The following is a 72,089-nucleotide window of genomic DNA, read 5'->3' on the forward strand; positions in this document are numbered from 1 at the left end:
CCGCTGTTTGCTATAAAAGGAACGATTTGCCCATTGGCGTTAATCAACAGTTATTTGCAGGTTAGGAGTAGCGGGGCTCAATTTTTCGTTCATGAGAACGGCTCTTCCCTATTTTCGAGTCAGTTTCTGGCGGTCCTGAGGCACACGCTGTCATTCCTAGGTCTTCCCGCGTCAGATTTCGGTACTCATTCGTTTAGGATCGGTGCGGCTACAGAAGCCTCCAGGGTGGGTCTTTTTGAATCAGATATTCAAAGAGTTGGTAGAAGGAGGTCCCGTTGTTTCACCAGGTATATCAGGCCCGAATTAGTTCTGTAAGAACACTTCATTAGGGGTATACTCCTATACAAGTTTTCTGATGTTTTGTTCCCTGGCTTGCATTTCGTTTTGTTTAATAACAATTTTAATTTGTTTCATGTGGTATGCGGCCCAGCATATGGCTGGTGGGTAATTCGTACATATATTGGGCAGCTTGGCGTGCTGAATTGTGCCCAGGAGGACGATCGCTCGGCTTCACAGGAATGGACGTTATCTGGCGTGGTACGAGGGGTCTTACCTGGTCTCAAGGCCTTCCGGAAGTTGTCCGTATCGCAAGAGTTGCGTCTTCCCCGACAGTGGTGGTTATTCATGCCGGAGGGAACGACCTGGCTTCTTTTCCTCTCGCTGAACTGTTGACCCTTATTAGAGCCGATTTGGACAAATTTCCGGGTTTCTTTCCAGTAATGCGTTTGGTTTGGTCGGAGCTGATTCCTAGGTTGGTTTGGCAAGGCGCCAGGGAGCTGAACGCCATGGAAAGATCTAGACGCACTTTAAACCAGCGGATATCTCGTTTTATCAGATTTAAAAATGATGTTGTGGTGAGGCACCACCGATTAGAGGGGGATAATTCTGGTTTTCTCCTCCCAGATGGGGTCCATCTTAATGATGCTGGTTTGGATATTTTTCTGGATGGTCTTCGGAAAAGGGTGGTTCAGGCGCTCGATTCTTTGGGTGGGTCGTAGCTTAGGTCACGGGCTACTCCGTGGCGGAATGGGTAGAGATTCTGGTGGTGAAGATACCTGCACCGGGAGACCGGAAGGCAGACAATCTCCCTGCACCCGATTGGTTGGCAAATTTTGCCAGTTTTAAGCTGCGACCATAATTTTAACAGAGCAAAAAAGGGGAGAAGCCAGCGCAGCCTAAGGTTAAGACGCGATACATAAAGTGCAAATGCACATATTAATTTCTAACTGTATTTTCAAAATGAGACATTTAGCAAACAATTGATCAATTCTTTGAGCCACCCCGCCTCTTCACGGCAATCTCATATTGGGGCAGTCCTACACTACGTTTTTTATATTCGCTGTGCCATAAAGGCCTCCTAAATGAACTAAAAGCAAGACCACATTAAAAGCATGCTGTACCTGGAGCATTACTGAGTCACCCCCATGGCGCCAGAGTAGGCAAGCGAGGATAAAGGTTGACCAGGTCCAGACAGACATTTCGGATCCAACCTCCACACTGCCCATCCAGAGCCACAGATGAAGAGTGAGACAGGCTGAGGAACAGGTGCATAATTAAACAAAGCCTGAGGCAGGGCAGGGCTGCTATGTGTGTGTACAGCAGCCTATCAATCACTGAGACACAGAAAGAATGGCGCACATAACCAGGCGCGGCGCACGGCAACAGTGGTGGTCAGCCACTTACCAATAACAGAGCAAAAAAGGGGAGAAGCCAGCGCAGCCTAAGGTTAAGACGCAATACATAAAGTGCAAATGCACATATTAATTTCTAACTGTATTATCAAAATGAGACATTTAGCAAACAATTGATCAATTCATTGAGCCACTCCGCCTCTTCACGGCAATCTCATATTGGGGCAGTCCTACACTACGTTTTTTATATTCGCTGTGCCATAAAGGCCTCCTAAATGAACTAAAAGCAAGACCACATTAAAAGCATGCTGTACCTGGAGCATTACTGAGTCACCCCCATGGCGCCAGAGTAGGCAAGCGACCATAATTTTAAGCCAAAAGAAAAGATGGAAGTTATTTGAATAAATCTTTCCTAAATAAACGAGTTATATTGAAATAGGCATGTGTGGCGTCACTTTGTGGGAGAAGAGTTTTTCTGGGTCGTGGCAGTCTGAGGGACACTGCGGCAGCCCCACTGTCCCCTGACTGCCAGGCCCCTGCATGGCTACCCCCGGTCTCCCACGGGGTGACGGCGCTGGTGATTGGGTGGCCACGCCACCAGGGGGCGTGGCCTTATTTGGAAGGGGGACGGGAGCGCGTCACGCGGCTTCCGGTTCCCATTCTGAACCCGGACCTGGTTCCCGCCCTCCCTCCCCTATGTTTGGTTGGATTTTTCAGTCGCCGCTGCAGAATGGATGGAGATTCTGGTGGTGAAGATACCTGCACCGGGAGACCGGAAGGCAGACAATCTCCCTGCACCCGATTGGTTGGCAAATTTTGCCGGTTTTAAGCTGCGACCATAATTTTAAGCCAAAAGAAAAGATGGAAGTTATTTGAATAAATCTTTCCTAAATAAACGAGTTATATTGAAATAGGCATGTGTGGCGTCACTTTGTGGGAGAAGAGTTTTTCTGGGTCGCGGCAGTCTGTGCGGCCTCTCATTTTCTCCCCTCCATGTCTGTGTGGGGCTCTGTACGGCCTCTCATGTTTTCCTCCCTTCTCCATGTCTGTATGTGGCTTTGTGTGACGGCTCATATTCTCCCCTCCATGTCTGTGTGGGGCTCTGTGCGGCCTCTCATGTTCTCCCCCTGTATGTCTGTGTGGAGCTCTATGCAGTCACTCATTTTCCCCCCTCCATGTCTGTGTGGGGCTCTGTGCGTCCTCTCATGTTCTCACCTTCCATATCTGTGTGGGGCTCTGTGCGTCCTCTCATGTTCTCACCTTCCATATCTGTGTGGGGCTCTGTGCGGCCTCTCATGTTCTCACCTTCCATATCTGTGTGGGGCTCTGTGCAGCCGTTTATGTTCTCCCCTCCATGTCTGTGTGGGGCTCTGTGCAGCCGCTCATGTTCTCCCCTCCATGTCTGTGTGGGGCTCCATCTGGCCTCTCATGTTTTCCTCTCTTCTCCATATCTGTCTGGGCCTCTGTGCAGCTGTTCATGTTCTCCCCTCCATGTCTGTGTGGGCCTCTGTGCAGCCGTTCATGTTCTCCCCTCCATGTCTGTGTGGGCCTCTGTGCAGCCGTTCATGTTCTCCCCTCCATGTCTGTGTGGGGCTCTGTGCGGCCTCTCATGTTCTCCCCTCCATGTCTGTATGTGGCTCTGTGTGACCGCTCATGTTCTCCCCTCCATGTCTGTGTGGGCCTCTGTGCAGCTGTTCATGTTCTCCCCTCCATGTCTGTGTGGGCCTCTGTGCAGCCGTTCATGTTCTCCCCTCCATGTCTGTGTGGGCCTCTGTGCAGCTGTTCATGTTCTCCCCTCCATGTCTGTGTGGGGCTCTGTGCAGCCGATGATGTTCTCCCCTCCATGTCTGTGTGGGGCTCTCTGTGGCCGCTCATGTTCTTCCCTCTATGTCTGTGTGGGGCTCTGTGCAGCTGTTTATGGTCTCCCCTCCATGTCTATGTGCGGTCTCTTATGTTTTCCCCTCCATGTCTGTGTGGGGCTCTGTGCGGCCTCTCATGTTCTCACCTCCATGTCTGTGTGGGGCTCTGTGCAGCTGCTGATGTTCTCTCCCCTCCATGTGTGTATGGGGCTCTGTGTGGCCACTCTTTTTCTCTCCTCTATGTCTGTGTGGGGCTCCTGTTAATAAATTCCCCTCAACAGTTGGTCTGTCTGTTCCGTAGTGACATACTCAACCCTGCACTCTATTACATCTGTGTGGCCTGTCATGTTCTCCCCTCGATGTATGTGAGGGGCTCTCTGCGGCCGCTCATATTCTCCCCTCCATGTCTATGTGCGACCGCTCATGTTCCCCCCTTCATGTCTGTGTGGGGCTCTGTACGGCTGCTCATGTTCTCCCCTCCATGTTCGTGTGGGGCTCTGTGTGCAGCCGCTCATATTCTCCCCCTCCATGTCTGTATGGACATTGGGGGACAGATCAGAGTCTTCTACAAACTGTTTCCAGAAAGCTGAAGCTAAAATTGTCCACTATGTCTTGTGCTGAAGAATAAGATTTCCCATCACTGGAGCTAAGGGTCCGCGGCCCCCTGTTAACAGCCCAGAGCATTATCCTCCTCCACCATCTGTATTGGGGACACAATGCAGTCAGAGGGTAACGTACTCCTTGAATCATCAAACCCAGACTCCTCCATCAGACGCAGATAGAGAAGTTCAATCTGTCACTGCACAGTACACGTCTCCTCCAGAGTCCAGTAGTGGCGGCTTTACACCACTCCATCCGACGCTCAGCATTGTGCTTGGTGATGTACTGCTGCATGCAGCAGCTCAGCAATGATGCTACCAGCGGGGACGCAGTGTTTGTGCTAATGTTATACCTGAGGAGGTCTACGCACAAGTAGCTCTAATATTTCACATTGGCATTGAATTGATCATGCGACTGTGAAGTGTCTGGAGACCTCAGAACCTGAAATGTGACACATCACTAATTGGCTAATTTTTCTCCTTTTATCTTATGATGACAGAATATTGAACCACAATTCATGTCCCCCATTTTGAGGCACCACATGCAGAATTTTGGCTCATGCAGCGGCTGTAGGAGCAGGTTTTTTTTTTAATTATATCACTATTTATGTATTCTGCTTTTTCTCCAGCAGATGGTGGTGTTGTACTATCATATAGAATTTTCCAAAAATCCTATCCCAACATCGTGCACAGTATTTGCTTCTGCTTCAATGTTCCCAAATCTTCTGTGTTTTGTGTCACCGCTTCTGACAAACGTTTGCAGAGCCATTGATTTATATGTCCTTAAAACAGCGCATGAAACGGAGCATTAGGACATTGTGTGCAGCGGAAGAAATGGCAGTAGTCACGATGATGATGGCGCAGAGATCCTGTACACATTCAAATATTCATGTGGTCAGTGCGAGCGAAGAAGAATGGAGGCCGCAGGGGAGAGAGCACACAAATAAGGGAGCTGCACTGAGGGAACTATGACTCCCAGCATGCTGTCAGACTGTGAGGTATACTGGGAAATGTAGTCTGGAGATCTGAAAGATCAAACACATGGATATTAAGTTATTGGGGTTGCTTGGTTGCTAGGGAATCCCCACATGTACTTTTACTGGCTAACAGATGTAAATCATTCAGCTGCGGCGATGAAAACTAAATCTCCCAGCACTAAAAAATACTCAGAGGACACCCGAGCGTGCTCAGGAAATCTCGAGTAACGAGTATATTCGCCCATCACTAAGGCCGGGTCACACTCAGCGTTGAGAAATAAGGTCTGTATTTTACATGTATAATACGTAGAAATGTTTCCAAAATAGTGGTCCGTATCTCCTCCGTAGGCAGGGTGTGGCAGCGTATTTTGCGCATGTCATCCTCCGTATGTAATCCGTATGGCATCCGCACTGCGAGATTTTCTCGCCGGTTTGCAAAACAGACATACAATGGATCCATGGGTTCAAATATTCGTGAAAACATATATACAGTCTATATATATATGTCAGTGAGACACACACATATGTGTATATATATATATATATATATATATATATATATATATATATATATATATATATTTAATACAGCACTAGATAGCTTAAAAGCCGGTAATTCAATTGCCGGTTTTTCCTATCTCCTCAAACCCGACAGGATATGAGACATGGTTACATACAGTAAACCATTTCATATCCCTTATTTTTTTTACATATTCCTCACTAATAATGTTCCATTTGTCTGTGTGCAAAATTTGGGGGCTCTAGCTTTTAAAATAAAGGGTTAAATCATGGAAAAAATTGGCGTGGGCTCCCACGCAATTTTCTCCGCCAGAGTGGGAAAGCCAGTGACTGAGGGCAGATATTAATAGCCTAGAGAGGGACCATGGTTATTGGCCCCCCTGGCTAAAAGCCACCCCAGAAAAGGCGGATCTGGCAGATGTACCTATTCTGGCACTTGGCCACTCTCTTCCCACTCCCCTGTGGCGGTGGCATATGGGGTAATGAAGGGTTAATGTCACCTTGCTATTGTAAGGTGACATTAAGCCAGGTTAATAATGGAGAGGTGTCAATAAGACATCTATCCATTATTAATCCAATAGTAGTAAATGGTTAATAAAAAACACACACATTATGAAAAAAGTATTTTAATGAAATAAAGACACAAGGTGTCGTAATAGTTCTCGACTCACAGAAAATTGTCTGGACTGGATACATTGTAGCAAACCCTCAGGGGTTGAGCAGAACTAGGAGAGAAGGGAAATAATGTTTCTACTTACTGACAGCAAGTAGAGATCTTAATGGCAAATACTACAGCTATGATATAAGGAAAGTTGTATAACATAATGGGCCTCTGAAGTGGATCCAATGTCAGCAATGCCACGCGTTTTCTGGGTCTAACGCGTTTTGCAGGAAGAACGGCTCAGATGACCGGACATTTTCTGCATCGCTTACATTTGGCATTGAACTGATCAGGTGGCTGCAAAGTGTTTGACTCCATAAGGTGAGAAGAGCTCTGGACCTGAAAAGCGTCACTTCTCCGGTCTGCTAATTAAGCTCCATTCCTATAATAAACTCATCACTTAAAGGGCCCCGTCCTAATTCTGTCTAGAGAGGAGGCATTGATATTCCGCAGCTTCCATCTTTCCTGCCCTCTTATGATGGATGATTCCCCGGACGGCAGGACGCATTCTTATTCAGTCAACACTCTTCGCTTCTGCTTTTGAGATAAAGCCGATAGAGGAGCGCCGAGAAGAGCGCTTTACAGGTGGAGAAGATAATACGCTTCCATTCAAAATGGTCAATTATTTCCTCGACTGCCTGACAAAACAAGTTACGTTCTATGGGCAGAATTCTATCTGGGAGAAGCCGAGCTCCGGGTCGACCTACGGGCTCAGTGGTGGGGTGTAGAGGTATCGTGATGCGTGGATGGGGGAGAAGAGGTGCAGAGATTATCAAACCAACATGATATGGAAATCACAATATGAGATTTGCTCTTATCCACTGACAGTGACAAATGGGAAACAATGTATCCGAGGAAGCGACGAGCGAGGTAGTATGCCCCAACAGATCCCATCTGTTCCACTAATTTCATTACTTTTTTACAGGGTGTGGAGATTTTTTGAAATATAAATTTTAATTAAACAAGATAAAAGTATCACCAAAACACACAAAATTCTAAATCCCCGAAAACTCCTAATAACAGTTACTGACTGTATCTAGTCCGCAATGGTGGACAGGAGAGTTTAAGAATTATAAACAATAGCCGGTGGGTTCTGGTGACCATGGTCAACTCTCGGAAATACTGATGGCACAGATCGATCAGCATCTGTGCCTCTGCGACACTGCTAGATAGGCATATTACCGATAAGAAAGAAACTGGAATTATCTCACCCATTCTGTGTTGTGGATGATGTCATTGTCCGGGATGAGGTCCACAAGTCAATTGTCCACCCGGCAGCTAACTTTCTGGTGTAAGCAGGGAGGGAGGACCTAGTGGCCCTAATCAGCACTTGTCAGCCCTAGGTCCCCAAGACTCCTAAGAAGGGTAGTCCAGAGCTTTCCCTAGTGAACATATTACCTTATAAATCCCTATGTGCTCCCGACGCATTTCCCCTTCAATTGGTCATCAGTGGAGGATTGATGCATGTAAAAGAACTAACATATCTGGGCTCATTCTCCCCTGCCCTCACCAGCTTAAACACCATAGAGTAGGATCACGGATCACCTGGCCTAATCAGGAAATGTCTGTCTTGGTAGGCATCATCCTCCTGCCGTCAGTGCTGACCCGCATGCTCTCACTACATCTGTCATGGAACCCATAATCTGGATTTCTTCAACACGTGCCTATGCTCCATACGCCACCTCTGGTGGTGCCATCATTGGCGTATTAGCATACATGCTGCCTGTTTTATCTCACTTCCGGGAAATCCTGACAGATGTCATCTCTCACATGACTTATCTGATTCTGTCAAAAATAAAAAAGTTCCTGGTTAGGCAGAGCTCGAGTGTCCTAAGGAGATATGTATTATTGGCACGATATTGACATCGGCTTCTATACCTTTATCATGGGGGATGGAAGAGGACAGTGACTCTACGTCAATACTGGCTAACAGGCAGATATCATCTACGGGAGTATCGTCCACCTGATACTATTGGGCGCTCCATGCCCTTGTGTATTTTAGGTAGACTATAGAACGTGGCTATTCTGCAATTACTTGGCAACAAGAATTCATACTCAGTTTTGTCAATAATCTAATTTCTGAGGCATCTTCCAAGATCAGCCTAAGCTCATCGATGAATTTGTTAGTGGGGTTTTGTTGTAAAATGGTGTCCCCCTCCTTGTCGTGTAGGGTGTCGAGGCACATTTTCTGGTACTATTCTAGGTCAAGGACCACCACATTGCCACCTTTGTCGGATGGTTTTATGACGATGTGATTTTTTCCCTTTGATTGGTTAAAAAAAGTAACCATAACTGACTACCACATGTTTTGTTCTTGATTTCTTTTAGCCTTTCTTAAAGCCAGAAAGTTGCCATTTGAAATGACTTTAATTTTGTGCCATGTCTGTGATCTGCTTTTTTTCTACAAAATTAAACAACTGAATGAACATCCTCCAAGGCCGGTGATTCCATAATTTTTGCCAGGGGTTTTAGTACCGTCCTCCTGTGCTCCGCACAAAACACTGCCCCCTCTGCCTCTAGAAAGTAATAGTACCCTCCCTCCTGTGCCCCACATAATACATTTCCCCCTGTGCCCCTATAAAGTAATAGTACCCTCCTCCAGTGCCCACACAATACAATGCCCCTGGTGCCCCCTATAAAGTAATAGTATGCTTCTTCCATGCCCCACACATTACATTGCCTACTGTGCCTCTATAAAGTAATAGTAATCCCCTCCTGTGCACCACACAATACGTTGCCCCCCGGTGCCCTTATAAAGTAATAGTACCCTCCTCCCATGCCCCACACAATACATTGCCTCCTCTGCCTTTATAAAGTAATAGTACTACCCCTCCTGTGCCCCACACAATACATTGACCCCCGGTGCCTCTGTAAAGCAATAGTACCCTCCTCCAGTGCCCCACACAATACATTGCACCTCTGTGCCTCTATAAAGTAATAATACCCTCCCTCCTGTGCCCCACACAATACATTGCCCCCCAGGTGCGCCTATACAGTAATAGTACCCTCCTATTGTGCCCCACACAATACATTGCCCCCTCTACCTCTTTAAGGTAAAAGTAACCTCCTCCTGCGCCCCACACAATACAGTGCCTCCCTATTATAATAGAACCCTTCCATTCTTTCTACTAATAATCTACTATATAATTGTCTAAGGGTCACTTCCGTCTGTCTGTCCTTCTGTCACGGTTATTCATTCGCTGACTGGTCTCGCCAGCTGCCTGTCATGGCTGCCGCGACCAATCAGCGACGGGCACAGTCCGGAAGAAAATGGCCGCTCCATACTCCCTGCAGTCAGCGTCTCCGGCGCTCCGCTCCATACTCCCCGCAGTTAGTGTCCCCGGCGCTCCGCTCCATACTCCCCGCAGTCAGTGTCCCCAGCGCTCCGATCCATGCTCCCCGCAGTGTCCCCGGTGCTCCACTCCAAACTCCCCGCAGCCAGTGTCCCCGGCGCTCCGGTCCATACTCCCCGCAGTGTCCCCGGTGCTCCGCTCCATACTCCCCGCAGTCACTGTCCCCGGCGCCCGCTCCATACTCCCCTCCGGTCACCGCTAACACAGGGTTAATGCCGGCGGTAACGGACCTCGTTATGCCGCGGGTAACGCACTCCGTTACCGCCGCTATTAACCCTGTGTGTCCCCAACCTTTTGCTATTGATGCTGCCTATGCGGCATCAATAGTAAAACAAGTAATGTTAAAAATAGTAAAAAAACAAAAAACCTGCTATACTCACCCTCCGTTGTCCGCTCGCGCCTGCCGCCATATTCCTTTCCCAGCGATGCATTGCGAAATTACCCAGAAGACCTAGCTGTCTCGCGAGACCGCTAAGTCATCTAGGTAATTTCGCAATGCATCCTGCATCGATACAGCGCCGTTGGATCCCAGGAGGCGGAGAGACGGGATGCTGAGGAGCAGCGACAAGAATGGTGAGTATGTTAAACTACAAGGGGCCCTCGGATTGTTGGGGGAGTATGTTTATTTTTTATTTTTTAACCTGTGACATACGTGGCTGTGCTGTATACTACGTCGCTGTGCAATATATTACGTGTCTCTGTGCTGTATACTACGTAACTGGGCAATATGCTACGTCACTGGGCAATATACTACGTGGCTCTGTGCTGTATACTACGTGGCTGGGCAGTATACTACGTGACTATGCAATATATTATGTTACTGGGCAATATACTCTGTGGCTCTGTGCTGTATACTACGTCGCTGTGCAATATACTACGTGACTGGGCATTATACTACGTGGCTCTGTGCTGTATACTACGTGACTGGGCAATATACTACGTGACTGGGCAATATACTACGTGGCTGGGCAATATACTACGTGGCTGGACAATATACTACGTGGCTCTGTGCTGTATACTACGTAACTAGGCAATATACTACGTGGCTGAGCAATATACTACGTGGCTGGGCAATATACTACGTCGCTGGGCAATATACTACGTGACAGGGCAATATATTACGTCCCTGGGCAATATACTACGTGGCTCTGTGCTGTATACTACGTAACTAGGCAATATACTACGTGGCTGGGCAATATACTACGTGGCTGGGCAATATACTACGTCGCTGGGCAATATACTACGTGACTGGGCAATATACTACAGGAAAAGACAGCAACCAGCAGCACTGGAAAAGACAGCAACCAGCTGGTGTTGGAATAAAGTCTTGATATTTTTCACCTGGAACGGATGCTGCTCCTTTTTCTATATTGGGCAATATACTACGTCACTGGGCAATATACTACGTGGCTCTGTGCTGTATACTACGTCGCTGTGCAAGATACTATGTGGCTAGGCAATATACTATGTCGCTGGGCAATATACTACGTGACTGGGCAATATACTACGTCACTGGGCAATATACTACGTGGCTCTGTGCTGTATACTACGTCGCTGTGCAATATACTACGTGGCTCTGTGCTGTGTACTACGTGGGCTGTGCAATATACTACGTCACTGGGCAATATACGTGGCTGGGCAATATACTACATGACTGGGCTATATACTACGCGGCTGGGCAATATACAACGTCACTGGGCAATATACTACGTCGCTGGGCAATATACTACGTCGCTGGGCAATATACTACGTGGCTGGGCAATATATTACGTGGGCTGGGCAATATACTACGTGGCTGGGCAATATACTACGTGGACATGCATATTCTAGAATACCCGATGCGTTAGAATCGGGCCACCATCTAGTAATAATAATAATAGTAATAATGCCTCCTTCCTCTATAATGATGGAAATCCCCCATTGTGCCTCCTTATGATAATGACCCCAGTGCCCCTTTAGTGTAATAATTTTGAGATGAGATGGATATGTTTTGTAGCATTCACAAAGATATTTTTCCCTAATGAAGCCCCTTCATGTTCTCATTTCCTTCCATGGCCCCGATAGAGCATGGTTCACTGAAAATGCCCCCACACAGTATGATGTCCCTACATTCCTACACCTTATGATTGCACCCCATACTGTAAGATAGTCACCACAGCCCCCCCCCCACACAGTATGATATCCACCAAATCTCCCAACATAGTATGATGCCCACCACAGCCCCTATAGGGTATGTTTGACCCCACATAATGTATGATGTCCCCACACAGCCCCCCTTAGAGAATGATGGTCCCACACAGCCCCCCATAAAATATGATGGTTCCCACACAGCCCCCCATAGAGTATGATGGTTCCCACACAGCCCCCATAGAGTATGATGGTTCCCACACAGCCCCCCATAAAATAGGATGGTACCAACACAGCCACCCATAGAGAATGATGGTCCCCACACTGCCTCCACATAATGTAGGATGGTCCTCACACAGCCCCCTATAGAGAATGATGGTCCCTACACAGCCCCCCATAGAGTATGATGGTTCCAACATAAAGCAGGTGGCTCCGTTTTACAATAGCTCTACAATAGCTGTTAGCAGTGTCATAGTCAGTGCGGCTCATGGCCAGATCGGCCAAATGGCATTTGCCAGATTTTGCCGATGTCCAGTGCGGCCCTGTTTGCAATACACCCCAATACTTCAGTATTGCACAAGTGATGGTGAGTACTGGAATCTAGGAGCTAAAAACATGTTTAAATAAATAAAACAAACACCAAAATCTCTCTATTAGGGTTGAGCGACTTTTAGTTTTTCAGGGTCGAGTCGGGTTTCACGAAACCCGACTTTCATAAAAGTCGGGTCGAGTGAAATCGGCCGATCCTTTTGAAAAGTCGGGGTCGGGGATCGGCCGAAACTCGAAACCCAATGTAAGTCTATGGGGGTTTTGTTTTTTTTTTACATTTCCTTCAGGGCGATATAGCAGAAAAGCCGGTAATTCAATTACCGGCTTTTAATTTCTCCTGTCAAAACCCGACATGATTTGAGACATGGTTTACATACAGTAAACCATGTCATATCCCCCTTTTTTTTGCATATTCCACACTACTAATGTTAGTAGGGTGTATATGCAAAATTTCGGCGCTCTAGCTCTTAAATTTCAGGGTTAAATCGCGGAAAGAATTGGCGTGGGCTCCCGCGCAATTTTTTCCGCCAGAGTAGTAAAGCCAGTGACTGAGGGCAGATATTAATAGCCTGGAGAGGGTCCACGGTTTTTGGCCCCCCTGGCTAAAAACATCTGCCCCCAGCCACCCCAGAAAAGGCACATCTGTAAGATGCGCCTATTCTGACACTTGGCCACTCTCTTCCCATTCCCGTGTAGCGGTGGGATATGGGGTAATGAAGGGTTAATGCCACCTTGCTATTGTAAGGTGACATTAAGCCAGATTAATAATGGAGAGGCGTCAATTATGACACCTATCCATTATTAATCCAATTGTATGAAAGAGTTCAAAATAAACACACACACACAATATTAAAAAGTAATTTAATGAAATAAACACACCGTTTGTTGTAATAATTTATTGTACGCTCAATCCACTCGCTGAAGACCCTCGCTCTGTAACAAATAAAAAATAATAAACCAACAATATACATACCTTCCGTAGATCTGTAACGTCCCACGTTGTAAATCCATCTGAAGGGGTTAAAATATTTTACAGCCACGAGCTCTGCTAATGCAGCGCTGCTCGTGGGTGTAAACCCCAGCGAATGAAGGTAATGTAGGTCAATGATCTGTAGTTACCTTCATTCGCGGTGATGCGCCCCTTGCTGGATGTCCCTGGAGCGTGGGAAAAGTTCCCAGGCTCGAGGTCATATGAGGACATCCAGCAGGGGGCGCATCACCGCGAATGAAGGTAACTATAGGTCATTGACCTACTTTACCTTCATTCGCTGGGGTGTACAGCCACAAGCACAGCTGCATTGGCAGAGCTTGTGGCTGTAAAATATTTTAACCCCTTCAGATGGATTTACAACGTCGGACGTTACAGATCTACGGAAGGTATGGATATTGTTGGTTTATTATTTTTCATTTGTTACAAAGCGAGGGTCTTCAGCGAGTGGATTGAGCGTACAATAAAATATTAAAACAACCTGTGTTTTTATTTCATTAAAATACTTTTTAATAATGTGCGTGTGTTTTTTTTAACCATTGCAAATGGATTAATAATGGATAGGTGTCAGAATTGACGCCTCTCCATTATGAATCTGGCTTAACGTCACCTTACAATAACAAGGTGACATTAACCCTTCATTACCCCATATCCCACCGCTACACGGGAATGGGAAGAGAGTGGCCAAGTGCCAGAATAGGCGCATCTTCCAGATGTGCCTTTTCTGGGGTGGCTGGGGGCAGGTGTTTTTAGCCAGGGGGGGCCATTAACCGTGGACTCTCTCCAGGCTATTAATATCTGCCCTCAGTCACTGGCTTTACTACTCTGGCGGAGAAATTTGCGCGGGAGCCCACGCCAATTTTTCCGCGATTTAACCCTTAAATTTAAGAGCTAGAGCGCTGAAATTTTGCACATACACACTACTAACATTAGTAGTGTGGATTGGAATATGCAAAAAAAAAGGGGGATATGACATGGTTTACTGTATGTAAACCATGTCTCAAATCATGTCGGGTTTTGGCAGGAGAAATGAAAAGCCGGTAATTGAATTACCGGCTTTTCTGCTATATCGCGCTGAAGTTAATATAAATATATATATATGTGACGCCCAAGAGACCGGGATACCCAGCACCGGACCAATGGGGTCTGTCTCTTGAGGGGGATGTCACGGGTGGCTTGACCCGGTGCTGTGGCCTCAGGCAATGCACAGTGTAAGGGGTATCGTGAGGGGACAGGCACTTACTTGATCAGCAGCAGGTTCTCCCAGCGGTGACGATCCCGATCCTGGATAGATGGCTATTGTGCAAATGAAAGACTGAGGCACTGAAACGTTTAACCAGTTTACTTTAACATAAAAGGATTTACAACCAGTCCTGTCATCGGAGTCTGTATGGGAACTCTGAGTTACTTTGACCCTGCCGGGGTCTTCGCCTCTTATTGTGCGCAATTTCTGTGTGGCCCTGCTGCTGTATGTGAACTGGCTGCCGGCCCAATCTGTCCCCTCCGGGTCCTGGTTCGACGGGCAACCCGAGTCCTTTTATCGGCTTACCCCCTCCGGGAGTACCGCTGAACTCTGTGTCTGTTGCTGCGTCCGGCCCTAGTGAAGCTGATATCACCTCACGTTTTTCCGGTTGCTGTATTACATATAATGAATACAGCCACGGATCCGGTATCCGTCTTTGCGCCTGTTCTGGGTAGTGATTAATGCTACCCGGTTCTCACAATGTCCCTTTTCTCTGTCCCTCTTCTCCTCAGGCCGGTGATTTAGGCCTGGAAACAGTCACAGGGCTGTTAGAAATTCAGCTGTATGACCTCTCACTTTCAGCTCCTTAGCCTAACTGCCATTTCTTCTCTCAGACCAGAATGGATTAAGGGGAGTCTCTGGAGCTCCCCCTTCTGGCCGGAGGTGGTAGTGCAGTTTTGCTATTTTAGCATTTGTGTTTAGTGTCAGTAACTATTTTTGTGGCAAATACCCCTAGGGGTGCCACATTCCCCCTTAGTTAAGAACAGTACTCCGGGACTGTGGGACGATAACATTTTGAAATAACAATTAATATGTACAGAGTCTTAAAAATGAAAAGTTACAAAAACCACTCAAGGAAACAAAAATAGAGTTCTGTAAAAAGTCACTTCAAATAGCGTCCATTAATACAGTTCTACCCTTGAAGGTACTCAATATAAAGTCTAAAGAAAGTTCAAAAAGAGCAAAAAGCAAAGTTCAAAAAGCAGTCTTTCCGGAGCTTTGATTTAGTGCCTCCGGGCTGATAACAAGTTCAAGAATATGCAAGAAGTTCATACAGACAAGTCTCTTTAGGTACTGGGCTTAAACGTTGCAGACTGATAACAATGACTATACTACAATTTCTGTTTAACTATATACGGCATAACATATATACAATTCACATTATGAGCTTTATAGTTGGTAATCTGCATACCTGGCCGGTAATTGACCCTGGGTACTACGCTGTGATCTACGTAATAGCGGTATCTCTTCATGTGGTGTACTACTGTCTACTGCGGATGTAGTATCTGCACGCTCTGCTAAAGATAATTCCATAACTATGGAGTTGGCAAGTCCACCGTGAATGGGATTACTCTTTTCAGGAATCTGTTCTTCCTGGCCTGGAACCTCCTGTAGTACGGGGTCAGCCTCTTCCTGTCTTGGGACTTCTGGTATTGGGTTCGGTGTTGGATAAAAGGCCACCATGGGAACCACTACTGCACCATGGTATGTTAGTAGGGTTTTGGGAAAGTCTCCTATACAGGTGTGATACACTTCCTCTTCTTTTTCCTTTACTGGTTGAACCTGTATGGGTTGAATAACTTCTGGTTCTGGCTGGACAACGTCTGGCTCTTTCAATGCTTCCGGACATAATTTAAGATTGTCTCTTGACACTAGTACAGATGTTAAGCCTCCGTTTTTGCTAATGAGACACATTTTAGGATTATCCACTCTTGTTGGTAAAACTGTGTAGGGTACGGCTTCCCACTGATTGTCCAGTTTATTGGTTCGACGATTTCTCTTGAGCACTTGGTCACCCGGTCTTAATGGGGTCGCTAGAGCATTCTGGTTGAAAGTTCGCTCTTGTCTTTCTCTAGTTTGCTGAAGGCTTCTTTCCACACTCTCTTGCACTTGGCGATACTGCTTTTGCCGTATGATATCCCAATTGGAGTCTTGAACTTCTGCGTCTGGTTTCAGAATTCCCATTTCTAGATCGATTGGTAATTGGCCGGGTCTTGCACGCATAAGATAAGCTGGGGTGCAGTTGGTGGAGCTCACCGGGACATGATTATACAGATCCACCAAGTCAGGCAATTTCTCTGGCCATTGATTCCTTTCTGTCTCAGGTAAAGTCTTTAGTAGGTCTATTACAATATGGTTCATCTTCTCGCATAAGCCGTTTGTTTGTGGATGATAGGCCGTCGTCCTGATCTTTTTGCAACCATACATATTACAGAATTCTCTGAAGATCTCTGATTCAAAGGCTGTACCTTGGTCGGTGAGAACCTGTTCCGGATATCCATGGGGTCTACAAAAGTACTTTTGGAACGCTTTGGCTGCTGTTTTTGCTGTCAGATCTTTTACGGGTACTACTACCAAGAAGCGTGAATAATGGTCCACGATGGTCAAGGCATAGACATAGCCGGACCAGCTTGGTATTAACTTCACGTGGTCTATGGCTACAAGTTCAAGTGGTTGTTTGGTGATTATGGGCTGCAGTGGTGCTCTTTGGTTCTTTTGATCGTTTCTTCTGAGGTTGCACGGGCCACAATTTCTGCACCACTGTTCGATTGATTTTCTCATCCCGACCCAATAAAATCTTTCTCTTAGAAGTACTTCTAACTTTTTCCAACCAAAGTGACCAGCACCATTATGGTAAGCTTCGAGGACCATCTTGACATCTTGTTTAGGCACGATAATCTGCCAAACCAATTTATGTGTTTTCGGATTGGTGTACCTTCTACAGAGCTTCCCTTGATACAGGAACATTTTGCCTCTCTCTTTCCAGAGTTGATGCGTCTCTTCTGGGGCATCCTCATCGGGATATGCACTTTGCTCAGTTAACAGTTCCTTCACCAACTTCACAGCCGGATTGCTGTCTTGGGTGTCAGCCCATCTATGGTGTGCTAACGGATTAAAATTCACCTCTTGTTGTTTCTGATAGGTACTTGACTGATGATGTTTTGCCTTGGGATGATGGAAGGCTGGTAGTTCAATTTCTTCAAGCTCCCCCGTTTCTTCTTCTACATCTCTCAAGTGTGGCATCCGGGATAGGGCATCGGCATTTCCATTCTTGCGACCTGCTCGTTACTTGATCTTGAAGTTGTAATTAGATAACCGGGCTATCCATCGCTGTTCTAACGCACCTAATTTGGCTGTGTCTAGGTGGGTCAACGGATTGTTGTCAGTATAGACAATAAATTCTGCAGCGGCCAGATAGTGTTTGAAACGTTCCGTCACAGCCCAAACTACTGCCAGTAGTTCCAATTTGAAGGAGCTATAATTTTCTGGATTTCTTTCAGTAGGCCGGAGCTTTCTACTTGCAAAGGCGATGACTTTCTCCCGACCTTCTTGCTTTTGTGACAGCACCGCTCCTAGTCCCACATTACTGGCATCGGTGTAGAGGATGAAAGGTTGATGGTAATCTGGGTATGCCAGAACCTCTTCTCCGGTTAGTGCCTTCTTTAGTTGTTCAAAGGAGTCTTCCCTTTCGTCGTTCCACTGGAAAGGAGGGTTTCGGTTTGAAGGTTTCTTCGTCTGCCCTACCAAGGCGTCTTGCAAGGGTGCTGCCAACTTGGTAAATCCTTTTATAAATCTGCGATAGTAACCCACCAATCCCAGGAATTGCCTCACTTCTTTTGCGCTGGTAGGTCTCGGCCAATCCCTTATGGCGGTTATTTTCTCGGGATCCGGTGCTACTCCCTCCAAACTCACGATGTGTCCCAGGTACTGTACCTTTGGCTTGAGAAGGTGACATTTGGATGGCTTGATTTTCATGCCATACCTGGATAAGGCTTCGAACACTTCTGCCAAGTCTTTTAAGTGTTGTTCGTAAGTCTTTGAGTAGACGATCACATCATCTAGGTACAGGAGGACGGTCTCGAAGTTCTTGTGTCCGAGGCAGCATTCCATCAGCCGCTGGAAGGTACTGGATGCATTGCAGAGTCCGAATGGCATGCGATTAAATTCACTTAGACCCATTGGTGTGGTGAATGCCGTCTTTTCCTTATCTCTCTCAGCCACAGGGACTTGCCAATACCCGCTTGTTAAGTCTCAGGTGGAAAAATAATTAGCAGATTTCAAAGCAGTCAAGGACTCTTCTATTCTAGGCAAGGGGTAGGCATCTTTATGGGTGATGTTATTAATCTGCCGGTAGTCTACGCACATTCTCATAGTTCCATCTTTTTTTTTGACAATCACTAGAGGGGCTGCCCAGGGGCTACAGCTGTCTCTTATTACCCCGGCCTGTTTCATTTCCCTCAGCATATCTTTTGCACATTGATAGTGAGCGGGCGGTATGGGTCTATATCTTTCTTTTATTGGGGGATGGTCACCTGTGGGGATTGTGTGTTCTACCCCTTCTATCCGTCCGAAGTCCAATGGGTGTTTACTGAAGACTTGTTCATATTCCGTCACTAGCCTATACACCCCTTGTTTTTGATGGGTAGGTGTTGAATTTATGCCCACGTGTAGCTGTTGGCACCAATCCTCCATTTCTCCATCTGAGCCATTGCCTTCCACCTGACAGGTTGGTTCTAAGGGCTCAATGGTTGTGATGGCATTGTTGTCAACAGTATATAGCTTTGCCATTGTAGCATACCTTGGCAAAGTGACCTCTTCCTCTCCACAGTTCAAAAGTCGTACCGGCACTCGTCCCCGGTGTACCTCGACTATCCCTCGTGCTGTGAGTATAGTGGGCCTGCTGTCGGTGTACACTGGTTCTATTAAGGCTTGATAATCTCGTCCCTTAGTACCAATGGCTGCTCTACACCATACCAGCATTTCTGTTTTTGGTGGGATTACAATAGACGTTGGATCACTTACCCTCACACTGCCGATTTCTCCACCTGCAACTTCTACCTGTTGCCTTAACATCAATACTTTTATTTCCCTCCGGAGAACTCTCTGCTGGCAGGATTGGGCAGTTTCAGCAATTTGCTGTAAGACAGAAATGACTTCGGAAAAGCAGTTCTCTAACACATTCATTCCTATCAATACAGTTGGTTCACAGTTCCGCCGGTCAACATCAACAACAATTATACCCTGTTTCTTCAATTCTACTTTACCAATCTTTATGGTCATCTCCCTGAATCCTAGTTTCGGTACCAACTTACCATTACTGGCCCATATATCTAGTTCAACATCAGAGGGCTGTTATGTCTGCTAATGAAAGGTGTAATGAAGGCAATCCAGAGACACAGTGTGCCTAGCGATCAGAGCGCACACAGTGATCTGACAAATACCCAAAAACAAAAGAACGAGCTCTGAGACGTGGAAACTCTGTAGACTGCACACCTGATCCTATCCTAAACACAACTAAAAGTGGCTGTGGATTGCGCCTAACCACTACCTATGCAACTCGGCACAGCCTAAGAAACTAGCTAGCCTAAAGATAGAAAAATAGGCCTGACTTGCCCCCAGAGAAATACCCCAAAGGAAAAGGCAGCCCCCCACATATAATGACTGTGAGTAAGATGAAAAGACAAAACGTAGGGATGAAATAGATTCAGCAAAGTGGGGCCCGATATTCTTAGACAGAGCGAGGACAGTAAAGCGAACTTTGCAGTCTACAAAAAACCCTAAAGCAAAACCCACGCAAAGGGGCAAAAAGACCCACCGTGCCGGACTAACGGCACGGCGGTACACCCTTTGCGTCTCAGAGCTTCCAGCAAAACAAAAGACAAGCTGGACAGAAAAAAGGCAACAAAATAGCAAAAAAGCACTTAGCTATACAGAGCAGCAGGTCACAGGAACAATCAGGAGAAGCTCAGATCCAACACTGGAACATTGACTAGGAGCAAGGATAGCAGCATCAGGTGGAGTTAAGTAACGAAGCAGCTAATGAGCTCACCAGAACACCTGAGGAAGGAAGCTCAGAAGCTGCAGTACCACTTGTGACCACAGGAGTGAATTCAGCCACAGAATTCACAACAGAGGGCCCTTTATCAATATCTGCATCAGCCCAGTACCTCTTATAAAGGATATACGGTATAGATGAAGTCTGGGAACCTGTGTCCAGCAAAGCGTTGAGGGGCATTCCGTCCAGCACGATAGGGATAATGGGTCGTCCTCCGATGTACCTGTCGTGCCAGGGTGTTGGGCCTTGAAAGTTCATTCCTGCGAAGCGGCCCGCATTCCCAGGGGATTCCCGTTTAAATCACAATCTCGCGCAAAGTGGCCTGGCTGCTGGCAACGGCGGCAAATGGGCTGTCCATCCGGTTGGTAGCGGTCGCGGGGTCGTCCTCTCCATGTCGGGTATCTCCGGGGTCTCATCCATGGAACACCTTCTCTACGGTTTGACAACTCCATCTTGGGTCCTCTCATCTCCTGCATGGTTTTAGCCATTGAAGCAACAACATCAGTTAAAGAGTCAAGCTTTTGTTGAAGAGCCTCATTAGTACTGGGCCCCAGGGGCTTAGCAATGGCCCCGGACATAGTTGATGTCACTGGTACTCCATGTTGTTGAGGAGCCTCTGCCATGAGTTGCGCAGGCTCCTGATCCCGAGGTGCCTCTGCCAGCTGGAGACGTATAACGCTCTCCTTTAATTGGGCAAATGTCAATTCAGGGTTCTTAAAAACAAGCATGCTCACATGCCCCCGGTGAGAAGGGGTGTAGAGTCCCTCAATAAATTGATCTCTTAGCAGTTTATCCGCTCCGGTGTTAAAAATGGGTTCAGCCAGTGTAAGTGATTTAAGGGCTTCCTGCAGGTTTAAGGCAAAGTCTCTCACGCCCTCATTAACTTTTTGTTTGCAATTAAAGAATCGTACTTTAGCTTTGCTGCTGGCAGTGGTTTCAAATGTAGCTTTTAATCCAGCAAATATGCGTTCAACAGTGCCTTTTAGATCAGCTGCCCATGCTGTGACTTCTCGCTTAGCATGGCCACTTAACTGCATCATCAGGAGACTAACACGCTGAACTTCACCCATGGGGAACATGTCAAAATGGGCCAGCATCTTTTCTCTGAAATCGTCAAGGGTATTAGGCTCACCTTCATACATTGGAAGCCATGGGCCACCCGGGGTATATGGCATCAGCACCGGCATGATGGGCGCCACTCCTTGCACCGCTGCGCTACCGGACTCTCTATCGACACTCTGTCTTTCAGCTGCATTAGCGTCGCCGGGTGCTGCGGCGTCTCCGTGCTGCGACATACTGTGCCCCCTTAGTTAATCCGGACCCTTCCGGTCCTCCGCTTCCGTCGGGATAGTGTAGATTCGTTCCGCTGTGCAGCAGGATCGATTTTCCCCTTGCTCTGATGTCAGAGCGCTCAGCTTGGTGCCGCCCACAATGACACGCCCCCTGCTGCTCCCACCCACCGCGCTCTGTAATGGCGGATTCTGAAGTTTTTCAGTTAGACTGGGGCTCAGGTGCTGGTGTAGCTCAATTAACAGTCTCGTGTCTAACGGTTATGAAGTGATTACCTCAGGGGATGGCGGCCATCTTTACTCCATTATAACCAATGGGGAAAAGTCACTTTCAATAGTTTTCAATGGGGAATGGATTTTTCTTTAATAAAGTCAATTTTCAAGATTTTTTATCCAAGTTTTCACAGTTTTGGGCTCCAATCACGGCACACTACCCGGTATACGGGCTGGCTAGATCCTGTTCGTGACGCCAATTGTGACGCCCAAGAGACCGGGATACCCAGCACCGGACCAATGGGGTCTGTCTCTTGAGGGGGATGTCACGGGTGGCTTGACCCGGTGCTGTGGCCTCAGGCAATGCACAGTGTAAGGGGTATCGTGAGGGGACAGGCACTTACTTGATCAGCAGCAGGTTCTCCCAGCGGTGACGATCCCGATCCTGGATAGATGGCTATTGTCCAAATGAAAGACTGAGGCACTGAAACGTTTAACCAGTTTACTTTAACATAAAAGGATTTACAACCAGTCCTGTCACCGGAGTCTGTATGGGAACTCTGAGTTACTTTGACCCTGCCGAGGTCTTCGCCTCTTATTGTGCGCAATTTCTGTGTGGCCCTGCTGCTGTATGTGAACTGGCTGCCGGCCCAATCTGTCCCCTCCGGGTCCTGGTTCGACGGGCAACCCGAGTCCTTTTATCGGCTTACCCCCTCCGGGAGTACCGCTGAACTCTGTGTCTGTTGCTGCGTCCGGCCCTAGTGAAGCTGATATCACCTCACGTTTTTCCGGTTGCTGTATTACATATAATGAATACAGCCACGGATCCGGTATCCATCTTTGCGCCTGTTCTGGGTAGTGATTAATGCTACCCGGTTCTCACAATGTCCCTTTTCTCTGTCCCTCTTCTCCTCAGGCCGGTGATTTAGGCCTGGTAACAGTCACAGGGCTGTTAGAGATTCAACTGTATGACCTCTCACTTTCAGCTCCTTGGCCCAACTGCCAGTTCTTCTCTCAGACCAGAATGGATCAAGGGGAGTCTCTGGAGCTCCCCCTTCTGGCCGGAGGTGGTAGTGCAGTTTTGCTATTTTAGCATTTGTGTTTAGTGTCAGTAACTATTTTTGTGGCAAATACCCCTAGGGGTGCCACATATATATGTGTCTGACTTTTAATTAGAGATCGCCGACCGCCGACCCGATCCCAGAGTGGGATCGGGTCGGGTTTCACGAAACCCGACTTTGCTAAAAGTCGGCGACTTTTGAAAAGTGCCGATCTGTTTCGCTCAACCCTACTCTCTATTACTTATCGCTGTGGATAAATGTCTGAACTAATAAAATATTATCATATTTACTCCACATGGTGAACACCGTAAAAAAAAGTCTTTATGGCGAAATCTATATTTTTTGGTCATGCTCTCTCCCAAAAAATGGAATAAAAAAAGATAAAGAAATGTTGTATGCACCCCAAAACGCAATGAACAAACCTACAACTTGTAAAGCAAAAAACAAGCTTTCAAAGAAATAAAAAGTTGTCACTCTTCAAAGGCAATGAGGAAATGTCGAAAGCAAAGAGGAGCCCACTGGGACCCTGTCGGCCAAGGATCGGCATATATCGGGAGACTGGAGCATTCACAGTGGCAGCGCACTCATGTATGCAGCTCCCTGTCAATAAACCCCCCGTACGATTGCTGCTGCCTATAGGGAAGGGGATTCATAGAGATATTGCGGCTCATCATGAAGGAGCGACTTCATGACTTTTTTGCTCTTGACCACACATTGACCAGGCACAAACACAATATCGAGCCATAAAAGAGACATACACAATCCATCCGAGAACTGCGCGCGTTCAAGTTACATCAAGTCACCAAAGTTCTTCCTGGGTGCAAGGATCAGAAGTCTCGGAGAATGATTAAGCGGCGACTGCAAGAAATAAGATTATAGAGCAGCCGAGAAGCTGAGAAATTACAAAGCATGGCCGTATGGCTGGTCAGAGGTGCCACTCGTGATATGGAGCGCTCAGGGGACCGGCACGACCAACACCATCACCAGTCTAACCTCAGGAAGAACTTCAGTTTAGGACAGAAATTAGATACGTTGTCATGTGGACACCTATAGCATGACCAGCGCCCAGGAGAATAACACCATTTTTCTTTTAATCGTCTTGTACCATGCATCTTGGTATATCTCTATCCAAGAGGAAAAGTAAGAGACAAGCAGCCTCTGAGCATTAAAAGGCACCAGGGATCGCAAAGTAGTCTGTTTCTTCAGTAATTGTGAGCAGGGGCCACAGTGGGCCCTGCAGTCTGCAAAGAGTATAAGAAACCGCAAAAGTGGCTGCCACTGTTGTCTTCTGCTGGAGAAAGTACGGTACTGTATGTCTTGTAGAGAAAAAATGCAGAAATAAAGTGCTAAACTGATGTAAAGACCCAATGGGATAGGGGGCAACAGTGTTCTAGGTAAACCTTTTATACCACCTGTGGACACATACAGAAGAGGCCCCAGTACCAGAACAGAATATGGGCCCTTTGTAGTCCAATAGCTCCTCATAATGCTCCATTCCAGTTTCTCTGGAGCTGGATGTGCCCCTGTGTAGCTGCAACAATGAGATATTCGCCCTTGGGTTATATACTTGGCAAACTGGAAAACATCATGGGTCCGACAAATCCAGTGCCAACATGAACCTGGAGGTAACCCAAATTTGCTGTGTGCTTGCTCTTACCAATTGTAAAAATATTCCCGAAACTTGCTGACACATTTTGGTTTGTAACTCGGCAATAAAAGAAATGTACAAGTGGGCTCCTTGTAGTGTATTTATACACCACGTGATGGAGAAATATTAATGTAATGGGATGGCAATGTCACTGTATGGCAGGATGGGAATCTCAAGCTAGAACGTAATAGCAAAGGAAACTGATATGTTTCACATAATGAAGGGAATAGATTGCAATGGAATCTAGAAACTTGATCTTGTTGTGACTACTCTTTCTTCATATTTATGCAGCTTACCTAAAGCACATTGATTTCTGAAAAATCTGAGCTTCATGTGAGCTTCCCATGATACACTAGAAAAAAATCATGGCTTTCCATCATTCAATCTCTTTTCCTTTCCATGCTGCAATATATCTGAAACAAGGAATCAGATGGACCTGAAATACATTGAACTACTAATAAAACAGGAGGGCAGAGCAGACTGCAAATTACCTACAGAAGAAAAAGTATGCTAAAAAAGGATAAGATCTCAAAGTGAGTAAATAAAATGTTACTGTTAGAGAATATGCCACCTATTTCCTAATAAAAAAAACAAGATATGTGCCAGGTAAAGAACATAAACAGCAGAGAGATAATCCCTAGCTGGTCTTTCACTGACTGGCTTAAACTACAGCAGAATGGATGGACATCAAGATGAGAGTATCACCAGCAGGAAATACCAGCATGGGGAAGAGCCGCACCAGAAACTTGATAGGGCAGACAAATGAGTAAATTAAATCACCTGATACCCTAAAAAGAGGATAACAGAAACTAAACACCAGGATAAAAAGGTGTATCTGCTGTTTCTCAGCAGACAGAGAAGCGACCACTAAAGCACAGGTTCAAGGGTTCAAACCCAAATGTATGACAGTAGCCCCCTTCTAAGATGGGCCATTGGACCCACTGAGATCCCCACCTGCTAAAGCTGCTGTCAGAACTCCCTCAATAGGTGATCCACATGCAAGTCTTCCACGCCAACCCAGGAATTTTCCTCCAGACAGAAACCTTTCCATTTAACAAGATATTTCAGTCGACGTCTGACAAGTCTGGAATCCAAAACGCGCTCCACCTCATGCTCCTTGTCCTTCTCCAAGTCAACCTCAAAGATGTCCTGAGGACCCGACGTCGCCTCAAACTTTTTAAGAAGAGAAGGATAATTAATCCTCCACTCAACCGGGAGTTGGAGCTTGACCATCACAGGATTAGTTAACCGAATTATCTTATGTGGACCAACAAATTTAGGAGACAATTTATTTGATAGAACTCTAAGACAAAGATTTTTTCAGAATAGCCAAACAAAATCTCCCACCCCAAAGACAGGGACCCTCCTACGTCTGCGATTTGCAGTCCTCTTGGTTTGATCGCAAGATATCAAAATACCTTTTTCAATTTTATCTAGACCTCAATCAAACCAGAAACATTTCCAAAACTGGATGAAAAGCCCATAATGTTGTGATAGTCTAGCAACTCACTTGGGAAAATAGGTAACGCTAAAAACAATCCTCCATGTTCTGTACTGCTAACTCATCAAACACCTAAAATACTTTTCAGTAAGGGGTCACTAAGACTCTTGATAAAATTCACCTTGCATTGAGCATCCCATGCAGTCTCTTTCTCCTTATTGTACTGTAGTATTTCAGTTGGTCCTGAAATGCCTTGCGCTTCTGATAAAAGTGGAGCGTAACGCAACCATCTGATCACAGTGCAGTATATTTGAAAGACGACCCTAAAATGCGTTGCACTTATGATAAAACTGACCTACAAGTGATGATCCAATCATATAGTGTTTCTCCATTCCATACTTCAATATATGTGAAAAAAAGTCAGTTGGCCTTAAAATACATTAGGTTTTTGTTAAAGCTGAAGTTGAAGTGATCACTACTCTCTACCCGATCACATCAGGCTCTCGCCTACCACGGAAACCTTCAAAAAGAACCTGAAGACCCACTTCTTCCGACAAGCCTACAACCTGCAGTGATCCTTAGTCTACTGAACCGCCGCACAACCAGCTCTACCCTCTCCTAGAATATCCTCACCCATCCCCTGTAGACTGAGCCCTCGCGGGCAGTGTCCTCTCTCCCTCTGTACTTGAGTGTGCTTTGTTTTACTCATGTTTATTGTACTTGTCTATATTTGCCCCTTTCATGTGTAAAGCGCCATGGTATAAATTATGCTATAAAAATGTATTATAATAATACAATAATAATAATCACCCCATATTACAGTGTTTTCTGTTTTGTGCTGCAACATAATTGAGAAAGTAAATAATTGGACCTGAAACGTGTTGCACTTCTCATAAAGTTTAGTAAAAAGCATGCACAGTCTCTTTCTCCATTTCTTCCTGAAATATATCTGACAAATAAGTCAGTTGGACCTGAGCTTCGCCTGACTGTCTTGTTTTCTAGTCTGAGAAAGGAGTGATCATCCTGTCCTACACTTCAGATCTATCAGGCAACTGCAATACAATTTAGAAAGGAGTGAGTTGGACCTGAAATGTGTTGCATCGCCAATACTTTAACTGCAACAAAGAATTATCCATCTCATCATCTTGCACCTTCGCTCCTTTTCCTCTAATTAACATCGATCAGCTTTCTCCGAAACACGGTACATTTTTAAGGAGCTAAACTAAAATGACTAACATAACTTTGTTAACAATATTTAAACAATGTAGCTTAGGATATAAACTTCTGCTTCTGATCATGTGACCCATTCTCAGCTAGCATCATTTAGTTTTACAAAACTGAATGAGCCTCTGTAAACAATTGCCGATATATTGTTTCATTAAACGATTCTTCTGTCTTGAAACGCGCTTTGTACTCGCCTATGATGTGGGATCTCTTTGTATTAGCCCACAGTTCTGGCACAGACGATATATGAGGTGTGTTTAGTCTAGATAAGCAGAAGTTTCTTTTCTCTGACGCTGACGCGTTACAAGTTTGTTTCTTGTTTTGTCTTTGAGGCTTTGAAATGCTTCTATATATAATATAAAAAGGACTGCTGAGCCGGCGAATCCGTGTATTGTGTGCTGCGCCGCCGCTCTACCTGCGCACATACACATCCTCGTCAGCCACCAGGCTGAAGAAACATTTCTACTGTACTTATGCAAATTATTTAGGATGGCGGCCCCTTCATATTTCCCTTTAGATGATATTACTTATCCCAGGGGGAAGGAGGTCACTGAGATAAGCTACATTGTTTCTCTCTGTTTACAGAGTATAAGGCTAAAATACTATGTGTTATTGATGCTGCGCTCTGTACAGTCCCTTACAGATACTGCCAACATGTAACTCAGGATCAGTAATGTAATGTATGTTCACAGTGACTGCACCAGCAGAATAGTGAGTGCAGCTCTGGGGTATAATACAGGATGTAACTCAGGATCAGTAATGTAATGTATGTACACAGTGTGTAATAATTATATGGCTACTATGGAATCTAATAGCATGGGATAAAGCCAGTCCGAGAACAAAGTTGCAGCAAAGAATATTTTTACTCGAAACAGAAAAGTAAACAGAGTAGACCCAGATATTTCTGAGATTGCAACGAGGTCTTCAGCTCTATATAGTAAAAAGCAAACAGAGCATAATACAGATATTCCTGCAGTAGTAACAAGGTCCTCAGCACAATAAAGTAAATCACAGCAAACTTAGAGGCGAACAGATATTTAAACAAGGAAGTCCATTTTATAGTGCGAATGCACACAGTACTTTAAATGAGGAAGTCCAGCAAAACTTGATCACACATGTGCTAGTACTTGTTAGTAGGAGTCCAATAATTCACTGATGATGCATTGTGTAAATGCAGTCCTGGGAAAGAGAGGACGAGGGGAAAAGAGAAAGAGCGCTATCTAAGTGTAGCAGATGAGTAAATATTTCTGGATGAGACAAGCACAACTTGAATCTTGCTCGCCTGATGTGGTTGTGCAAAGAGGCACAACACTGGGAAAAGTTTATCAAACAAGGAAGATACTTCCACGGGTGTGCAGCCCGTTGCAGAAGTTCCAGAGGCGAGAGGTAGCTGAATGCAAAAAGACAGACCACCGAGTAGTGAGCAGAAATTTCACCAGCAAACCAGCAGAAGCTCAGGAGCCAGCAGCACAAAATACTCAGGCACTTTAGAACACATGACCCTGACTTAAATAATCAGGACAGACAGGAAGTTCCATGACAGGGTGAGATACAAGACTCCATCTTGGATCAGGGCGAACAGCACCAGGAAAGTCCAGAATCCTTACACAGTGACAACACCAGCAGAATAGTGAGTGCAGCTCTGGAGTATAATACAGGATGTAACTCAGGATCAGTAATGTAATGTATGTACACAGTGACTGCACCAGCAGAATAGCGAGTGCAGCTCTGGGGTATAATACAGGATGTAACTAAGGATCAGTATTGTATGTATACAGTGACTGCATCAGCAGAAGTGTGAGTGCAGCTCTGTAGCATAATGCAGGATGTAACTCAGTATCAGTAATGTAATGTACCGTATGTACACAGTGACTGCACTAGCAGAATAGTGAGTGCAGATCTGGAGTATAATAAAGGATGTAACTCAGGATCTGTAATGTAATTTATATACACAGTGAGTGCACCAGCAGAATAGTGAGTGCAGCTCGGGGGTATAATACAGGATGTAACTCAGGATCAGTAATGTAATGTATGTACACAGTGACTGCGCCAGCAGAATAATGAGTGCAGCTCTGGACTCTGGTGTATAATACAGGATGTAACTCAGGATCAGTAATGTAATGTATGTACACAGTGATTGCACCAGCAGAATAGTGAGTGCCGCTCTGGGGTATAATACAGGAGGTAACTCAGGATCAGTAATGTAATGTACAGTACAGGCTAAAAGTTTGGACACACCTTCTCATTTAAAGAATTTTCTGTATTTTCAGGTCTATGAAAATTGTACATTCACACTGAAGGCATCAAAAATATGAATTAGCACATGTGGAATTATTTACTTAACAAAAAAAGTGTGAAACAACTAAAGTTATTTCATATATTCGAGGTTCTTCAAAGTAGCCACCTTTTGCTTTGATGACTGCTTTGCACACTCTTGGCATTCTCTTGATGAGCTTCAAGAGTTAGTCAGGAGCTTCCTGACGAAGCCATGATGGCGAAACGTGCGTGGAGGCCTTTTTCCTTCCCACAGCATTCCGGAATCCCACTACCAACATGTCCCAAGGTAATTACGCAGTACTATTAGTGTTTTAATACTCACTTCTTAGACACCTTGGTTGTTGTTGATGTTTATTTATGCTCTTGGTCTTTATACCTATTAGGATCTCTTTCTAGGGAGCCTTTAACCCTTGATTAATTGCATCTGTGGGCTTATCATATATATATATATGTATATATATATATATATATGTATATATATATATATATATATATACATATATATATATATATATATAATGACCCTCTTCTGACATTCACCCACTATGACCATAGAGCATATGCTGTTTTGATCCTGTAATAGGGACGCATGGATTTGCATGTGTTCTTTACCAGTATCATCTTTACCATCTTTGTATACTGGTGTCTTCAGCTGTTATTTCCCATTCACCACTGTCCATATATGTTTTTACTTATCATGTCTATGTATATTTGTAACTTTAATAAATTTGTTCTGGTTGATTTTGATACCTCTACCGCTTTGGCGTGGATTTTTCGTCAATAGTTAACTTTACTATAAATTACGGATTATTAGACCCGCTGACACTCGTCACTGTTCCACAACTGAGCGTGATTCTTTATAGGTTTATGTGTTTTGACCTAGAGGTATGCCCTCTGTTGGTCGAGAGGGCACCTTTGTTTAGATGTATGTACACAGTGCACAAATCGTGAGTGCAGCTCTGGAGTATAATACAGGATGTAACTCAGGATCAGTAATGTATTGTATGTACACAGTGACTGCACCAGCAGAATAGTGAGTGCAGCTCTGGAGTATAATACAAAATGTAACTCAGGATCAGTAATGTAATGTATGTACACAGTGACTGCACCAGCAGAATAGTGAGTGCAGCTCTGGAGTACAATACAGGATGTAACTCAGGATCAGTAATGTAATGTATGTACACAGTGACTGCACCAGCAGAATAGCGAGTGCAGCTCTGGAGTTTAACACAGGATGTAACTCGGGATCAGTACAGGATAAGCAATTTACTTTATGATTGGTGACATCTTATCATGTACGTTTTATAAAGTTTAGAAAAATGTGCTTTATTCTAGTACATACTATTTGCCTTGAAGTGATGAAAATATCCCTTATAATCTAAGTAATCTAATAATTTAAGCATTTCCAACCTTTTCACAGTCACCTCTGATACTGGTACAAAACAGCTTTGTTGTTGGTACAGGACACGGTCTCCCTCCAGTTAATCACTCTCTTCCTTCTGTGTTGCACATTGCCGCATCTTTGGGTTGTCTATTAGCATCTTCAATCTCCACCATCGGTTTATGTGGCAATCACGTCATGAGCCAAGGATGGAGGAACGTCACTGCGATTGCCTTTATTTCCTGCTGACTGAATACCAGCTGTTATCACAAAAATGATTAAGGAGAACAGAAAGCGGGATGTAGTGGGAATTGAAAATCTAATTTAATATTGCTAAGTGTATGACAGCAAGGCCACTCCATAATTCATGGTCTGATCTATAGAACTGAAATCAAGGAGCTCGCAAGGTGTTTGGTTTGTTCAGAAAAATGGGAGGGGGATGGGGAGGAAAGTAATCTGTAATTTACAGGCCCTCAGGGACAATGAATTTCCTATGATCCTAACCAAAAAGTGGGTAAAATTACAATAAAAATATACCTAGAGGCAGTATGATAGTAGTTGTATTCTTGTACATAGGAGCAGTATTATAGTAGTTATATTTTTGTACATAGGAACAGTATTATAGTAGTTATATTCTTGTACATAGGAGCAGTAGTATAGTAGTTATATTCTTGTGCATAGGAGCCGTATTATAGTAGTTATATTCTTGTGCATAGGAGCAGTATTATAGTAGTTATATTCTTGTACATAGGAGCAGTAGTATAGTAGTTATATTCTTGTGCATAGGAGCCGTATCATAGTAGTTATATTCTTGTACATTGGATCAGTATTATAGTAGTTATATTCCTGTACATAGGGGCAGTATTATAGTAGTTATATTCTTGTACATAGAAGCAGTATTATAGTAGTTATATTTTTGTGCATGGGAGCAGTATTATAGTAGTTGTATTCTTGTACATAGGGACAGCATTATAGTAGTAATTGTATTCTTGTACATAGGGGCAGTATTATAGTAGTTGTATTCTTGTACATAGGGGCAGTATTATAGTAGTTATATTCTTGCACATAGGGGCAGTATTATAGTAGTTATATTCTTGCACATAGGAGGCAGTATTATAGTAGTTATATTCCTGTACATAGGGGCAGTATTATAGTAGTAGTATTCTTGTACATAGAAGCAGTATCATAGTAGTTATATTCTTGTACATAGGGGGCAGTATTATAGTGTTATCTTCTTGTACATAGGGGCAGTATTATAGTAGTTATATTCTTGCACATAGGAGGCAGTATTATAGTAGTTATATTCTTGTACATAGGAACAGTATTATAGTTGTTATATTCTTGTACATTGGGGTAGTATTATAGTAGTTGTATTCTTGTACATAGGGGCAGTATTATAGTAGTTATATTCTTGTACATAGGGAGCAGTATTATAGTAGTTATATTCTTGTACATAGGGGGCAGTATTATAGTAGTTATATTCTTGTACATAGGAGCAGTATTATAGTAGTTATATTCCTGTACATAGGGGCAGTATTATAGTAGTTATATTCTTGTACATAGAAGCAGTATTATAGTAGTTGTATTCTTGTACATAGGAGCAGTATTATAGTAGTTCTATTCTTGTACATAGGAGCAGTATTATAGTAGTTATATTCTTGTACATAGGAGCAGTATTATAGTAGTTATATTCTTGTGCAAAGGAGCAGTATTATAGTAGTTATATTCTTTTGCATGGGAGCAGTATTATTGTAGTTTTATTCTTGTACATAGGGACGGCATTATAGTAGTTGTATTCTTGTATATAGGGGCAGTATTATATTAGTCACTATTAATGCTGATATTTTGTTACACTGATCTCACATATTCGAATGTATTTTAGTGACTGTAGATTTCTGTTTCATTATTGACAGCTGTCGTTGAGATCACTTCAGGTTACAAGGTGCTCAATGCTTTTCACTTTTTTAGCACTTTACAATCCCAAGTGGCAGGTAGGATAAGTAAAATCTGAAGGTTTTATTTTGTCGATTGGGTCAGAGAAGTGTCTGAGTTTTATCAATAAGTCAAAAGGTAGAACACTTTTAATCCCTTGCTTGGCGCTGGAACGTAAAACTCAGTACCGGGGAGTGTAGGAATAATTGAGCAGGTAAAAAAAATCAATTCTATTGAGTTTCTGACGATCCGTAGTCTTGCTGCTCACAGTATCAGCATAATTACACTAATTAAAACATGTTTTACGGCAGAATTTTTCCACCAGCAACAAAGAAAGCCGACTTCTGAGGGCTGTAATGTTCTGGGAAGGAGCCATTAGCCAAAGGTTCCAAGGCTATTAATATCAGCTCACAGCTGTTTGCTTAGCCTTTACTGGCAAGTGTAGAGGGGAACCCCAGAAAAAATTGACATTGGGTCCCCCTATAAAATCGAACCAGCAAAGGCTAGGCAGACAGCTGCGGGCTGATATTAAAAGCCTGGAAAGGGGCCATAAATATTGGCATCCCCCAGCTAAAAACATCATCTCTCAGCCGTCCCAGAAATGGCGCATCTTATAGATGCGCCAGTTCTGGCACTTAGCCTCGCTCTTCCCACTTGCCCTGTAGCGGTGGCAAGTGGGGTCCATATTTGTGGGGTTAATGTCACCTTTGTATTGTCGGGTGACATCAAGCCCACAGGTTAGAAATGGAGAGGCATCTATAAGACACCTATATATTACTAACCCCATAGTAATATTGTATAAAAACACAGACACCCAGAATAAAGTCCTTTATTTGAAAAAAATCACACAGACTCCTTTATTGAATCTAAATTTACCATACTTACTGAAAGCCTAATCCCTGATGCCCTCATCTTCTGCAAACAATAAAAAAATAATAAGCCAACGTATACCGTATATACTTGAGTATAAGCCGACCCAAGTATAAGCCGACCCCCCTAATTTTGCCACAAAAAACTGGGAAAACTTATTGACTCGAGTATAAGCCTAGGGTGGAAAATGCAGCAGCTACCGGTGAATTTCAAAAATAAAAATAGATGCTCCATACTGTTCATTATGGCCCCATAGCTGTGCCATATAGTGCTCTGCACCGTTCATTATTTCCCCATAGATGTACCATAGAAAACTGTGCCATATAGTGCTCTGCACCGATCATTGTTGCCCCATAGCTGTGCCATATAGCGCTCTGCACCGATCATTGTTGCCCCATAGCTGTGCCATATAGTGCTCTGCGCCGTTCATTATTGCCCCATAGCTGTGCCATATAGTGCTCTGCGCCGTTCATTATTGCCCCATAGCTGTGCCATATAGTGCTCTGCACTGTTCATTATTGCCCCATAGCTGTGCCATATAGTGCTCTGCACCGATCATTGTTGCCCCATAGCTGTGCCATATAGTGCTCTGCGCCGTTCATTATTGCCCCATAGCTGTGCCATATAGTGCTCTGCGCCGTTCATTATTGCCCCATAGCTGTGCCATATAGTGCTCTGCACTGTTCATTATTGCCCCATAGCTGTGCCATATAGTGCTCTGCACCATTCATTATTGCCCCATAGCTGCCATATAGTGCTCTGCGCCGTTCATTATTGCCCCATAGCTGACATATAGTACTCTGCGCCGTTCATTATTGCCCCATAGCTGTGCCATATAGTGCTCTGCGCCGTTCATTATTGCCCCATAGCTGCCATATAGTGCTCTGCACCGTTCATTATTGCCCCATAGCTGCCATATAGTGCTCTGCACCGTTCATTATTGCCCCATAGCTGTGCCATATAGTGCTCTGCACTGTTCATTATTGCCCCATAGCTGTGCCATATAGTGCTCTGCACCATTCATTATTGCCCCATAGCTGCCATATAGTGCTCTGCGCCGTTCATTATTGCCCCATAGCTGACATATAGTACTCTGCGCCGTTCATTATTGCCCCATAGCTGTGCCATATAGTGCTCTGCGCCGTTCATTATTGCCCCATAGCTGCCATATAGTGCTCTGCGCCATTCATTATTGCCCCATAGCTGTGCCATATAAAGCTGTGCCATTGCTGCTGCAATAAAAAAAAATGCCATACTCATCTCTCTTGCTTGCAGCTCCCGGCGTCTCGTCCCGGCGTCTCTCTGCATTGACTGATCAGGCAGAGGGCGCTGCGCACACTATATGCATCATCGCGCCCTCTGACCTGCACAGTCAGAGCAAGAGGACGTGAAGACAGAGCGACGCCCGGCGTGTGGAACGCGGACAGGTGAATATTACATACTTACCTGCTCCCGGCGTCCTGCTCCCTCTGCCTGTCACACGGTCTTCGGTGCCGCAGCCTCTTCCCCTATCAGCGGTCACCGGCACCGCTGATTAGAGAAATGAATATGCGGCTCCACCCCTATGGGAGGTGGAGCCGCATATTCATTTCTCTAATCAGCGGTCCCATGTGACCGCTGAACAGGGGAAGAGCTGCAGCACCGAAGACCGTGTGACGGGCAGAGGGAGCGTCAGGACCGCCGGGACTAGGTGAGTATGCCTCAGCGCCCTCTCCCCCTCACCCGCCGACCCTGCCGCCCACCGTGACTCGAGTATAAGCCGAGAGGGGCACTTTCAGCCCAAAATTTTGGGCTGAAAATCTCGGCTTATACTCAAGTATATACGGTAATACTATCCTGTTCAACGTAGTACATTTAATACAGAGTGTCCCATGGCGATCTCACGTGTAGAACAGTCACATCGGGAGATGTGACCACTCTACCCAGCCTCCGATAACACACTGACAGGAGGTAATCACTCCCTCAGTGTATCAGTGTATCAGGGAGAGTTCACCGGAGTTCATCAGCTCCAGAGCTCTCGCTTACAGCACTACCGCTTTGTGAGAACTTTCCCATTCAGCGGTGCCGTAAGTGAGAGTACTGGAGCTGATCAGCTGCTGAACTCCGGTGAACTCTCAGAGCAGCTCAGAATGTAATACAGCCCCCCCAATTACCCCACAATCCAGCTCACTAGCAGGGTCGTCTTAGTTTGCTTTAATTATTGTATTGTTAACGTTGTTACTTATGACTGTTGCGTTTGAAACTGTTAAACTGTAAAGCACTGCGGGATATGTTGGTGCTATATAAATAAAGATTATTATTATTATACATTACATTGACAATCCTGTATTGTGTAAATGTGATATCTGGTATAAAACAGTTTTGAGCAAGTAAAATACAGATGACCAAAGTTAAGTGAACCTGTCTGAATGTCTGTTGCCATTGAAAGAAGTAAGTAGTATTTCCAAATTACTGACACGTTCCTTTCCCAGCTCCACTCCTCAAGGTCGATCCTTACAAGTATATTTCAGGTAATTGAGATACAGACAGACACCAGCATAACAGACTGACGTCCGGCACTGGGCCCCATGGGTAAAATTATATGTCCGACAGAGATGCTACAGAACCTAGAGATTAAAAGCTTCATCAAATCTACAGAAAGGGCATAGAAGTGGAGATAACAGATCCCTGTGGCTTCTCCCTCCATCAAATACTGTGTGTAATCATTACAAAAATGTTACAAAGTGGAGAGGCAATGTGAAAAGGCAAAAAAGGCATAAAAAGGTGACAAAACATGAAAATAATGAACATAAAGGAGATAAAAGGGCAAAAATATGTACTGATTAAAGCTATTTGAGGTTAAAAAAATATGAAATTGGGGAAGATGACTTTTTAATATTGACTCAGAGGTCAGAAAAATATAACACTGGAGACAGCTCAAACAGAAGCGGAGGAACATTCTGTGCCATTTATTAAGAGACGCAGCTTGGGATTGTGTTAAAAAATATGTCAAGCAGTTTATTCTGTGTTATTTACTAAGAGGGAAACAGGAAAGAACACGATACAAACATCACCCTGAGGATTCTTAAAGGGCAGCACTATAAATACTTATAGTGAATTTATCAACAAGAAAATATCTATTGTACAAGAATATAACTACTATAACACTGCCCCCTATGTACAAGAACATAACTACTATAATACTGCTCCTATGTACAAGAAAATAACTACTATAATACTGCTCCTATGTACAAGAATATACATACTATAATACTGCTCCTATGTACAAGAATATAACTACTGTAATACTGCCCCTATGTACAAGAATATAACTACTATAATACTGCTCCTATGTACAAGAATATAACTACTATAATACTGCACCCTATGTACAAGAATATAACTACTATAATACTGCCCCTATGTACAAGAATATAACTACTATAATACTACCCCTATGTACAGGAATATAACTACTATAATACTGCTCCTATGTACAAGAATATACATACTATAATACTGCTCCTATGTACAAGAATATAACTACTGTAATACTGCCCCTATGTACAAGAATATAACTACTATAATACTGCTCCTATGTACAAGAATATAACTACTATAATACTGCTCCTATGTACAAGAATATAACTACTATAATACTGCTCCTATATACAAGAATATAACTACTATAATACTGCCCCTATGTACAAAAATATAACTACTATAATACTGCTCCTATGTACAAGAATATAACTACTATAATACTGTCCCTATGTACAAGAATATAACTACTATAATACTGCTCCCTATGTACAAGAATATAACTACTATAATACTACCCCTATGTACAAGAATATAACTACTATAATACTGCTCCTATGTACAAGAATATAACTACTATAATACTGCTCCTATGTACAAGAATATAACTACTGTAATACTACCCCTATTGTAGCGTGGCTAAAGGTTGGATAGTCAACGGGAGGTATGTATCACAGAGAAGGCTTGTTGCTGTGATGTGACCCAGAGTGTTTTCTGTAATGCACATAAAGCAATAAGAAATTGTTTAGTATGTTTGGGTCCGGGTTACGGGTAGCTATGAGAGATGGGAGGGTCTGGCTCCCCATATACCTCACCCCTGGGTAAGGGGCATAACCGTGCCTATCTATGTTTGTTTCAGGACCTGTGGTGATGTCAGAACCACATGTCTAATCATGTGATGGGTTCCTGGGTGTGGTTACACCTATGTAAAGAGGTGTGTGTAGCACATGGAGAGAGTGTGTTTGGGAGTCTGTCAGGGTGGACAGACTTCCATGTGTCCTGGCTGGACACTGCAGAGTGGCCTGTGTGTTGGACGGTTCCACGTGGGGACAGACGTCCTGAACAACACACAGAGACCATCTTTAGGCTGGAGAGTCTACATGCTGGACATGACACAGCCTGAATGCTTACAGGTCTGAGAGAGAGCGGAGCTCTACTATGGACACTGAGGACTTTTCCGTCTGATGTAAGACTGTTTACCTGTTGTTCCTGTTGCTATGTGGTCTATGGAGCAATAAACCTGTGAACTTTTAATGAAACGTGCCTCCAGAGTGTCATCTGCCGCACCTGAGCGAGTACAATCCCTACAATTGGTGTTTCGAATGCGGGCAGCGATCCAAGGAGCACATGTTGCAGCGCTGGCTGCTCTGAGCCAGAAGAGTGGAAGGTCTTGACAACCGTGAGTAAATACTGATCGGGATCAGTGAGAACTGCTGTTTTGGGATACCTCTGAGGAGAAGAGGGATCCGGGAAACTGTGTGGCCGGCACCAACAGGTAACAGACAGGTGTCCGTGTGTACTGACCGGGGTCAGAGTGGAAGAAAACAGAGACAGTGCGTCTGGGCATCTCTGAGGCTGAGGGGTGTCCAGAAACCCGGGAAGTTGCCAACGGGTGACGGTCTGAAAACCGTGTATTGTACTGACCGGGGTCAGTGAAAAACTGTTTTGGGGCTATGTTAAAGCCGGGTGTGTAACAGACCGTAGTCTGTGTTAATCTGACCAGGGTCAGTGAGAGACTGTGGTTTTTTTTTTTCTATAAGCACGTGTGCAAGTGCTTGCTGTGGACCGGTGAGTCCATGTATTTCTTTTTTTTCTTCTGCGATCGACTTGCTGTGGCTCGGCGGGGCCACGAAGACTGAAGGCGTCTGGCGGTAACTCGGCGGGGTTACGAAGTTTTGCTGTGGATCGGCGGGTCCACGAAGTCCGCGGTGCAGAGCCTTGTGAAGTGCAGTTGCAGGAAAAAAAAAGAGACATTGCTGTTTTAGAATGTGCAGACTCTTAAAGGGCCAGAGTCACATTGGTGTGCTGTGCAAACTAGGGCCTGAGAGTACTGTGGGAAGTCCACAGGGTGTACCCCAGAGTGGGGTGGTGTCCCTAAAAGTGGGGTGGAGTCCCAAAACGGAGCGGTGACCCCAAATAATTATGGTTGGCCAAAAAGGGGCTGCGTCTCAAAAGGGGGTAGTTGCCCAAAAGGGGGTGGAGTCCCTAAAAGGGGCGGTGGCCCTAAAGGAAAAAATGGTCCACAAGGGGGCGGTAACCCAAAAAGGGGTGGAGTCCAAAAAGGGGGCGGCAACCCACATAGGGGTGGTGGCCCAAAAAGGGGTGGCGGTGAATGCACTGATGGACTGTTGCCGGGTTCAGTGTTCGAACAGCACATGTTCAGAATATTGTACTGACTTTTCATCTGGCAAGATGACACAGAGCTGTTCTGTAGAAGTCAATGGAGTGTGCGTGACTGGATCTCTGGACTCGGGGAGCCTGGTGACGCTGGTGAGCGCCACACTGCCTGTTTATCTGATTCCCGGAAGTAAGATGGAGTCCCAGACTTGCCATTCCCTGTTGTAATAGGCCAGGACTTTGAAAGGTTTTGGGACTTGTGGGAGGAAAGGGGAGTGTCTGGTTGCTCAAAAAGGATCCAGAAAGACCCTAAGGGAGCCCCACCACAACAGGCGGCTGTAGTGATTCCGAGTGATGTGATGTGTGAAAAGAAGATAGCGACATCTAAGGTTAATAGTCCAGAGTTACGGGTGACCGGAAGAAAGTGTGGGTCTGACACCTGTGTAAGTGGGGACTTGCTGTTCCAGGATGACAGAGGGAGAGGGGGTGACTCCTATTCAGACTGTGACTCGAGCGCAAAGGGAAAAGAGTGCAGTAAGGAGGAGCCGAGTAAAAATCACAGATCTTCATCTCGTCGCGGGGGACGCAAAAAGGTGGGACAAGTTACACCCTCTGAGAAGAAAGATGATGAGGAAGAGACAGGGTCAGGTGCAGATAACATTATTGTCCTTGATGAGGAGGTCACTTTATCTCTGACAAACCCTAGCACTGAGGTAGTTAGTGTCGGGCTGGGGTTAGAACAGATCTGTAGTAGACCCACGTCTGCAATGCCCGGAAGGACTGAACTGGCTCAGTATGATGAAGTACCTGATGCTGAAGAGATGGAGAACTCTGAAGTTACCAAGAGTCCAGAGGTACCGAACAGTAAACTGACAGAGAGCCCAGGAGAGACCATAGAGGTGGTTGCAGAAACAGGTGGAACTCTGATGAGGCAGAGTGTGGGTGGACAAGAGCCCCCGTTTGAAAGTTTAATTAAAGAACTGGTGGTGCGACATGTGCTGGCCAAAAGAGAGCAGGACCATAACATAGAGCTGCTTAAAGAAACTGTTGAACAAGAAAGGGTCCTGAGGCAAGCAATTGAGCACAAAGTGGGTGACCTAGAGAAGGAGGTCGTTGAACTCAGAGGTCACCTATCAGCGTATCAGGCCATGAATAGGGCCATATTGAAAAATATGGATGTGCTCAGAATGGCTCAAGAAAAGCATCAGCAGGAGCTTCTCCAGAGAGAGGAGGAACGTCGCTGCCTGGCAGAGGAGTTGCCAATGCCCATCTTGGCAAAGGCTCAAGCGGAAGAAAAGACTGAGGAAGAGTTTGTGCTAAAAGCGGAACAAGAGAGTCACCCGGTTGTGGCAGATGTCCGTGAAGATGAGACCCCGCTTTTCAAGAGCATAATAGAAGTACCCGAAGACATGCGAGAAGTGTGCGCCAGGAAGGGTGTGCATGAAGCATTTAGAAAGGCAGTAGAGGCTTGTAGTGTGCACTGGGTGCCTGAGACTCAGCAATTGGTCATACTGTCGACTAGGGAAGTCACAGTGAAGCGGGTGGCTGTCCTGAGGGATATGCACCTACACTGCCTCCGTACAAAGCAGAAGATCATTTTGAAGAATGATGAAGCCGTTCGACGTTTGGAGCGTGAAAGGAAAGCTCTTAGTCGGCTGGGCTTAGTGGAAGACACAGTCCAAGTACCTAAAGGTCTGGTGGCGAAAGTCATTGGGAAACTTGGGAGAGTGATGCAGGAGATGGTGGATAAATCCAGTCTGAAGAGACTGAGGATACCGGCTGATGAAGAGGTCCAGGTCATGGGTGAAGATGGGATGGTTCCGTTCCTGGTTGTCGGATCCAGAGAGAGTCTCAGGAATATCCGCATGCTCCTGGAATATCGCATGGCATACCTAAGGGAGGTAGAGCAGCTGAGACTTGAGAGACGGCAAGTTAATAAACAGCTGCTAGAGAGGCAAAGAGGTGCTCTAAAGCCTGGAAGTCCTCAAGCTGAAGTTAACAGAGAATATAGACGTAAAGAGAAGAGCTGCTCTCCGAAGAAAGACAATAGGAGAGATCAACGACCGAGGTAGAACCGAATGTGGTCAGATGGAAGAGTTAGAAGTAGTGACTCCTCAGTTAGTTCAGGGCTCAGTGACCTAAGCGGGAGATCCTATAGCAGACGAGATGACAAGGGGTCATCGTTATCAAAGGATGTGACGGAAAGGGATGATGAATGCCGACGAAAGGGTTCAATAACAGGCTCTGACTTAGACAGATGGTTTGACTGTCAGGGACGACTGAGAGGGGTCTCTACTCGGTTTAGGAAAAGTGCCAAGCCCCACGGCTTTAGGCAGAGGGGGGAGGTATGTAGCGTGGCTAAAGGTTGTATAGTCAACGGGAGGTATGTATCACAGAGAAGGCTTGTTGCTGTGATGTGACCCGGAGTGTTTTCTGTAATGCACATAAAGCAATAAGAAATTGTTTAGTATGTTTGGGTCCGGGTTACGGGTAGCTATGAGAGATGGGAGGGTCTGGCTACCCATATACCTCACCCCTGGGTAAGGGGCATAACCGTGCCTATCTATGTTTGTTTCAGGACCTGTGGTGATGTCAGAACCACATGTCTAATCATGTGATGGGTTCCTGGGTGTGGTTACACCTATAAAAGAGGTGTGTGTGTAGCACATGGAGAGAGTGTGTTTGGGAGTCTGTCAGGGTGGACAAACTTCCATGTGTCCTGGCTGGACACTGCAGAGTGGCCTGTGTGTTGGACGGTTCCACGTGGGGACAGACGTCCTGAACAGCACACAGAGACCATCTTTAGGCTGGAGAGCCTACGTGCTGGACATGGCACAGCCTGTGTGCCTACAGACCTGAGAGAGAGCGGAGCTCTACTATGGACACTGAGGACTTTTCCGTCTGATGTAAGACTGTTTACCTGTTGTTCCTGTTGCTATGTGGTCTATGGAACAATAAACCTGTGAACTTTTAATGAAACGTGCCTCCAGAGTGTCATCTGCCGCACCTGAGCGAGTACAATCCCTACACTATGTACAAGAATATAACTACTATAATACTGCTCATATGTACAAGAATATAACTACTATAATACTGCTCCTATGTACAAGAATATAACTACTATAATACTGCTCTTATGTACAAAAATATAAATTCTATAACACTGCCCTCATGTTCAAGAATAAAACTACTATAATACTGCTCCCTATGTACAGGAATATAACTACTGTAATACTGCCTCATGTACAATAATATAACTACTATAATACTGCTCCTATGTACAAGAATATGACTATTATAATACTGCTCCTATGTACAAAAATATAACTACTATAATACTGTTCCCTATGTACAAGAATATAACTACTATAATACTGCCCCTATGTACACGAATATAACTACTATAATACTGCTATGTACAAGAATATAACTACTATAATGCTGCTCCTGTGTACAGGAATATAACTACTGTAATACTGCCCCATGTACAATAATATAACTACTATAATACTGCTCCTATGTTCAAGAATATAACTACTATAATACTGCTCCTATGTACAAGAATATAACTACTATAATACTGCTCCTATGTACAAGAATATGACTATTATAATACTGCTCCTATGTACAAAAATATAACTACTATAATACTGTTCCCTATGTACAAGAATATAACTACTATAATACTGCCCCTATGTACAAGACTATAACTACTATAATACTGCTATGTACAAAAATATAACTACTATAATACTGCTCCTATGTACAAGAATATAACTACTATAATATTGCCCTCTATGTAGAAGAATATTACTACTATAATACTATACCCTATGTACAAGAATATATCTACTATAATACTGCCCCCTATGTACAAGAATATAACTGCTATAATACTGCTTCTATGTAAAAGAATATAACTGCTATAATACTGCTCCTATGTACAAGAATATAACTACTAAACCAGGGGAGGAGTCCTGAGGAGAAAATTTGCATATTTCCAGTCCATTCTGGGATAGATGAAGTCTCCGCAAGCTGAAAGAACACTGGATTTTGGTTGTTGCAGCTGAAAGGAGGACATCGGTAAACCAGGGGAGCAGTCCTGAGGAGAGAATTTGCATATTTCCAGTCCATTCTGGGATAAGTGAAGAGTCTCCGAGAGCTCAAAGAACACTGGATTTTGGTCGTTGCAGCTGAAATGAGGACATCGGTAAGCCGCGCGCCGCCAATTTTCACAGGTTTTTCACTGCTTTAATATGTATTTAACAGTAAGAAGATAGAAGAGGCCAGGAGCCATTTGGTGAGCTGTATTTCTTGCTACATGTTCACAGACTTACCAGTGGAAAAGGACAGGCCGGAGCGAGCCGCCCCCTCCCCCCCACGGCTAAGCGAAGGCCAGCATGACAATGGGTTGGAGAGGAGGGGGTGGGGCTGAAAGGGTTAACAGCATTAGGGGGCGGGGGGGCTAGTGGAAGAGAGGGTTAGTGAAGTGTCAGGGGGCGGGGGCCGGTCAGTTCCCGCTCACCTGCACTAGAAGCATCATGTCCGGAGTTGATGCGGTGCTGCAGAGCCTGAGGGCGGCTGCAGCCTCCCGGCCTCCTGGATGGCTGGAGGCGCAGGTTGCCCACCTGCTGGACGGCGGCGCCGGCGGCAGCGGATCCTCGCCGGCGGTCCCCCATCTTGATCGGCGGGCTCGGCGGACACGGCCCCCCGAGCGCCTATCGCCGGATCCTGGGCCTAGCGCCCCCCGCAGGCGTAGGAGCCCCTCCCGGGACCCTCCAGGCCGGGCGCCGGTAAGAGCAGCGGCGAGTAGGCCCCGGCCTGGGAGGAATCCGACTGCCAGGCGGGGCGCAGCGGCGGTCGCAAGGCCCTCACCTTGTGGTGCGGTGGGGGCGGAGCCTTGACGCTCCGGGCAGCGCTTGGGGCCTAGAGCAGCGGGAGGCCGCGGCGGTGCCGTTCCTGCCGCGCGGCCTGCCTCGGCGGTGCGAGCGGGGCCCAGAGGAGCGGTGGATGGAAGCAGGGCGGACGGCCCGAGGCAGGACGGTGCTGGGTCGGCCCCTGCTGCAGCTGCGGGGGGTCCCCCTGCTCCAGGGCTGTGGAGCGGACAGCCTCCTGCGGCGGCCTGGAGTGCGGCTGGCGCGGGTCAGCAGGATGTGCCCTCGCTGGTCCAGGCGGCGTCTCCCCCTATCGCGTGGAGTCCGAATCCGGTGTCCCACGCGTCAGCGGCGTCCCGGAGCAGCGGGTCTGACGGACACCTCCAAGGCACATCGGTGGATGGGTCGGTGGCGGATTAGGCCGTTCGTGGACGTCCGGATACCAGCACTCCGGCTGGAGGGACCACAGATCCCTTGCAGCCCGGTGAGTATGCGTCTGTGTCTCGTGTTTGTTTTTCTGAAGCTAGTGCGCCTGCGTTTATTGGGGGTCAGGAAGCGCTTAGCGGCGTAGCTGCGGCAGGGGTAGCAGGCGGCGGTGAAGCGGCAGGGGTGCAGGACCTTTTGGTTAATGTGCAGAACCTGCTAGCTAGATTGGATCGTGATGTGGCTCCGCAGGGTTTTCTGGGTGCTTGGTCTGGTGTACCACGGAGTCCGGTTAGTGCAGCAGTAGTGCAGGCTGAGGTTGCGGAACCAGTTTCAGTTTCTGTGCAGACCGAGAAGGAGAAGGAGTGTAGGGTCCACTTAGATGATAGGGCGCACGGCGAAGTATACGTGTGTTTTGAGGGCCCGTTGGGGGCGCATCTTAAGAAAGAGGTCAGGGAAAAGATTAGCAAGGACGAGTATGTGGAAATTTCTTCACTGCTCCCCCTAGAGAAATTTAACATTGACAAGGGGAAGAAGGAGGATTTAAAAAAGGAGGAGGAAGAAAAACGGCGTTGGCGTTTGATTCCCCAGACTTTTGCTAATTGGCTTCAGGCTTTTGCCATTTTGGCCAGTGTTATTGGCGAGAAGGCTCCTGAGAATTGCTTGGGGCTATTTTGCTACATGGATTCCATCAGCGAGGCTCATAGGGTGTATGGCGGTCAGGCGTGGCTTAGGTACGATGAGCAGTTTAGGCAGAGAAAAGCTGTGTGGCCGGCCATTAGGTGGGACCAGAAAGATATTGGTCTCTGGTTGCGCGTAATGGCGCAGTACAAGTTCGGCCATCCCTTTCAAGGGGGGGCCGGTGGGTCCGGCCATGGATCACAGTCCGGTGCAGGGAGCACTTCAGGCAACGCCTGTCAGGCAGGCGGACAGAAGTTGGGCGTCTGCTGGCAATTTAATGAGGGACAGTGCAAATTCGGAAGCAATTGTAGATTTAAACATTTGTGCTCCCACTGCAGTGGTTCCTCCCACGGAGCCGCGAAATGCTTTAAGAAGGGCAAGGCAAAATCAGGTTCAGGTAATTCCCATGAGGGAGACTCCGGTGATGGTGGAAAGGATGGTCCCTTATCTAAATAGGTATCCAGATAGGGAAAAGGCGGCACTGTTACTGTCCGGTTTTACGGAAGGTTTTGTTATTCCGGCCCCTCCTTTTGTGGTTCCCGTTGTTAGAAAAAATTTGCATTCAGCCTTGTTACACTCTGAGGTGGTTTCAGAGAAGTTACGTAAGGAGGTGGCTGTGGGCCGCATGGCGGGCCCATTTGACAACGCTCCGTTTGAGGACTTAGTTGTTTCCCCTCTGGGGGTGGTCCCTAAGAAGGAAGCGGGTAAATTTCGCCTTATTCAGCACCTGTCGTATCCTAAGGGTAGGTCGGTGAGCGACGGCATCGATCCTGAGTTGTGCTCGGTGGTTTACGCATCGTTTGATGAAGCGGTAGTTTGGGGGCAGAAATGCGGAAAAGGCGCCCTGCTTGCAAAGACGGACATAGAATCCGCTTTTCGATTGCTGCCGGTTCATCCGTCTAGCATTAGACTTCTTGGATGTTTTTGGGAGGATAAATTTTTTGTTGACAGATGTTTGCCCATGGGTTGTTCGCTGTCTTGTGCTCTGTTCGAGGCGTTTAGTTCCTTTTTGGAATGGGTGGTACGGGACGTGTCTGGTTGTGACACGGTACTACACTACCTAGACGATTTTTTGTGCATCGGTCCGGCGGGGTCTGATTGCTGTGCAAGGATTTTGAGTGCGATTGAATGGGTGGCTTTGCGGTTCGGTGTCCCGCTGGCCCCGGGCAAGACAGAGGGCCCGAGGACGTGTTTGTGTTTCTTAGGCATAGTCATTGATACCGTGCGGTGGGAGTTTCGTTTGCCGGAGGACAAATTGGCGGGCCTGCGGGAAGATGATGGGCGGACTGGTCGCCTGCGTAAGTTGCCTTTGCGAGACTTGCAATCACTGCTTGGTAAACTTAATTTCGCTTGTCGAGTCATGCCAATGGGGCGAGTTTTTTCTAGGAGGTTGGCTAGCGCTACGGCGGGAGTTAAGGCTCCTCACCATTTCGTGCGGTTATCAGCTGAGCACAAGGAGGATTTGGCAGTGTGGAGTGAGTTCCTGAAGTCATATAACAGTAGGTCTTTGTTTATGGCGGGTGTGATTGACAACGAGTCGTTGGAATTATTCACTGACGCAGCCGGAGGTTCGGGTTTTGGAGCATATTTTCAAGGGCAATGGTGCGCGGCAAAGTGGCCTGCGAGTTGGATTTCTTCCGGTTTAGTTCGTAACATTGCTCTTCTGGAGATTTTCCCTATTTTGGTATCTGTGCACTTGTGGCAAGATATTTTTCGGAACAGGCGCGTTCGTTTTCGCTGCGATAACATGGGGGTGGTGTGCGTGATTAATAGTTTGTCTGCATCATCGCCGCCGGTGGTTTGCGTGTTACGGCATTTGGTGTTGTTGTGTTTGACTCTGAACGCGCACGTCACAGCGTCGCATGTGCCGGGAGTTCATAACTTTATCGCTGACTTTCTTTCTCGTTTACAGTTCGATCGCTTTCGGTCATTGGCCCCGGAGGCGGAGATGGTCGGTTTGGAGTGCCCTCCAGAACTTTGGCTAGCGGTGTCCGGGACGCTCAGGCGTTGATTAAGGCGTCGTTGGCTCCCAGAACCTGGGAGGCCTATCATGCAATTTGGCGGGAGTTGAGGTTTTGCTAGCGGCGGCATCTTGTTGGCTGAGCCACCAGGATCAGGTTCGGGATCCTGTTGTCATGGTTAAGCCGGGGGGCATCAGCGGGTTGGTCTCCTGCAAAAGTGTCAAGAGTCATGGCGGCTTTGGCTTTTGGTTGCAAATTGCGGTGTCAGGACGATATCATCAAGTCCTTTTTGGTGCAGATGGCCGTAAAAGGTTTTAGGTGGCGGCCCAGAGGAACAGATTCAAGGCGGCCCGTGTCTTTTAACGTTTTGGAAAAATTGGGCGAGGCGTTGTCTTCATTGTGTTCTTCGTTTTTTGAGCTTTGTTTATTTCGGCTGGCTTTTTCATTAGCCTTTTTGGGGGCGTTTAGAGTGGGAGAGTTGGTGGCACCAAAAAAAAAAGGGTCGGGGGGCTTATTGGCCAGGGACGTGTTGTTGGCTGAGGGCCAGGTAGAGTTATGGTTGCGACGGTCAAAGTCGCATCAGGAGGGGCGGGGCAGTAGAATTGTGGTGGGTTCAGTTGCGGGGTCTGTTATGTGTCCAGTCTCTTGCCTTAGCAACTTTTGGGGCCTGCAGCCTAGGCGGGATGGGTCTTTGTTATGTCACCAGGACGGTTCCTGCTTGTCTCGATACCAGTTCACGGCGGTTTTCAAAAAGGCGATTGCGTCGGTGGGTTTGGATGGGGCTTGTTTCGCCCCTCACTCCTTCCGGATAGGAGCCGCAAATGAAGCGGCAATTGGGGGATTGGGGGATTCCGCCATTCGCAGGATCGGTAGGTGGCGCTCCAACCGCTTTAGGAGTTATGTGCGGCCACAGGGGGTGGTCGAGGGGGTTTTATAGGCTTGATGGAGTGTTTTGCTGCAGTTGGGGACAGTTGTTAAGTTTGTGTTTTGTTTTCAAGGTCACCAAGGTTTATTGGTGTGGATTCTTGGACACTCGTATGTGCACTGGGGAGCTCTGTGAGCCGACGTTCGGACGGATGGCAGGCAACTGGGCTTTGATCGAAGTGTCGCAGTCATCCGGTGGCTCGGTTTTCGGGGTATGGCCTGGAATCGCGTGTTGCGGGAGATCCATAACAGTATGAGACTGGACAGAGCCCCCGACGTTTTGGTTTTGCACGTGGGGGGTAACGATCTCGGGGCCCGACCTTTTCGGGAGTTGGTCAGAGACATAAAACAGGATTGTTTGCGGTTGTGGGTTGTTTGCGGGGTTGACTATCGTCTGGTCCGAAATTGTGCCACGGAAACGGTGGAAGCACATGCGGTCTTTGGTAAAAATTGACAAGGCCCGTATAAAGGTGAACAAGCCGGTGTCTGCCTTTGTGGTTAGGAATGGGGGCGCGGCGGTTAGACATTTTGAACTGGAATCAGGAAAAGGGGAGTATTGGTTGGCGGACGGTGTTCATTTGAATGCTGTGGGAATGGATATTTGGGCTCTCGGGTTACAGGATTGCATTGAGAGGGCCATAGCTTTTCGGTCGGGTGGGGTCTCGGGCCTTTAAGGTGTTCAAAGGCCTTTCATTGTGGCGGCTGGGGGGAGTCCTTGGAGTTGGTGGAAATTGGTTTGGGGGTGCATCGGTATATGGCTCCTCTGTTTTGAAGTTTATTATGTTTCGGATCTGGTGATTGGTGGTGGGGAGTTCCGGCAGGGGTGGTCGGATCTCACGTTTTTACCGCGAACAGTGAACCCTCTTGTGGGGTTTTTGGTGCTCCCGTGCCAGGTTTACAACGGCTGGGAGTAAAATATGGTTTTGAGTTATGTTCGCGGTATGGTTAAAATCACCAGATTCTTTTGGGCTCCAAGGACTTCCCCTAGTTTTTGAAATGTATGCTTTTACATTAATTGTTAACTGTTGTTTTGTTTAATAAACAGGCTGCTGTGGCCTACATAATTCCAAAGAAACTCTTGTCTCTGTCTTAATTGGGAGAATGGGTTCGGGTGGTCGCGTTGGGAGAAAAGGTAAGGGATTGAAAGAGTGTCAGCAGGAGGTATCTCCCTCTTTCCCAAGAGGCTTCGACAATACCAGGGTCAAGGACAGGCCGGAGTGAGCCGCCCCCTCCCCCCCACGGCTAAACGAAGGCCAGCATGACAATGGGTTGGAGAGGAGGGGCTGAAAGGGTTAACAGCATTAGGGGGCGGGGGGCTAGTGGAAGAGAGGGTTAGTGAAGTGTCAGGGGGCGGGGGCCGGTCAGTTCCCGCTCACCTGCACTAGAAGCATCCCTCCCTCCCGCCCTTTAGTTTGTGGTTCTGTGGAGTTACATTACTCGCGGTGAGCGGGTAGTTATAGTATTCATATATGGTTCTTTTTGGGTCATTGCAGCCGGGGCGGCTGGGGGGAGTCCTTGGAGTTGGTGGAAATTGGTTTGGGGGGTCCATCGGTATATGGCTCCTCTGTTTTGAAGTTTATTATGTTTCGGATCTGGTGATTGGTGGTGGGGAGTTCCGGCAGGGGTGGTCGGATCTCACGTTTTTACCGCGAACAGTGAACCCTCTTGTGGGGTTTTTGGTGCTCCCGAGCCAGGTTTACAACGGCTGGGAGTAAAATATGGTTTTGAGTTATGTTCGCGGTATGGTTAAAATCACCAGATTCTTTTGGGCTCCAAGGACTTCCCCTAGTTTTTGAAATGTATGCTTTTACATTAATTGTTAACTGTTGTTTTGTTTAATAAACAGGCTGCTGTGGCCTACATAATTCCAAAGAAACTCTTGTCTCTGTCTTAATTGGGAGAATGGGTTCGGGTGGTCGCGTTGGGAGAAAAGGTAAGGGATTGAAAGAGTGTCAGCAGGAGGTATCTCCCTCTTTCCCAAGAGGCTTCGACAATACCAGGGTCAAGCCAAACTCCACATTCCAGAAATGCAAGCTTGTGTCCCTGTTAGAGGAAAAGTTGCAAAATCTAGAAGAGAGATTAGCTACATTGAAAACCATTAAGGAAGATGAAGAGTTCTTAGACAGAGCAGAATTATCTCTTCAGGTTACAGAAAGAGAAGAAATTCAAAGTGCACCTGAAGAAACAGAGAAATGGAAGCATGTGACACAGAGAATCAAGAGGATCGGGAGGCAGTCAGCACCCATACTGCTCAGGAACCAATACCAGGCTCTCACACAGGAGAACCATGATCAAATACATCAAGATAAGACTTTACCCACAAAGAACAACCTTGCACACCCTCAGAGTCCTCCTGGATGGAGAAAGAAAAATATAACTACTATAATACTGCTCTTATGTACAAAAATATAAATTCTATAACACTGCCCTCATGTTCAAGAATAAAACTACTATAATACTGCTCCCTATGTACAGGAATATAACTACTGAAATACTGCCTCATGTACAATAATATAACTACTATAATACTGCTCCTATGTTCAAGAATATAACTACTATAATACTGCTCCTATGTACAAGAATATAACTACTATAATACTGCTCCTATGTACAAGAATATGACTGTTATAATACTGCTCCTATGTACAAAAATATAACTACTATAATACTGTTCCCTATGTACAAGAATATAACTACTATAATACTGCCCATATGTACACGAATATAACTACTATAATACTGCTATGTACAAGAATATGACTACTATAATGCTGCTCCTATGTACAGGAATATAACTACTGTAATACTGCCCCACGTACAATAATATAACTACTATAATACTGCTATGTACAAGAATATAACTACTATAATACTGCTCCTATGTACAAGAATATAACTACTATAATATTGCCCTCTATGTAGAAGAATATAACTACTATAATACTATACCCTATGTACAAGAATATATCTACTATAATACTGCGCCCTATGTACAAGAATATAACTGCTATAATACTGCTTCTATTTAAAAGAATATAACTGCTATAATACTGCTCCTATGTACAAGAATATAACCACTAAACCAGGGGAGGAGTCCTGAGGAGAAAATTTGCATATTTCCAGTCCATTCTGGGATAAATGAAGTCTCCGCAAGCTGAAAGAACACTGGATTTTGGTTGTTGCAGCTGAAAGGAGGACATCGGTAAACCAGGGGAGCAGTCCTGAGGAGAGAATTTGCATATTTCCAGTCCATTCTGGGATAAGTGAAGAGTCTCCGAGAGCTCAAAAAACACTGGATTTTGGTCGTTGCAGCTGAAATGAGGACATCGGTAAGCCGCGCGCCGCCAATTTTCACAGGTTTTTCACTGCTTTAATATGTATTTAACAGTAAGAACATAGAAGAGGCCAGGAGCCATTTGGTGAGCTGCATTTCTTGCTACATGTTCACAGACTTACCAGTGGAAAAGGACAGGCCGGCGCGAGCCTCCCCCTCCCCCCCACGGCTAAGCGAAGGCCAGCATGACAATGGGTTGGAGAGGAGGGGGTGGGGCTGAAAGGGTTAACAGCATTAGGGGGCGGGGGGGCTAGTGGAAGAGAGGGTTAGTGAAGTGTCAGGGGGCGGGGGCCGGTCAGTTCCCACTCACCTGCACTAGAAGCATCATGTCCGGAGTTGATGCGGTGCTGCAGAGCCTGAGGGCGGCTGCAGCCTCCCGGCCTCCTGGATGGCTGGAGGCGCAGGTTGCCCACCTGCTGGACGGCGGCGCCGGCGGCAGCGGATCCTCGCTGGCGGTCCCCCATCTTGATCGGCGGGCTCGGCGGACACGGCCCCCCGAGCGCCTATCGCCGGATCCTGGGCCTAGCGCCCCCCGCAGGCGTAGGAGCCCCTCCCGGGAACCTCCAGGCCGGGCACTGGTAAGAGCAGCGGCGAGTAGGCCCCGGCCTGGGAGGAATCCGACTGCCAGGCGGGGCGCAGCGGCGGTCGCAAGGCCCTCACCTCGAGGTGCGGTGGGGGCGGAGCCTAGACGCTCCGGGCAGCGCTTGGGGCCTAGATTAGCGGGAGGCCGCGGCGGTGCCGTTCCTGCCGCGCGGCCTGCCTCGGCGGTGCGAGCGGGGCCCAGAGGAGCGGTGGATGGAAGCGGGGCGGGCGGCCCGAGGCAGGACGGCGCTGGGTCGGCCCCTGTTGCAGCGGCGGGGGGTCCCCCTGCTCCAGGGCTGTGGAGCGGACAGCCTCCTGCGGCGGCCTGGAGTGCGGCTGGCGCCGGTCAGCAGGATGTGCCCTCGCCGGTCCAGGCGGCGTCTCCCCCTATCGCGTGGAGTCCGAATCCGGTGTCCCAGCGGCGTCCCGGAGCAGCGGGTCTGCGGACACCTCCAAGGCACATCGGTGGACGGGTCGGTGGCGGATTGGGCCGTTCGTGGACGTCCGGATACCAGCACTCCGGCTGGAGGGAGCACAGATCCCTTGCAGCCCGGTGAGTATGCGTCTGTGTCTCGTGTTTGTTTTTCTGATGCTAGTGTGCCTGTGTTTAGTGGGGGTCAGGGAGCACTTAGCGGCGTAACTGCGGCAGGGGTAGCAAGCGGCGGTGAAGCGGCAGGGGTGTGGGAGCTTTTGGTTAATGTGCAGAACCTGCTAGCTAGATTGGATCGTGATGTGGCTCCGCAGGGTTTTCTGGGTGCTTGGTCTGGTGTACTACGGAGTCCGGTTAGTGCAGCAGTAGTGCAGGCTGAGGTTGCGGAGCCAGTTTCAGTTTCTGTGCAGACCGAGAAGGAGAAGGAGTGTAGGGTCCACCTAGATGATAGGGCGCACGGCGAAGTATACGTGTGTTTTGAGGGCCCGTTGGGGGCGCATCTTAAGAAAGAGGTCAGGGAAAAGATTAGCAAGGACGAGTATGTGGAAATTTCTTCACTGCTCCCCCTAGAGAAATTTAACATTGACAAGGGGAAGAAGGAGGATTTAAAAAAGGAGGAGGAAGAAAAACGGCGTTGGCGTTTGATTCCCCAGACTTTTGCTAATTGGCTTCAGGCTTTTGCCATTTTGGCCAGTGTTATTGGCGAGAAGGCTCCTGAGAATTGCTTGGGGCTATTTTGCTACATGGATTCCATCAGCGAGGCTCATAGGGTGTATGGCGGTCAGGCGTGGCTTAGGTACGATGAGCAGTTTAGGCAGAGAAAAGCTGTGTGGCCGGCCATTAGGTGGGACCAGAAAGATATTGGTCTCTGGTTGCGCGTAATGGCGCAGTACAAGTTCGGCCATCCCTTTCAAGGGGGGGCCGGTGGGTCCGGCCATGGATCACAGTCCGGTGCAGGGAGCACTTCAGGCAACGCCGGTCAGGCAGGCGGACAGAAGTTGGGCGTCTGCTGGCAATTTAATGAGGGACAGTGCAAATTCGGAAGCAATTGTAGATTTAAACATTTGTGCTCATGCTCCCACTGCAGTGGTTCCTCCCACGGAGCCGCGAAATGCTTTAAGAAGGGCAAGGCAAAATCAGGTTCAGGTAATTCCCATGGGGGAGACTCCGGTGATGGTGGAAAGGATGGTCCCTTATCTAAATAGGTACCCAGATAGGGAAAAGGCGGCACTGTTAGTGTCCGGTTTTACGGAAGGTTTTGTTATTCCGGCCCCTCCTTTTGTGGTTCCCGTTGTTAGAAAAAATTTGCATTCAGCCTTGTTACACTCTGAGGTGGTTTCAGAGAAGTTACGTAAGGAGGTGGCTCTGGGCCGCATGGCGGGCCCATTTGACAACGCTCCGTTTGAGGACTTAGTTGTTTCCCCTCTGGGGGTGGTCCCTAAGAAGGAAGCGGGTAAATTTCGCCTTATTCAGCACCTGTCGTATCCTAAGGGTAGGTCGGTGAACGACGGCATCGATCCTGAGTTGTGCTCGGTGGTTTACGCATCGTTTGATGAAGCGGTAGTTTGGGTGCAGAAATGCGGAAAAGGCGCCCTGCTTGCAAAGACGGACATAGAATCCGCTTTTCGATTGCTGCCGGTTCATCCGTCTAGCGTTAGACTTCCTGGATGTTTTTGGGAGGATAAATTTTTTGTTGACAGATGTTTGCCCATGGGTTGTTCGCTGTCTTGTGCTCTGTTTGAGGCGTTTAGTTCCTTTTTGGAATGGGTGGTACGGGACGTGTCTGGTTGTGACGCGGTACTACACTACCTAGACGATTTTTTGTGCATCGGTCCGGCGGGGTCTGATTGCTGTGCAAGGATTTTGAGTGCGATTGAATGGGTAGCTTTGCGGTTCGGTGTCCCGCTGGCCCCGGGCAAGACAGAGGGCCCGAGGACGTGTTTGTGTTTCTTAGGCATAGTCATTGATACCGTGTGGTGGGAGTTTCGTTTGCCGGAGGACAAATTGGCGGGCCTGCGGGAAGATGTTGGGCGGACTGGTCGCCTGCGTAAGTTGCCTTTGCGAGACCTGCAATCATTGCTTGGTAAACTTAATTTCGTTTGTCGAGTCATGCCAATGGGGCGAGTTTTTTCTAGGAGGTTGGCTAGCGCTACAGCGGGAGTTAAGGCTCCTCACCATTTCGTGCGGTTATCAGCTGAGCACAAGGAGGATTTGGCAGTGTGGAGTGAGTTCCTGAAGTCATATAACGGTAGGTCTTTGTTTATAGCGGGTGTGATTGATAACAAGTCATTGGAATTATTCACTGACGCAGCCGGAGGTTCGGGTTTTGGAGCATATTTTCAAGGGCAATGGTGCGTGGCAAAGTGGCCTGCGAGTTGGATTTCTTCTGGTTTAGTTCGTAACATTGCTCTTCTGGAGATTTTCCCTATTTTGGTATCTGTGCACTTGTGGCAAGATATTTTTCGGAACAGGCGCGTTTGTTTTCGCTGCGATAACATGGGGGTGGTGTGCGCGATTAATAGTTTGTCTGCATCATCGCCGCCGGTGGTTTGCGTGTTACGGCATTTGGTGTTGTTGTGTTTGACTCTGAACGCGCACGTCACAGCGTCGCATGTGCCGGGAGTTCATAACTCTATCGCTGACTCTCTTTCTCGTTTACAGTTCGATCGCTTTCGGTCATTGGCCCCGGAGGCGGAGATGGTCAGTTTGGAGTGCCCTCCAGAACTTTGGCTAGCGGTGTCCGGGACGCTCAGGCGTTGATTAAGGCGTCGTTGGCTCCCAGAACCTGGGAGGCCTATCAGGCAATTTGGCGGGAGTGGGAGGTTTTGCCAGCGGCGGCATCTTGTGGGCTCAGCCACCAGGATCAGGTCGGGATCCTGTTGTCATGGTTAAGCCGGGGGGCATCAGTGGGTTGGTCTCCTGCAAAAGTGTCAAGAGTCATGGCGGCTTTGGCATTTGGTTGCAAATTGCGGTGTCAGGACGATATCATCAAGTCCTTTTTGGTGCAGAGGGCCGTAAAAGGTTTTAGGCGGCGGCCCAGAGGAACAGATTCAAGGCGGCCCGTGTCTTTTAACGTTTTGGAAAAATGGGCGAGGCGTTGTCTTCATTGTGTTCTTCGTTTTTTGAGCTTTGTTTATTTCGGCTGGCTTTTTCATTGGCCTTTTTTGGGGCGTTTAGAGTGGGAGAGTTGGTGGCACCAAACAAAAAAGGGTCGGGGGGCTTATTGGCCAGGGACGTGTTGTTGGCTGAGGGCCAGGTAGAGTTATGGTTACGACGGTCAAAGTCGCATCAGGAGGGGCGGGGCAGTAGAATTGTGGTGGGTTCAGTTACGGGGTCTGTTATGTGTCCAGTCTCTTGCCTTAGCAACTTTTGGGGCCTGCAGCCTAGGCGGGATGGGTCTTTGTTATGTCACCAGGACGGTTCCTGCTTGTCTCGATACCAGTTCACGGCGGTTTTCAAAAAGGCGATTGCGTCGGTGGGTTTGGATGGGGCTTGTTTCGCCCCTCACTCCTTCCGGATAGGAGCCGCAAATGAAGCGGCAATTGGGGGATTGGGGGATTCCGCCATTCGCAGGATCGGTAGGTGGCGCTCCAACCGCTTTAGGAGTTATGTGCGGCCACAGGGGGTGGTCGAGGGGGTTTTATAGGCTTGATGGAGTGTTTTGCTGCAGTTGGGGACAGTTGTTAAGTTTGTGTTTTGTTTTCCAGGTCACCAAGGTTTATTGGTGTGGATTCTTGGACACTCGTACGTGCACTGGGGAGCTCTGCGAGCCGACGTTCGGACGGAGGGCAGGCAACTGGGCTTTGATCGAAGCGTCGCAGTCATCCGGTGGCTCGGTTTTCGGGGTATGGCCTGGAATCGCGTGTTGCGGGAGATCCATAACAGCGTGAGACTGGACAGAGCCCCGACTTTTTGGTTTTGCACGTGGGGGGTAACGATCTTGGGGTCCGACCTTTTCGGGAGTTGGTCAGAGACATAAAACAGGATTGTTTGCGGTTGTGGGTTTTGTACCCGGGGTTGACTATCGTCTGGTCCGAAATTGTGCCACGGAAACGGTGGAAGCACATGCGGTCTTTGGTAAAAATTGACAAGGCCCGCATAAAGGTGAACAGGGCGGTGTCTGCCTTTGTGGTTAGGAATGGGGGCGCGGCGGTTAGACATTTTGAACTGGAATCAGGAAAAGGGGAGTATTGATTGGCGGACGGTGTTCATTTGAATGCTGTGGGAATGGATTTTTGGGCTCTCGGGTTACAGGAGGGCATTGAGAGGGCCATAGCTTTTCGGTCGGGTGGGGTCTCGGGCCTTTAAGGTGTTCCAAGGCCTTTCGTTGTGGCGGCTGGGGGGAGTCCTTGGAGTTGGTGGAAATTGGTTTGGGGGTCCATCGGTATATGGCTCCTCTGTTTTGAAGTTTATTATGTTTCGGATCTGGTGATTGGTGGTGGGGAGTTCCGGCAGGGGTGGTCGGATCTCACGTTTTTACCGCGAACAGTGAACCCTCTTGTGGGGTTTTTGGTGCTCCCGAGCCAGGTTTACAAAGGCTGGGAGTAAAATATGGTTTTGAGTTATGTTCGCGGTATGGTTAAAATCACCAGATTCTTTTGGGCTCCAAGGACTTCCCCTAGTTTTTGAAATGTATGCTTTTACATTAATTGTTAACTGTTGTTTTGTTTAATAAACAGGCTGCTGTGGCCTACATAATTCCAAAGAAACTCTTGTCTCTGTCTTAATTGGGAGAATGGGTTCGGGTGGTCGCGTTGGGAGAAAAGGTAAGGGATTGAAAGAGTGTCAGCAGGAGGTATCTCCCTCTTTCCCAAGAGGCTTCGACAATACCAGGGTCAAGCCAAACTCCACATTCCAGAAATGCAAGCTTGTGTCCCTGTTAGAGGAAAAGTTGCAAAATCTAGAAGAGAGATTAGCTACATTGAAAACCATTAAGGAAGATGAAGAGTTCTTAGACAGAGCAGAATTATCTCTTCAGGTTACAGAAAGAGAAGAAATTCAAAGTGCACCTGAAGAAACAGAGAAATGGAAGCATGTGACACAGAGAATCAAGAGGATCGGGAGGCAGTCAGCACCCATACTGCTCAGGAACCAATACCAGGCTCTCACACAGGAGAACCATGATCAAATACATCAAGATAAGACTTTACCCACAAAGAACAACCTTGCACACCCTCAGAGTCCTCCTGGATGGAGAAAGAAAAATGTTGTGAAGAAGAAACAGAGAGTCTGCTCTCTGCAGACCGGATATAACCTCAAGAGAAATGTGCTGTCTCCCAGGTACAAAAATTAAAGATATGTCTGACAGGATATCAGGACTCTTCAGACCTACAGACGACCACCCATTCCTGCTAATACATGTGGGGACAAATTACACTGCAAGAAAGGACCTGGAAACCATCTGCAGTCACTTTGAAAACTTAGGTAGGAAAGTAAAAGAACTGGGAGCGCAAGTGATCTTCTATTCCATCCTCCCAGTGGATGGCCATGGAGCAAGGAGGTGGAATAAGATTCTGCAGGTGAACAAGTGGCTAAGTCGATGGTGCCATCAGCAAGGATTTGGATTTCTGGATTATGGAGTGAATTACCTATATGATGGACCACTTGCTAGAGATAGGGTGCACCTTACAAAGACTGGAAAACATGTATTTGGAAGTCGCCTTGCTACACTCATCAGGAGAGCTTTAACCCCTTCCCGACCTTTGACGCATACGCTGCGTCATGAAAGTCGGTGCCATTCCGACCCATGACGCAGCATATGCGTCATGGAAAGATCGCGTCCCTGCAGATCGGGTGAAAGGGTTAACTCCCATTTCACCCGATCTGCAGGGACAGGGGGAGTGGTAGTTTAGCCCAGGGGGGGTGGCTTCACCCCCCCGTGGCTACGATCGCTCTGATTGGCTGTTGAAAGTGAAACTGCCAATCAGAGCGATTTGTAATATTTCACCTAAAAAACTGGTGAAATATTACAATCCAGCCATGGCCGATGCTGCAATATCATCGTCCATGGCTGGAAACACTAATGTGCCCCCACCCCACCCCACCGATCGCCCAGCCTGCCCCCCGATCTGTGGTCCGCTCCCCTCCGTCCTGTGCTCCGCTCCCCCGTCCTCCTGTTCGCTCCCCCCGTGCTCCAATCACACCCCCCGTGCTCCAATCAAACCCCCCCGCACAGCGATCCCCCCCCGCATAGCGATCACCCACCTTCGCACAGCGATCACCCCCCCGTGCTCCGATCCACCCCCCCGCACAGCGATCCCCCGCTCCGTGCTCCAATCCACCCCCGTGTTCCGATCCACCCCCCCATGCTCCGATCCACCCCCACCATGCTCCGACGCCCCCCCGTGCACTGATCTCCCCCCCCCTTATACTTACCTGGCCTCCCGGGGTCCGTCCGTCTTCTTTCCTGGGCGCCGCCATCTTCCAAAATGGCGGGTGCATGTGCAGTGTGCCCGCCGAATCTGCCGGTAGGCAGATTCGTTCCAAAGTGAGTTTTGATCACTGAGATAGGTTATATCTCAGTGATCAAAATAAAAAAAAATTGTAAATGACCCCCCCCCCTTTGTCTCCCCCATAGGTAGGGACAATAAAAAAAATAAAGAATTTTTTTTTTCCACTAAGGTTGGGGTAAGAACTAGGGTTAGGGTTAGGGGTAGGGTTAGGGTTAGGGGTAGGGTTAGGGTTAGGGGTAGGGTTAGGGTTAGGGGTAGGGTTAGGGTTAGGGGTAGGGTTAGGGGTAGGGGTAGGGTTCGGGATGTGCACACTTATTCTGGTCCTCTGCGGATTTTTCCGCAGAGGATTTGATAAATCCGCAGGGCTAAACCGCTGTGGGTTTATCGCGGATTTACCGCGTTTTTTCTGCGCATTTCACTGCGGTTTTACAACTGCGATTTTCTATTGGAGCAGTTGTAAAACCGCTGCGGAATCCGCAGAAAGAAGTGACATGCTGCGGAATGTAAACCGCTGCGTTTCCGTGCAGTTTTTCCGCAGCATGTGTACAGCGATTTTTGTTTCCCATAGGTTTACATTGAACTGTAAACTCATGGGAAACTGCTGCAGATCCGCAGCGTTTTCCGCAGCGTGTGCACATACCTTTAGAATTAGGCTATGTGCACACGGTGCGGATTTGGCTGCAGATCCGCAGCAGTGTTCCATCAGGTTTACAGTTCCATGTAAACATATGGAAAACCAAATCCGCTGTGCCCATGGTGCGGAAAATACCGCGCGGGAACGCTGCGTTGTATTTTCCGCAGCATGTCAATTCTTTGTGCGGATTCCGCAGCGTTTTACACCTGTTCCTCAATAGGAATCCGCAGGTGAAATCCGCACAAAAAACACTGGCAATCCGCGGTAAATCCGCAGGTAAAACGCAGTGCCTTTTACCCGCGAATTTTTCAAAAATGGTGCTGAAAAATCTCATACGAATCCGCAACGTTGGCACATAGCCTTAGGGTTAGGGTTGGGTTGGAATTAGGGTTGTGGTTAGGGTTAGGGGTGTGTTGGGGTTAGGGGTGTGTTGGGGTTAGGGTTGTGATTAGGGTTACGGCTACAGTTGGGATAAGGGTTAGGGGTGTGTTGGAGTTAGAATTGAGGGGTATCCACTGTTTAGGCACATCAGGGGGTCTCCAAACGCAACATGGCGCCACCATTGATTCCAGCCAATCTTGTATTCAAAAAGTCAAATGGTGCTCCCTCACTTCCGAGCCCTGACGTGTGCCCAAACAGTGGTTTACCCCCACATATGGGGTACCAGCATACTCAGGACAAACTGCGCAACAATTACTGGGGTCCAATTTCTCCTGTTACCCTTGAGAAAATAAAAAATTGCTTGCTAAAACATCATTTTTGAGGAAAGAAAAACTATTTTTTAATTTCACGGCTCTGCGTTATAAACTTCTGTAAAGCACTTGGGGGTTGAAAGTGCTCACCACATATCTAGATAAGTTCCTTTGGGGGTCTAGTTTCCAAAATGGGGTCACTTCTGGGGGGTTTCTACTGTTTAGGCACACCAGGGGCTCTGCAAACGCAACGTGATGCCCGCAGACCATTCCATCAAAGTCTGCATTTCAAAAGTCACTACTTCCCTTCTGAGCCCCGACGTGTGCCCAAACAGTGGTTTACCCCCACACATGGGGTATCTGCTTACTCAGGAGAAACTGGACAACAACTTTTGTGGTCCAATTTCTCCTGTAACCCTTGGGAAAATAAAAAATTCTGGGCTAAAAAATTATTTTTGAGGAAAGAAAACGTATTTATTATTTTCACGGCTCTGCGTTATAAACTTCTGTGAAGCACTTTGGGGTTGAAAGTGCTCACCACATATCTAGATAATTTCATTTCGGGGTCTAGTTTCCGAAATGGGGTCACTTGTGGGGGGTTTCTACTGTTTAGTCACATCAGGGGCTCTGCAAACGCAACATGACGCCCGTAGAGCATTCCATCAAAGTCTGTATTTCAAAACGTCACTACTTCACTTCCGAGCCCCGGCAAGTGCCCAAATAATAGTTTACCCCCACATATGGGGTATCACCGTACTCAGGAGAAACTGGACAACAAATATTGGGGTTAAATTTCTCCTGTTACCCTTGGGAAAATTAAAAAATTGTGGGCTAAAAAATTATTTTTGAGGAAAGAAAACGTATTTATTATTTTCACGGCTCTGCGTTATAAACTTCTGTGAAGCACTTTGGGGTTGAAAGTGCTCACCACATATCTAGATAATTTCATTTCGGGGTCTAGTTTCCGAAATGGGGTCACTTGTGGGGGGTTTCTACTGTTTAGTCACATCAGGGGCTCTGCAAACGCAACATGACGCCCGCAGAGCATTCCATCAAAGTCTGCATTTCAAAACGTCACTACTTCACTTCCGAGCCCCAGCATGTGCCTAAACAGTGGTTTACCCCCACATATGGGGTATCAGCATACTCAGGAGAAACTGTACAACAACTTTTGGGGTCAAATTTCTCCTGTTACCCTTGGGAAAATAAAAAATTGTGGGCTAAAAAATCATTTTTGAGAAAATAATTTTTTTTTTTTATTTTCATGGCTCTGCGTTATAAACTTCTGTGAAGCACTTGAGGGTTCAAAGTGCTCACCACACATCTAGATTAGTTCCTTTGGGGGTCTAGTTTCCAAAATGGGGTCATTTGTGGGGGATCTCCAATGTTTAGGCACACAGGGGCTCTCCAAACGCGACATGGTGTCCGCTAATGATTGGAGCTAATTTTCCATTTAAAAAGCCAAATGGCGTGCCTTCCCTTCTGAGCCCTGCCGTGCGCCCAAACAGTGGTTTACCCCCACATATGGGGTATCTGCGTACTCAGGACAAACTGGACAACAACATTTGTGGTCCAATTTCTCCTATTACCATTGGCAAAATAGGAAATTCCAGGCTAAAAAATCACTTTTGAGAAAAGAAAAATTATTTTTTATTTTCATGGCTCTGCATTATAAACTTCTGTGAAGCACCTGGGGGTTTAAAGTGCTCAGTATGCATCTAGATAAGTTCCTTGGGGGGTCTAGTTTCCAAAATGGGGTCAATTGTGGGGGAGCTCCATTGCATAGGCACACAGGGGCGCTCCAAATGCGACATGGTGTCCGCTAACAATTGGAGCTAATTTTCCATTCAAAAAGTCAAAAGGCGCGCCTTCCCTTCCGAGCCCTGCCGTGTGCCGAAACAGTGGTTTACCCCCACATATGATGTATCGGCATACTCGGGAGAAATTGCTCAACAAATTTTAGGATCCATTTTATCCTATTGCCCATGTGAAAATGAAAAAATTGAGGCGAAAAGAAATTTTTTGTGAAAAAAAAGTACTTTTTCATTTTTACGGATCAATTTGTGAAGCACCTGAGGGTTTAAAGTGCTCACTAGGCATCTAGATAAGTTCCTTGGGGGGTCCAGTTTCCAAAATGGGGTCACTTGTGGGGGAGCTCCAATGTTTAAGCACACAGGGTCTCTCCAAACGCGACATGGTGTCCGCTAACGATGGAGATAATTTTTCATTCAAAAAGTCAAATGACGCTCCTTCCCTTCCGAGCCTTACCATGTGCCCAAACAGTGGTTTACCCCCACACGTGAGGTATCTGTGTACTCAGGAGAAATTGCCAAACAAATTTTAGGATCCATTTTATCCTGTTGTCCATGTGAAAATGAAAAAATTGAGGCTAAATGAATTTTTTTGTGAAAAAAAAGTACTTTTTCATTTTTACGGATCAATTTGTGAAGCACCTGGGGGTTTAAAGGGCTCACTATGCATCTAGATAAGTTCCTTGGGGCGTCTAGTTTCCAAAATGGGGTCACTTGTGGGGGAGCTCCAATTTTTAGGCACACGGGGGCTCTCCAAACGTGACATGGTGTCCGCTAAAGAGTGCAGCCAATTTTTCATTCAAAAAGTCAAATGGCGCTCCTTCCCTTCCAAGCCCTGCCGTGCGCCCAAACAGTGGTTTACCCCCACATATGAGGTATCAGCGTACTCAGGACAAATTGGACAACAACTTTCGTGGTTCAGTTTCTCTTTTTACCATTGGGAAAATAAAAAAATTGTTGCTGAAAAATCATTTTTGTGACTAAAAAGTTAAATGTTCATTTTTTCCTTCCATGTTGCTTCTGCTGCTGTGAAGCACGTGAAGGGTTAATAAACTTCTGGAATGTGGTTTTGTGCACCTTGAGGGGTGCAGTTTTTAGAATGGTGTCACTTTTGGGTATTTTCAGCCATATAGACCCCTCAAACTGACTTCAAATGTGAGGTGGTCCCTAAAAAAAATGGTTTTGTAAATTTCGTTGTAAAAATGAGAAATCGCTGGTCAAATTTTAACCCTTATAACTTCCTAGCAAAAAAAAATTTTGTTTCCAAAATTGTGCTCATGTAAAGTAGATGTGTGGGAAATGTTATTTATTAACTATTTTGTGTCACATAACTCTCTGGTTTAACAGAATAAAAATTCAAAATGTGAAAATTGCGAAATTTTCAAAATTTTCGCCAAATTTCCGTTTTTATCACAAATAAACACAGAATTTATTGACCTAAATTTACCACTAACATGAAGCCCAATATGTCACGAAAAAACAATCTCAGAACCGCTAGGATCCGTTGAAGCGTTCCTGAGTTATTACCTCATGAAGGGACACTGGTCAGAATTGCAAAAAACGGCCAGGCCATTAAGGTCAAAATAGGCTGGGTCATGAAGGGGTTAAACTAGAACAATGTGGGAAGGGTAGCAAAAGGCCAGAAAAAGCCATACACCTGACAACTACTATTGAGAACTCTGCTATTAGAAGTGGAAGGGAAGAGCAAAGGCAAAAAAATCTATATAATAAAAATATTGAAGAAAGAGAAACCAATCACAAACTAAAATGTTTCTATACGAATGCACAAAGCATGGGCAACAAACAAGGAGAATTGGAACTGCTAACACAAGAGAAGAAATATGATATTATTGGAATCACTGAAACTTGGTGGGACAATACACATGATTGGAATACAAGGCCAGAAGGATACAACTTATTTGCAAGAAACAGACTTGATAAACGTGGAGGAGGTGTTGCATTGTATGTTAGAAAAGCGTATATCTGCACAGAGATTGAAGCTTCAGAGACTGGGAGTTCTGTGGAAACTGTTTGGGTAAGAATACAAGGACAGAACAACAGAAAGGACAACATTGTAGGCATTTACTACAGTGCAAACTGAAGATATGGATGAACTCTTTATGCATCAAATGGCTAAGTTCTCCAAAACAAATGACATAGTGGTCATGGGAGATTTCAACTATCCAGACATTTGTTGGGAATCTCTCTGAGGTAAAACTAACAAGTCAAGCAAATTGTTATCTTCTCTTGCTGACAACTTTATCTTCCAAAAGGTAGGGGAGAACACAAGGGGATCTGCTACCTTGGATCTAATCCTTATAAACAGGGTGGAAATAGTTGAGGAGGTAAAAGTGGCTAGGACCCTAGGAGGTAGCAACCATGCTATTTTAAAATTTTGGATAACTAGAGGAGGAAGACCTGTGAAGTCTCAGACTTCAAGGTTAGATTTCAGAAAGGCAGATTTTAAGGGACTCAGAAAGAAAAATCAGAGGGATCCAATGGCTGAATATCCTTAAGGACAAAAATGTCCAGGAAGGTTGGGAAATCATGGAAAATGAGATTCTCAAATCACAATCGCTAACAATTCCAAAAAGAGGGAAGAATACAAAGCATTTAAGGAAACCAGGATCGGTGAACACAGAACTTAAACACATGCTAAAAAGGAAAAATGAAATGTTTATCAAATGGAAAGAAGTAGGCATATCTAAAGAAGAATATAATGCTGTCTACAGAACCTGCAGGGCACGAATCAGATTATCTAAAGCTGACAATGAATTAAGGCTTGCAAGAGACAACAAAAGCAGTAAAAAAGGGGTTTTGGGGATATGTCAAAAGTAAAAGAAAAGTCAAAGATGCTATAACATTTTACAGGATGAAAATGATGAAATGATAAGAAAGGATGTTGAGAAGGCCGAACTTTTAAATTCCTATTTTGCATCTGTTTTATCTCAGAAAGGAAATGTAACATCAACTGATCTTCACTGTCCTATTAAAGGAGTAGAAGAATCCAAGATATCTATAACAGAAAGATAGTGAGGAAACACTTAGCTAATAAATCAATTCAAGTCTCCAGGTCCAGATGAATTACACCCCAGAGTACTGAAGGAGATAGCAGAAGAAATTGTTGAACCACTCTCCATAATCTTTTAAAATTCTTGGAGAACAGGAGAAGTCCGAGTAGACTGGAATAGAGCAAATGTCGTTCCTATCTTCAAAAAGGGGAAGAAGGTGGACCCAGGGAATTATAGGCTGGTGAGCCTGACTTCCATACCAGGAAAGATCTTTGAACAAATTATTAAACAACATATATGTAAATACCTGGATAAGAATGAAGTGATTAAGTCAGCATGGGTTTCTAACTAATAAGATATGTCAGAAAAACTTAATTTCCTTCTATGACAGAATCACTGACTGGGTGGATCAGGGAAATGCTGTAGATATAGTATATCTTGACTTCAGCAAAGCATTTGACAAAGTATCTCACAACATCCTTAATGAAAAATGACTAAGTATGGAATGGATAAGGCAACTGTTAGGTGGATTCATAACTGGCTTAGTGGTCAGACCAAAAGAGTGGTCGTAAATGGCTGCACATCCAGTTGGAAGAATGTCTCAAGTGGGGTACCACGGGGTTCTGTCCAGGGCCCTGTATTGTCCAACAACTTTATCAATGATTTAGATGAAGAAATTGAGGGTACACTAATTAAATTTGCTGATGACACAAAGCTAGGAGGGATAGCTAATACTAGAGAAGAGAGAGGATTCAAAAAGAAATAAATAAACTGGAGTAGTGGGCAGCAACTAACAGAATGGTTTTTAACAAGGAAAAATGCAAAGTACTACATCTGGGCAATAAAAATGAAAAAAGCATTTACAGAATGGGAGGCATAGGGCTAAGCAACAGCACATGTGAAAAAGACGGGTATACTAATAGATCATAAACTGAACATGAGTCACCAGTGTGATACAGTAGCAAAAAGGCAAATGCAATTCTGGGATGAAATAACAAGCATACAGTCTAGATCACGCGAAGTCATTATTGCCCTCTACTCCTCTTTGGTCAGATCTCATCTGGAATACTGTGTCCAGTTTTGGGCACCACATTTTAAAAAAGACATCAACAAACTGGAGCAAGTTCAGAGAAGAGAGACCAGAATGATGACTGGTCTGAAAACCATGTCCTATGAGGAACGGTTGCAGGATTTGGGAATGTTTAGCTTGCAAAAAAGAAGACTGAGAGCAGACTTAATAGCTGTCTACAAATATCTCAAGGGCTGTCACATTGTAGAAGGATCATCGTTACTCTCATTTGCACAAGGAAAGACTAAAAGTAATGGAATGAAACTGAATGTGAGGAGACACAAATAAGAAAAAACTTTTTGACAGGGTGATCAGTGAGTGGAGCAGACTGCCACAAGAGGTGGTGAGTTATCCTTCCATGGAAGTTTTCACACAGAGGCTGGACAGAAATCTGTCTGGGATGATTTAGTGAATCCTGCTTTGAGCAGGGGGTTGGACCAGATGACCCAGGAGGTCCCTTCCAACTCTACCATTTTATGATTCTATTATAATACTACCCCTTTGTACAAGAATATAACTAGTATAATACTGCCCCCTATGTACAAGAATATAACTAGTACTAGATGGTAGCCCAATTCTAACACATCGGGTATTCTAGAATATGCATGTCCGCGTAGTATATTGCCCAGCCACGTAGTATATTGCCCAACCACATAGTATATTACCCAGCCACGTAGTGTATTGGCCAGTTACGTAGTATATTGCCCAGCTACGTAGTATATTGCCCAGCCACGTAGTATATTGTCCAGCCACGTAGTATATTGCCCAGCCACGTATGTCACAGGTTAAAAAATAAAAAATAAACATATACTCACCTTCCGAGGGAGTCCTTGTAGTCATGTCGCCTGGGTGCACTCGGCAGCTTCCGGTTCCAGGGTTGGTAGCGCAGGACCCGTGATGACATCACGGTCACATGACCGTGACGTCATGGCAAGTCCTTCTCGCGCAGGCATGCAGGACCTGTGATGAGGCCGTGACATCATGGCAGGTCCTTGTCGCATACCATCCTTGCCACCGGAACCTGCCGCTTGCATGGAGCGGTTACCGGAGCGTCGCGAGGAGCGCGAAAGGCGGCGGAAGGTGAGTATATAAATGATTTTTAATTTTTTTTATTATTTTTAACATTAGATCCTTTTACTATTGACGCTGCATAGACAGCATCAATAGTAAAAACTTTGTCACACAGGGTTAATAGCGAAGGTAACGGAGTGCGTTACCTGCAGCATAACGCAGTCCGTTACCGCTGGCATTAACCCTGTGTGAGCGGTGACTGCGGGGAGCATGGAGCGGGCGCCGGGCACTGACTGCAGGGGAGTAGGGAGGGACTAATCGGACTGTGGCCGTTGCTGATTGGTCGCGGCAGCCATGACAGGCAGCTGGTGAGACCAATCAGCGACTTGGATTTCATGTCAGACAGAGGCCGCGACCAATGAATATCCGTGACAGAACGACAGACAGAAAGACGGAAGTTACCCTTAGACAATTATATAGTAGATAATACTATCCCCTATGTACAAGAATATAACTAGTATAATATTGCCCTTATGTGCAAGAATATAACTAGTATAATACTGCCCCTTATGCACAAGAATATAACTACCGTAGTATAATATTGCCCCTATGTATAAGAATATAACTACTAGAATACTGCCCCTTATGTACAAGAATATAACGACTATAATACTGCCCCCTATGTACAAGAATATAACTACTATAATACTGCCCCCTGTGTACAACAATATAACTACTATAATATTGCTCCTATGTACAACAATATAACTACTATAATATTGCCCCTATATACAAGAATATAACTACTATGGCAATGCTCCTATGTACAAGAATATAACTACTATAATACTGCCCCCTGTGTACAATAATAAAACTACTATACTAATGCTCCTATGTACAAGAATATAACTACTATAATACTATTCCTATGTATAAGAATATTACTACTAGAATACTGCCCCTGTGTATAAAAATATAACTACTATAATACTGCCCCTATGCACAAAGAATATAACTACTATAATAATGCTCCTATGTACAAGAATATAACTAATAGAATACTGCCCCTTATGTGCAAGAATATAACTACTATAATACTGCCCCTACGTACAAGAATATAACTATTATAATACTGCTCCTATGTACAAGAATATAACTACTATAATACTGCCCCTATGTACAAGAATATAACCACTATAATAATGCTCCAATATACAAGAATATAACTACTATAATACTGCCCCTATGTACAAGAATATAACTACTATGGCAATGCTCCTATGTACAAGAATATAACTACTATAATACTGTTCCTATGTATAAGAATATGACTACTATAATACTGCCCCCTGTGTACAACAATATAACTACTATAATAATGCTCCTATGTATAAGAATATAACTACTATAATACTGCCCCTATGTACAAGAATATAACTACTATAATACTGCCCCTGTGTATAAGAATATAAGTACTATAATACTGCCCCCTGTGTACAACAATAAAACTACTATAATAATGCTCCTATGTACAACAATATAACTACTATAATACTGCCCCTATGTACAAGAATATAACTACTATAATAATGCTCCCTATGTATAAGAATATAACTACTATAATACTGCCCCTATGTACAAGAATATAACTACTAGAATACTTCCCCCTGTGTATAACAATATAACTACTATAATACTGCCCCTATGCACAAAGAATATAACTACCATAATACTGCCCCTGTGTACAACAGAAAAACTACTATAATAATGCCCCTATGTACAAGAATATAACTACTATGGCAATGCTCCAATGTACAAGAATATAACTACTATAATACTGTTCCTATGTATAAGAATATAACTACTATAATACTGCCCCCTGTGTACAACAATATAACTACTATAATAATGCTCCTATGTACAACAATATAACTACTATAATACTGCCCCAATGTACAAGAATATAGCTACTATAATAATGCTCCTATGTACAAGAATATAACTACTATAATACTGTTCCTATGTATAAGAATATAACTACTAGAATACTGCCCCCTGAGTATAACACTATAACTACTATAATACTGCCCCTATGCACAAAGAATATAACTACTATAATAATGCTCCTATGTACAAGAATATAACTACTAGAATACTGCCCCTTATGTACAAGAATATAACTACTATAATACTGCCCCTATGTACAAGAATATAACTACTATAATAATGCTGCTATGTACAAGAATATAACTACTATAATAGTGCCCCTATGAATAAGAATATAACTACTATAATAATGCTCCTATGTACAAGAATATACAGTTAAGGCCAGAAATATTTGGACAGTGACACAATTTTCGCGAGTTGGGCTCTGCATGCCACCACATTGGATTTGAAATGAAACCTCTACAACAGAATTCAAGTGCAGATTGTAACGTTTAATTTGAAGGGTTGAACAAAAATATCTTATAGAAAGTGTAGGAATTGTACACATTTCTTTACAAACACTCCACATTTTAGGAGGTCAAAAGTAATTGGACAAATAAACATAACCCAAACAAAATATTTTTATTTTCAATATTTTGTTGCAAATCCTTTGGACGCAATCACTGCCTTAAGTCTGGAACCCTTGGACATCACCAAACGCTGGGTTTCCTCCTTCTTAATGCTTTGCCAGGCCTTTACAGCCGCAGCCTTCAGGTCTTGCTTGTTTGTGGGTCTTTCCGTCTTAAGTCTGGATTTGAGCAAGTGAAATGCATGCTCAATTGGGTTTAGATCTGGAGATTGACTTGGCCATTGCAGAATGTGCCACTTTTTGGCACTCATGAACTCCTGGGTAGCTTTGGCTGTATGCTTGGGGTCATTGTCCATCTGTACTATGAAGCGCCGTCCAATCAACTTTGCAGCATTTGGCTGAATCTGGGCTGAAAGTATATCCCGGTACACTTCAGAATTCATCCGGCTACTCTTGTCTGCTCTTATGTCATCAATAAACACAAGTGACCCAGTGCCATTGAAAGCCATGCATGCCCATGCCATCACGTTGCCTCCACCATGTTTTACAGAGGATGTGGTGTGCCTTGGATCATGTGCCGTTCCCTTTCTTCTCCAAACTTTTTTCTTCCCATCATTCTGGTACAGGTTGATCTTTGTCTCATCTGTCCATAGAATACTTTTCCAGAACTGAGCTGGCTTCTTGAGGTGTTTTTCTGCAAATTTAACTCTGGCCTGTCTATTTTTGGTATTGATGAATGGTTTGCATCTAGATGTGAACCCTTTGTATTTACTGTCATGGAGTCTTCTCTTTACTGTTGACTTAGAGACAGATACACCTACTTCACTGAGAGTGTTCTGGACTTCAGTTGATGTTGTGAACGGGTTCTTCTTCACCAAATTAAGTATGCGGTGATCATCCACCACTGTTGTCATCCGTGGACGCCCAGGCCTTTTTGAGTTCCCAAGCTCACCAGTCAATTCCTTTTTTCTCAGAATGTACCCAACTGTTGATTTTGCTACTCCAAGCATGTCTGCTATCTCTCTGATGGATTTTTTCTTTTTTTTCAGCCTCAGGATGTTCTGCTTCACCTCAATTGAGAGTTCCTTTGACCGCATGTTGTCTGCTCAAAGCAACAGCTTCCAAATGCAAAACCACACACCTGGAATCCACCCCTGACCTTTTAACTACTTCATTGATTACAGGTTAACGAGGGAGACGCCTTCAGAGTTAATTGCAGCCCTTAGAGTCCATTGTCCAATTACTTTTGGTCCCTTGAAAAAGAGGACGCTATGCATTACAGAGCTATGATTCCTAAACCCTTTCTCCGATTTGGATGTGGAAACTATCATATTGCAGCTGGGAGTGTGCACTTTCAGCCCATATTATATATATAATTGTATTTCTGAACATGTTTTTGTAAACAGCTAAAATAACAAAACTTGTGTCACTGTCCAAATATTTCTGGCCCTAACTGTAACTACTATAATACTGTTCTTATGTATAAGAATATAGCTACTATAATGCTGTTCCTACGTACAAGAATATAATGTAGCTACTATAATACTACTCCTATGCACAAGAATATAACTACTATAATACTACTCCTATGCACAAGAATATAACTACTATAATACTGCCCCTATGTACAAGACTATAACTACTATAATACTGCCCCCTTTGAACAGAATATAGCTACTAGAATACTGCCCCTATGTACAAGAATATAACTACTATAATAATGCTCCTATATACAAGAATATAACTACTATAATACTGCCCCTATGTACAAGAATATAACTACTATAATACTGCCCCTATGTACAAGAGTATAATTACTATAATAATGCTATGTACAAGAATATAGCTACTATAATAATGCTCCTATATACAAGAATATAATTACTATAATACTGCCCCTATGTACAAGAATTTAACTACTATAATAATGCTCCTATGTACAAGAATATAATTACTATAATACTACTCCTATGTACATGAATATAACTACTATAATACTACTCCTATGTTCAAGAATATAACTTCTATAATACTACTCCTATGTACAAGAATATACCCTATTTTTCGGACTAAAAGACGCACTTTTTCCCCCCCAAAAAAGGGGGGAAAATGGGGGGTGCGTCTAATAGTCGCAATGCAGGCTTACCTAGGTGGCAGAGGTGCGGTGGCAGAGGTCCGGTGGCAGAGGTGCGGTTGCGGGGGTGTGGCGGCAGAGGAGGCGCAGTAAGCGGGGTCCCTTTCCCCGGTATGGTGATGCAGCAGGCCCGGTATGCAGCAGAGCCGGGTGAATCCTCTTGTTATCGGTGGTGGCGGCTATTTTCCGGAGGCCGCGCGTGCGCAGATGGAGCGCTCTGCTTCCCGGGGCTTCAG

Source organism: Ranitomeya imitator, chromosome 1 (genome assembly GCF_032444005.1).
Source record: "Ranitomeya imitator isolate aRanImi1 chromosome 1, aRanImi1.pri, whole genome shotgun sequence".
NCBI lineage: Eukaryota > Metazoa > Chordata > Amphibia > Anura > Dendrobatidae > Ranitomeya > Ranitomeya imitator.